Source organism: Pollachius pollachius (genome assembly GCF_949987615.1).
Source record: "Pollachius pollachius genome assembly, chromosome: 18".
Classification (NCBI taxonomy): Eukaryota; Metazoa; Chordata; class Actinopteri; order Gadiformes; family Gadidae; genus Pollachius; species Pollachius pollachius.
The window spans coordinates 2544115-2616203 of record NC_136951.1 but is presented as its reverse complement, the minus strand read 5'-3'; the positions used below and the strand labels follow the sequence as shown (position 1 = coordinate 2616203).

General features: G+C 43.1%; 2 protein-coding genes across 2 annotated transcripts in view; one reads left to right on the top strand and one right to left on the bottom strand.

The window, feature by feature from the left end:
• LOC307089333 (uncharacterized protein) overlaps nt 1–6967 on the bottom strand; it is a 17101-nt gene extending 10134 nt beyond the window's left edge. Inside the window, exons 1-8 of the mRNA XM_079755545.1 lie at nt 6557–6967; nt 3688–3765; nt 3403–3487; nt 3213–3248; nt 2381–2520; nt 1930–2053; nt 546–690; nt 106–216 (exon numbers count right to left, since the gene is read on the bottom strand). Coding sequence (XP_079611671.1) covers nt 106–216; nt 546–690; nt 1930–2053; nt 2381–2520; nt 3213–3248; nt 3403–3487; nt 3688–3765; nt 6557–6746 — 909 coding nt within the window. The 5' untranslated portion in view covers nt 6747–6967. The remainder of the gene's footprint in view (nt 1–105; nt 217–545; nt 691–1929; nt 2054–2380; nt 2521–3212; nt 3249–3402; nt 3488–3687; nt 3766–6556) is intronic.
• A 33875-nt stretch (nt 6968–40842) lies between these two features.
• LOC307089540 (5-hydroxytryptamine receptor 4) lies at nt 40843–62608 on the top strand (the record flags this gene model as incomplete). The annotated part of the gene is made up of 6 exons (XM_079755886.1): nt 40843–40862; nt 43209–43370; nt 44558–44758; nt 45280–45433; nt 47125–47771; nt 62515–62608. The coding sequence occupies 6 exons, from the start codon at nt 40843–40845 to the stop codon at nt 62606–62608; spliced, it is 1278 nt and encodes a 425-aa protein (XP_079612012.1).
• Nucleotides 62609–72089: the final 9481 nt, after the last annotated feature.

Here is a 72089-nt window from a genome sequence, read left to right as displayed (position 1 = left end):
TTTCATTGGCAATAGACAATAGTTGGGCGCCACCTGGTGGTTGTGAGTGTGAAAACGTTGAAACCTATTTCTGTCAAATGTCAACACAAAGATTCTCAACCCAACCTTATTGGCTATCCTGCGTCCACCAATGAAAGGAGGCCAGAGTCTCTGAACCTCCAATAGCATGCAGCGCAAGAACTCAGGCTCAGCCTTCGCCCTCTGCCGCATCTTCTCCTTGAAAGACGTAGGGAACGAGAGATAGGCAGAGAGACAGAGAGAGAGAGAGAGACAGAGACAGACAGAGAGAGAGAGAGAGAGAGAGACACAGACAGACAGACAGACAGACAGACAGACAGAGAGAAAGGTTTGAATTTGGATGGTCTTTGTATGTGTATGTGTATATTTCTTTATATATGTCCACATGCTGGGGCCCGCTGAGTGAGTGAGTGAGTCAGTGAGTGAGAGTATGTGCATCTATGTGCGTGTGTATATATATGTATATGGAGTGTGTGTGTGTGTGTGTGTGTGTGTGTGTGTGTGTGTGTGTGTTTGTGTGTGTGTACCTGCTGTGGCCCGCTGAGGGCCAGGGTAAAGGAGGTGAGAAGGGAGGCCAGAGCTTTGGGGATGAGAGCGGAGATGAAGAGCAGGAGGTGCTGGGAGGCGCAGACCGGATGGGGGAGGGGCAGCGACCCCAGGGAGCCTACCAACCTATAGACATACCCACTGAGACGTCAACAGAGCCACGCCCACTGAGACGTCAACAGAGCCACGCCCACTGAGACGTCAAGGCCTTAGGCCTGGAGCACCAAGGCAATGGTTTGATGCTCACCTTTGTGGTTATACCCTGAGTTATAGAATATGGTAATAGAAAGTGTTATAGAATGTGGTAATACAGCAGTGTTGCAGAATGTGGTAATAGAACTGTCTTATAGAACATGGTAATAGAGTGGTGTTATAGAATGTGGTAATAGAGCGTTGTTATAGAATGTGTTAATAGAACGTGTTATAGATTGTTGTAATATAACGTGTTATAGAATGTGATAGAATAGAAAGCTATTAATAAATTAATAAATAATAGAGTAATAGAACAGTATATTACAGACGAACAAAGAAGGGGTGTTTTTAAGGGACAGACTCATTAAAGGTAGGCTGTCTAGAAGCCAGAAGGTGAGGACCAGGACCCTGTAGGTGAAGACCAGGACCCTGTAAGTGAAGAGCAGGACCCTGTAGTCCAACATGTGAGGACCAGGACCCTTTAGGTGAGGACCAGGATCCTGTAGGTGAAGACCAGGACCCTGTAGGTGAAAAGCAGGACCCTGTAGTCCAACATGTGAGGACAAGGACCCTGAGGACCCGGACCCTGTAGCCCTACAGGTGAGGACCAGGACCCTGTAGTCCTGAGGACCAGTACCCTGTAGTCCTGAGGACCAGTACCCTGTAGTCCTGAGGACCAGGACCCTGTAGCCCTACAGGTGAGGACCAGGACCCTTTCACTGTGGCCTTTTGGGAGAAGGCGCCTGCACAGCACACAAAAACAGACTGGACAAGTTGATCAGGAAGCCGGCCCAGTTGTCGGGGCTGAGCAACAACTGGTCCAGCACGTGGCTGAGGCCAGAATGCTGAACAAACGGGGTTCAATAATGACCAACCCCACTCACCCACGCCCTGAAGGTGATCAAGAACTGCTATAAGGTTTTACAATGCACAAAAATAACTTAGGACTTTATTTTTGTATTTATCATTATTGTAATTTATTGTATTTTGACTTGCCGTCTGTGTTACAGCAGTGTATGGATGTATTGAAGCTATCTGAGGAAATGTGGGGTGATTGTCTGTCTTGAAGCTGCATTGACACTGTCATTTCCTGTAAAGGATATTACATTGATCTATCTATCTATCAGTAGTCCTGAAGACCAGGACCCTGTAGTCCTCTAGGTGAGGACCTACCCATGCTTGTCGTTCTCCAGCTTGTCCTTGATGATGTCCATCAGCCTGTCTCGGGCCTCCAGCGCGGTGGAGAACCCTGAGGACCACAGGGGCACCTTCAGGCTGACCGGGGCCGAGATCAGACCTGGGGTCACACCCACACCTCATGTTATGCATCGGTGTTGACGATGCCTTTATGGGTGTGTATTTAGGAGTGTGCATGTGTCTTAACATGCCAGTGTGTGTTTGTTTGTTTGTGTGTCTGTCTGTGTTTGCTTGTGCATGTGTATGTGTGTCTATGTGTGTGTGTGTGTGTTTGCATGTGTATTTGTGTATCTATGCGTGTGTATGCATGTGTTTGTGTGTTTATGCATGTGTATTTGGATGCATGTGTGTGTAAATGCATGTGTCTGTGTGTATATGCATGTGTGTGTGTGTGTGTGTGTTTATGCATGTGCATGCCTGGGTGTACCGTGCCAGTGCTGCGTGCACAGCTCAGTAATCTCCTGGTAGAGCTGAGGGTGCTCGTCTGGCCACACGTTGAGGAACAGACCCAGGACCAGTTCTGTCCCCAGAGCCTTAAACAGAGAGTACACACACTGGGGCTCACCACTACCCACACACACACATACACAGACACACACACACACACACACACAATATTGTATTATTTGTTTGTTTGTTATGTGTATTTGGCAATGACAGTAATGCAGATAACTGGTTAGGGTGTGTGATTATTGTTCTTTTTGGACAGGGATTCTCTCATTTGTATAATAGCATGTTTGGAATAATCATCCCATAGTTATAAAAGAATAAACCTGCACTGTGTATGTTTTTCCCATGAGCCGCCCCTAGTAGCTTGAGTGGTAGCTACAGTTATAGCTTTATATTTAAACATATAAAATAAACTACAGATGTTACATCGTATTATTCTTGAGAAACTTTCTAGCTTTGATATTTTTTTATGGGGTAAATAGCATAGCCGCAGTACAAAAGCTCCAAAGTGCATGTCTTACGTCCTGGCACTTATTGTGTATCGCACTTAGTTGTGTAGCAACTTATCCCAGCTATGTTTGTTGTATATGGGGAATGGGTTAACCTAGCGATTGTTAGTGCTTGGCATTTGGTCCTATGAACATCCTTAATGTACCGACAGCGATAAATTGTTGTTTCTCTTTCTTCTGAAAAATTTACTTTTTGTAAGTTGCTCTTGACAAAAGTGTCTGCTAAATGCCCTAAATGTATATGTAAATATAAATCTAAATCAAGGTTAAATAAAGTGTATTTTGTATTTTGTTTGTTACCTGGAAGAAAGAGCCTGGAGGTGGCGCTCACACACACTGAGACGAGAAATAACAAGAAGAACATAAATTAGGGCAAGAATAATCTAGTTAGAAATGGTTACTAGTAACTAATCACTTACTACCGGGTACTTTCACTTTGTGTTTGAGAATGGTTGCGACATGAGAGTGGAGGAGAAGGTTGGGTTTGTACCTGATGAGGTCATTGTTCCATGATTCTAGACACGCCCCCGTAAACAAACTGCTCAGAGACAGACGCAGCAAACACGCCTCTTCACCTGGAACGCACACACACACACACACACACACACACACACACACACACACACACACACACACACACACACACACACACACACACACACACACACACAGACACACACATTTTAGCTCTTCAAATTGATAAATAGTAAAAGCTCAAGACACGTATGTGTGTGTATGTGTGAGCATGTGTATGTGCATGGGTGTGTGTGTGTACCGTTTGTGGTGACGAGGGTGTCACCATACATGTTGGTCATCAGATCCGTTGGGTCTTTCAGAAACACGCTGGACTTCTCTGAAGAGGGGACAAACTGCAAATTAGTCAGCTAAAGGCATATTCTTAGTATTTAGCTTATCGTTCGGTCTCTTACAACGCTAATGTTCAAAACATAGCAGGAAATACAAACAATCTATAATGTTTATCTATACACTAACTGCACTATGGAACTTTTCTCTTGCAGCTTTTTACTTTATTAAAGAAATATCTCAATATATTGAGAATAAACCATGCCCATACACAAACTCAATCAATTCAATTAACTGTTTTATTGTGGATACAACACAAGCCCGCATGTTTCTAATGGAGAAACTGACATAGTGCAAGTTAAAAACCATAGCAGGAATCACAGTCCTTACCAATGCTATTATGCTAATGCTATTATGCTAAAGTTAGAAAAGCAGCGACGAGAACAATTGTGCAAGAAAAATTAGTGATTAGACCAGGGCCCACAGGGTCTACAGTCTGTGACTGCACACAGAGAGTGAGCTGGGGAGTGCCGTGTAAACAAGGTAATCAGTAATTAAACCCTGGAGAGAATGAAGAAGAAATCTCTGTTGTTCTCTGGTGGGCAGCTTTAGTATAACCTACTCCTTCTCTACAAGCTAGACCAATATACTGAGTTCCCAGTGCATGTCTTTTATTCCGGACACATATGCGGTTGTTTTGATGCAGTTTTTCCCATCTGGGATAAATCCAGCTGGTCTTAAAGATTCAAGTTTATAGTACATTATAAATCCACTTAATTAAACAGCTCAACAGCTCACTGCGTTTCAACCTTTCTACATTTATTTTTCTTGTTATAACCTGCTAGAGACCATTAAAACAAGAAACTTTTGTAGGATGATATGTTTACTTTAGACTTAAAGAACACACTGAAAGACACACACAACCACGCACGGGGATGAAACGGTTACCGGTTTTACGATAAACCGTGGTAAAATTCCGGATCAGTGTCCTACCCAATTCACGTGATGTCCCCCCAAAATCTGACTGGTTAGGAGTCTAAACAAATTAGCATATGTATGACAATTAGCATATTTTTTTATGGATTCAGGATTCAGATATAAGATTTGGCTCAGATTTAGCATTTCGCTTAGGATTTCGATAAGATTTAGATATAGATGTAAAAGGTATATTTCGATTTAAGATTTCGATTGATGATGTAATTCTTATTTTAAAAATGTGAACAAGTGACATGTAAATTGCAGTTCAGTTTGGAGGGGTAATTATTTGCTAAACCCAGAGAAAATTAAGCAAGGCTTGAGCTACATCTGGAACAAGTGCAGGCATTTTTTAGTAACAGAAATTTACAAACGGCCCCTATAAGAATGATTACAACCAAACCACATAACTCTTTCATCAAAACTGAAAGAGATGCACAAAAAAATGAAGAAAAAGATTCACTCTACAACCAGAAATTATTTCTAACCTTTGTCATTTTTGTCATCATAGTTGGGTTTGATCGCATAAATCCACGATAAACTGATAATCCAGAGTATTTTGTATGCAAACACAATGTTAACAGTCAATGTATTGTAGATATTAGCTCAGACAGGTTTCAGAGGAAACAGGTAAATTGCCTTCAATCAAGCCCTCTGATGGCTGTATGGTGCAGTTGATATTGTTTGTTTTGGTCATTTAATTATATTCAATAGTGGGTTCCAGTGTCAAAGTTGTACATTGGGTTCTTGGGATCTAACTGTTTGTGTATGCAAAATAAAAAATGTCAAGTATGCTTTTTTGTGGTTTTCAATGTAAAACTTGTTATAATACTGATAACGTGATAAATTGGAACATGTTAATCGCAATATAAAATGTTCATACCGTTTCTTTTCTACCACACACACGACCTGTTTTTGTTGAACTCCGTCTCTATAACTATCACTTTGTCCATTTTCATTCAGCTTTGTGAATCAGTGTGTGCAATGTACCATGTATAGTCAGGTAGACCAATCTCCACCTTCAGGTATGAGGGTCTCAGGTTCTGTGCTGCTGAGATGAACAAGGACTTCCTTTCTACCTGGAGTGCCGGTGCACATAGTTACTTCCACTCAGGATATACGAGACGTTTCAAATAAAAGTATCCTGGCACAGGACCTGGACTGTTAGAGAACCTGAAACTCAGGTGTGTTTCCAACCAGAAGCCTGGCCTGTCATCAGGTCCATACAAACAGTTTACTAGAACAGATAAGATAGGATCACGGAGGAAGGAGAGGGACTACGGGTAACATACAGCCTTCCTGGTAGCACTATGGTTATAACGTATTGGTTAATGTTATATCAGCCCTTCCTGGAACAGCAGTGTGAGATAAGGAAGCAAGCCTTTTTCCCCAACCTATCAGTTCTCTGTAGTTTGCTGACCACCTGCGGTTTAGTCACGGGCTACACAGATTAAGGGGTGAGTTGTTAGTTGAGGTATATTCCAAACACGTGAGAATGGTTTCCAGAAACAATATAACGACCGCAGTAAGTAACTGTGGTCGATATACTGGGTCTGTATTGTCAGTAACCACAATATATTATCAGTGTACTTTGAAATGTATCTCAACACACTTGACTTCCCCTTTTGACAGCCGCACCGCTGTAGTAACATGAGCCGCACGCACACGGTGCAAGAGTCCTGACGTCACATAGTGTGTTAAAGTGTGTGTATTAGTGACACACACTTGAGAGAGAGAGAGAGATAAGCTCATAGTAAGTAACAATATTCTTTAATGCTTAACTTTCTATTAAAATGGGCTATCTTTTTGCCTACCATTACTAGTAACTCACCGTGCAGCACCTCTCTGACTCCCCTCACACTCACCGTGCAGCACCTCTCTCATCCCCTTCACGGAGCACACCAACACGGTGGGCTTGTTGAGGAGTCGGGACTGAAACACTCTGCTGTTGTGTTTCTCCAGCCGGTGGTCGCAGAAGCCGACCGGGTCTTTATAAAACTCCAGCGACCTGTCCCCCAGCACCGGGTACCCCGCGTTTCCAGGTAACTCGGACATTATTTATAACCTGTAGTCTCGGTCCGGGTCACTTTTTCTGAGTTCCCCGGCAGTACTCGAGAAATCTACCTCGGTATGTGTTGACTCTGAACTCAAGGAGGAACTCTGAACTCAAGGAGGAACTACAAGATCCCAGAGCTCAAGTAGTCCACTTTTAGTCCGCCCCCTGGGAAGCCGAAGTCATCTACTCACCTAATGGATCGCATTTTAATTCGCGTCGTCGGTCCGGTGTCGCCGAACGATCGGTCAATTGCGCTCTTCCTCTCGCGATAGTACAACCAGATAGATTGAATCCATGTGTTGTATCGCGGTAGTTGGTCAACGGAGGCAGTGGAGCTTCTGGTATTGGTGGATAGAGATCCCTCCCAGTTTGTGAGGCTGCTGGTATTGGTCGACAGAGCCCCCGCCCAGTTTGTGAGGCTGCGGGTAATTGGTGGATAGAGATCCCTCCCAGTGTGCAGGTGAAGAGGTAGGACTCCCGTCTGCAGCTAGAACAGTGGTCATCAACCTTTTTAAGCCCAAGATCTCTGACCTCAACCTGTGTGAAAGGCAAGATCTACCTATTGAAGACTTGAGAAAAAACAGACAGCGCAGAATGTATTTCCAATTTAAGGCCTTTTATTGAGTCTAATTGTATGAATTACATGTAATTCTTTGCTCAGCAAAACTAACTGAAAACAAAAAATAAAGCCATGTGCCCTATTTCCCATTTATAATATTGTACAACTGTATTTGCACAACACACACACAACACAGCAAACACAACACAACAAAGAGGAAAAAATCTACACACTTGCAGTGGACAGATACTAATACCCATATGGAAGTTAACAAATGTATGATTCACATTTTAGAAAGTGGAACTGTAATGTGTGCTAATAAAATTCTCAGTCAGTGCAATTAAGTTAGCGCCATGTCCCATCTAAAGCAGCATCACCTCACAACGCCATCTAAAGGCAAAACTCTTGCAGTCATGTTGCTCAAATTAGTGTGATGGCTGTGACTGAATACTGTCAGTGAGTGCCTTGAAGTTTGGCTCATAGCTACAGACAGCCGGCCTGAGACAGTCAGTGAGGTGTTGGTCTGTAAGGCAGCTCCTGTACTTTGATTTGATTATTTTCATTTGTGAAAACGCCATTCCACAAAGATAAGTAGATCCAAAGTAGGCCCTCACTCATAGTGCACATGCAGTGAGGAGAGGATACTTCTCTTTGCTGACCAGTCCCCAAAAGTCACTTCTCACTTTGTCCAGCTGGGCACAGTACTGCTCAGGGTTAAAAACATCCTTGTTTTTGATGGCGTGTGACATTTTCTAATGGTTGGGGAAGTGGGTCAGCCTCTTGTTCTTTAGGTGTGTGGTCCAAACACCCAGCTTGGCCTTGAACCCATTCACTGCGCTAATCATGTGGGGCAGGTGTCTGTCCTTTCCCTGCAGCTCGTTGTTGAGTGTGTTAAGTTTTGCCGTTAGGTCTGTCAAAAACCCGATATCCAGTAGCCACGCATCATCGGACAGTTCCTCGTGCTCCTCGTTCCTTTTTGACAAAAAAGTCTCAGGCAGCAAGTCAACAAATCACTGCAACACTTTGCAGTCCGGTGACTCAACCACCGGACTTCAGTGTGGAGAAGCAGGTCTCCGTATGCGGCATCGAGCTCATCCAATAACGCCTTGAATAAGCGGTGCTGAAGCACTTTTGCTCTAATCGAGTTTATCAGTTTGACCACCAGTGTCATGACATGGGGAAAAAGTCCAAGACTTTCCCAACCAAGGCCTGTTGATGGATAACACAGTGATAATCCATGAATGCGGGAAATTTGGGGTCATTACATGTTCCAGGTTTCCTCTTTTAGAGGAAACCTGGAACAGTACTTGTGTTTGGTGGCATAACATGCACACACACTTGTCTTTCACCAAAGTATAAATAAACTCCTCTTCCCATTCTGAATGGAAGTTGTACGTTTTCGTCTTCTTTCGTGGAGCCTCTGCCATGCTAGCTATCACCAGAGAGGCGTACCGTAGCAACAGGCCAATATTGACGTTCGCGCCCCACGCCCTACTCTTCTTTAATCTCATTGGTCACTTAAATCAGACACTGTTAAATGCAGCGCTGCTACACAGAAAAAAAAGTAGGCCTCCAGAGAGGGAGAGATGTGCTTGCTATACTTATTATGAAAATGTATCATGCATAATATAGGATATTGTGTATTTATTTTTCTATTATTTTCGGGATCTACATGGAAAGCCTCAAAGATCGACCAGTCGATCGCGATCGATGGGTTGGCGACCAATACTCTGGAGATTAGTGATGGATTCAGTGGTTATTTTCCTGGATTCAGTTCGTGTCGGTCAGTTCGACAAGAAGAATCGTTCAGAATCGTTTGTTCGTTTGTTCATTCCTTCGAGTTTCCGGTAGCGGTGAATCGAATCATGGAATGCACGGTTCTCAGCTGAGTCAGTCAGACTCAGCTGAGACCAAATAAGAGTCAGTCAGACTCAGCTCCTCCCTTGTTGTCATTCTCAAATGATCGTGGAAGTCGGTCATCAATCAACACAACATTAAAACTTTAACCCATCGCAGCGGGATGGGGGGTGTAGTTGATTATTGGATGTTTAACATATCAGCAGCACGACTTGATTAACAATGATGGTGGGGGTCCTGGGTGGAGAACGAACCATGAAAGAGCGAAACAGATTGACGAGACATTCAAATATTTGATTAATCTGGCATGACACAGAAAGTATGCATTTATCATTTCATTGAATCTTATTATCGTACGGTCGCTCACTAAGCCTCTTCCCTCTTCACCACTCACAGTCAGTGAACAAACAGCGAGTTAGCGACTAGTGGGTCTGGGAGGAGTCGAGTCTGAAAACAAACGAGACGAACAAGAGAGAACATTCAGTTTGGTTCATTCTTCATCTGATTCGGTCGTGAACGACCCATTACTACGTTACAGCCTATGAACTACACACTGTTAAAGGTTGTTACATTTAGCAGACACATTTATCCAAAGCCACTAATAACGGTTCATGAACATTCCCACAACGTTGGTGGAGCCAACCACGCATGGCGACGGCCAGCTCGTCAGGAGCAGTCAAGGTGAGGTGTCTTGACACATCGAAACTGAGATAGGAGGAGCCGGGGATCGATCTAGCAACCTTCCGGATACAAGTGAACCCGCTCTCCCTCTTGAGCTAAGCCAACCTTTTCACATTGCAAATAAAATGTGAAATTACCCTGTTAAGGACGCTGTCATGTCAAATACCTTTTTGTTCGAAAAGGGTTTAGCGTTAAGGAAAAGGCATTGAGAAAAGCTGTTGCGCACGGATGGTTAATCCAGTGTCATTGCTTCTGATTTCTTTCTTTTTTTTTGATTGGGGAGGGCGACTGTTAAAACACAAAGCGCCTTTGTTTGGGTATGTGAAGTGCTTTATTTGACTTTGAAATTTAGGATTTTTAAGTATTTATCGAAGAACAGTCAGCGGCCGAATGGCCTCATGGAAAATAGAACTCGGGACAAGAACGATCAAGAAGGTTCCAGCTGCAGGCTTGGGCGTTTCCGTCATGACACAAGAACGCCGATTAGGCATTCCTGGTTGTGTTTCATCGACCAATAACAAAGTGTTTCGAAAGGCATACTGGGTTTCAGAAGGCATACTGCAAAGCTAGTTGCAAGGCATACTATGCTCTCCGTAGCCAGAGAGCCTGTCGATCCCTCTCTGTAGCTAACCTGCGCATCCACTTTTCTTTAACTATCGATCCATTATCTATCTATCTATCTCTAACAAAATGATTTCCGGAATAACTTCTCCGGTTTGACTTTACACCTTATTTACTTTGTACATTGTTTACTTTGCACATTAAAGACCAATAAAACACCAAATAAGATTTCAAAAGCTTTGGAAGTTTATTTACAACACTTTTTACATGGTTTGTAGTCAACATATAAGATCGATCGGGCGGTGGTGCCTGGGCAGCTGGCAGCGGGGCTCCGGCGGTAGACAATCGCGGGCAACAATCCCTTTCTCCTCCATGTCGCAGTTCATGTACTTCAGGGAGTCAAGCCAAAGTTCCTTTCCCCCAATTCCTTCTCAACCATGGCTGAGATCAGGGGCGATTCTAGGGTCAGAGCTTTAGAGGTGCTGAGCACTCAATGAGCCCCACTGCCACACCACCCACCCTTTTTTCACACAAAAACAAAAAATATTTCTATTGAAAAATAACTTCATAATTTTAACATTGGTTCAACTAACTCAAAAGATTTTATGTTTTGGACATTATTTAACAATTTCAAAGACGAACAAATATAATTTTTAGAATAACATTTCTTACTCCCAAGTTTTAGGGGTGCTGAGCCCCTTTTTAGGGGTGCTTCAGCACCCCTAAAAATGGGCTAGCCTCGCCCCTGGCTGAGATGACCACTACTATGAGTATGAGACTATGAGAACTTTGAATGCTGGAGGGGTCTCCGTAGTGATGGAGTTGGATTAAGGAGTCGTAGTAGTATACTTTGACATTTTAATACAGTTCAGCAAGAAAGGCGACGGAGAAGAAGAAGAAGGGGGCGTTTCAGTCTGCATAAACGAGAACCCCCACCACACGAGAACGCCCATTTGTGTATGCAGTGGGATGATATTGGACCGATCGGCACGTTAGTATAACATATTTGTACTTTTTGTACATTTTGTACTTAAAAATGTAAAATAAAATAATAAATAAAAAAATACATAAAATGTATATGTCAGAATAGTGTCGATTGGATAAGTACACCCCCCATATATATATTTTATTTTATTGTGTGGAGTCCTTATTTTTGCCATCATTAGTTTAACGGTCATTCTTCTTGTTATTTGTTTCATCTTAAAGTTGACATTGTGCTCCATTTATCTTACACAGGCATATAATGTAATGCATGAAGTACCTCATTTCTGCCACAGGGTGGCTTTGACCTATTGGTGCACTTTCTGTCCTGTGAAATATACACATGAAACCGACACATGTTGTAGAGCAGTATTGAGACATGGCGGACAGAACGTGTCATTAACAAATGTGTCGCTTGAATGTACATAAGAATGAGCTTGGCAAGGATACATATATGTGGGGAAGAGTTGGTTGGTTACCTCTGCCGCGAATGTTGTATCAAAGTGTTGCAATGCCGTCATAAGCAACTTCTTAGCAAGCAGCTAAGCTAATCTTCTCCCGGTGCCATTGAGTTTAATTATTCAAGTGTGCTACATATACAGTGTTTGATCTGGGTTTGAAAGTATGTGCAGTATTCAGGCACGCGGGAAGTCAGTCCGAGGGGGGGGTTGCTGAGAGAGAGTCTATATAATGACGTCATAATAAATGCTGCGCAACATCCATTGTTTACAGAGACGAGATGACGGGGGACATCACATTCAGGGCTCCGCTTTGAAAAAACACTACTGGTGTGTAAAAAAGACTAACTAGCCAGCCAACTAGCCATTTCACACACTAACAAGATGCCGATAAGCTGTTGCGGTCCGGGATTATACACAGCGTTATAACAAGGATTCAGAAGGTTATTTCTAAAGGTTTACAAAGGAAAGTGACAATAAAAGAAAGCCTTAATTTTCATCTAGAGTTACGAGTTGTCTAATATGAGGAAAGTGACGGTTTCTCCGTCAAGTGAACCGTCCGTCTTTGCTCTTTTTTGCCAACCAGTCTGTCCAAAACAGTCTGCGCAGTCATATGCTCCTTAGCTACTGCTTGTGACATAAGCACATTAATTGGGGTCCTTTTCAATGCCGCCAGCTTGCTTATGGCTTCTGTATGGAAACAAGATTTTTCATGCTCCCGAAACTTTTCACCTGCCTTCCGTCAATTGCCAAACCCTCCTTTAATGACGTTGCCACCATTAATTATCCCGTCTGCCCTGACAAGCTTTTTCTCTATTGCAGAGCAGCACACGAAGCATAACGCGGTTTCGGTTTCCCTCAAATAGTGTAGCCACGTCCACTGGCCAAACCAACCAACCTTAAATGACCGGCTAAAGTTCTCACTTGCCGATCGCCTGGCTGGGAAGTGAAACTCCTTTGGCTGGCAGGGCTCTTCACCAACAGAATAACTAGTTGTTGCGACTGCCGGCAGTTGCACGTTAGCCAAAGCCAAGATATTAGAGCGACCGGAGGGGGGTTAGCATCATTGTTGCCGGCGCAGTCGATATTAGGCTCGACCGGAGGGCGGGGGCTAGCAATAGCACCATTGTTGCCGGCGCCGTCTTGCAGCAATAGCGTCTGTGAACATGAACTCTCTTCCTCAGGGGTGCTGGGGAGACAGCGGGCTGCTGACAGGGAATCGGATGACAGGCTGGTGTTTTGATGAAGTTTTGCCTTCTTCGGGCCAAAAAAATCTGAAATACATATTTTCTGCGACATGTTGCACTTGTAACAAGCTTGACTTTTTGATTTTTCCCGCCGTGCATAGCATTGTTCTGCGTTGTGCGTCATAGCCAACGTCAGCCTACACAGACAATGTTCTAAATAAAATGAAATGATAATATGATAAATATCATAAAAAGGGTGGATGTCAATAATTTAATGAAAAATCATGTTGTATGATAAATTTGTTCATATTATCATAAGCTGGTGATATTAGGCTAGAACGGGGAGTGGAGAGAATGGTTCCACTGTATGATGATAACACTGTGTTATGTTATAAGGTGTTTATGAGTGGCTCACCGCATCACCGCCTTGATTAGCCAGTTAGCAGCTAATGTGGTGTTGCGGCCGCCATGTAAGGATAGTGGTACGGGCACGTGGCGGATGCCTTGACAATGAGCCCTTACGAGGGAGCCCGCTGCTCAGGCTGTCAGGCTGTCGGGCTGATTACTGCGGGATAACAATATTGCGTTTATAAAAGTTCCATGCAGCGCCATCCGGCAGCCTGAGCTGTGCGCACGCAACCTCTCACTCACTCAACAACCGCAACACTATCAAACTGTCAACGTCGCAACCGATTTTGTCTAGAAGGGAGTAACTGAGCGGCCCCTTCCGAGGTGGTACAGCCCAGGTGGGCCTTGAACTGCGATTGGTCAGAAAGACGTAACAGCTAATGACAACATTGAACTCTCGTGCAGGCTCGAACAGAGTGACACACAAACACACACACTTTTAAGGAGTTTTTTACCCGCTCCGTATCAGTGTTGTAGTTTTTCTAACGTGAGTAGTGATTGCTAGACAGCAGGTGAAAAAACGACAATGTTTGCCCCAAAAGAGCGTTAATCGTGAGATAAAAAAAATTAACGCCATTAAAATTGGTTTGCGTTAACGTCGTTAATAACGCGTTAAAATTACAGCCCTAATATTTTTGTATTATTCTTGATCTGTGGATAAAATTCTGGATGGAGGTGCAAATTAGGCCAATTCCATTTTTTCTGAACGATGTTGATATAAGCTGTGAACTTGTTGTTTTGGATGTAGCCTATGGAACATATTGATATGGAACATATTAATGGATCACACGTTTTTGAGGTTTCCTCATCTCGTTGACCATGTTGGTGTAAGGCCAAGCTGTCTCTGCTATTATCATAGCCTAGCCTAGATGATTGAAGAAATGTGCAGCCTCGACCTAATGGTCGTCATTCATTAGCTTTTTTTATTTGTTACCTAATGCTCTCATGCCTAATGTGTTCAAGCTGCGGACAAATGAAATAAACTTTGAATTTATTAAAAATGTTTCATGCTTTGTTCCGATGCATTTATGCTGAAACGTCTGCAACCACATCACATTATTTTCCAACCCAGTATGTGAGTATGTGAACCTTTTGGAATTTCAGTGTTTTCTGAATAAATTTGTCATAAAATGTGATCTGATCTTCATCTAAGACAAGGGTATTGACAAACATAATGTGTCTAAAAATAAGAACAAAAAAAATATTGAACACACTCATTCAACATTCAAAATGGCAGTGGAAAAAGTAAGTGAACCCTTTTTAATAACTGGTTGACCCCCCCTCAGCAGCAATAACCTCAACCAGGTGCTTCCTGTAGCTGTGGATCAGTTTTAGACCATTCTTCCTGGCAGAACGGCTTTAGCTCTGTCATATTCTTTGGAGACCTCATGTGTATGGCCCTCTTCAAGTCAATCCATAGCATCTCTATTAGGTTGAGGTCTGGGTTCTGACTTGGCCACTCCAAAAGGCGGATTTTGTGTTTTGGGTCGTTGTCCTATTGCATCACCCAACTTCTACAGTTTCAGCTTACGGACAGACATTCTCTCATTATCCTGAAGAATTGTCTGATATACTTGGGAATTCATTTTCCCCTCGATGATTCCAAGCTGGCCAAAAACATTATGTTTCCTCCACCATACTTTACGGTTGGGATGATGTTTTCATGATGATATGCCGTGCCCTTTCTACGCCAGATGTAGTGCTGTGTACTTTTTTCCAAATAGTTCAATCTTAGTTTCATTAGTCCACAAAACATTTGCCAATACCGCTGTGGAGTGTCAATGAGAGAGTGTAGATTTTATGAACGTAAATGGAAAAAGACAAACCTCCAAGTATTGTATTACATTTGGAAAAAAAATTCAATCAGCAGTAAAAGAAGCAAAAGATTTCTATTTTTCTAACTTGATTTTAAAAAAAACGTTTTATATGAGGTTTTAGATTCAGTCACCTCCTCTTCTCCCTCTTATTTTAATGATGCTACACAAGAGACCTGTGAGGAGTTTTTACAGTTTTTTAAAGAGAAAATAGATTTTATTAGGCATCAGATCACCCCTCCAGATAGCATTTTATCCACCAGTAGAGACATTTGTATATATTTTACCCATTTCCAACCTGTCTCAGTGTCCTTTTTATACGAAATCTTAACAGACATGAAAGCAACCACTTTACCATTTTATTCCCAGAAAATTTCTTAAAGAGGTTTAAACACAGTTGGACCCAGCCTTTTATCCATTTTTAATAGTTCTTTAATCCATGGTGTTTTTCCATCTGCTTTTAAGCATGCTGCAGACCAACCTTTTTTAAAGAAACCCAACCTAGACCCCTCTGATCTTAATAATTTTAGACCTATTCGTAAACTTTCATTTTTATTAAAAGTTTTAGAAAAAGTTGTTTCGTCCCAACTTTTAACTTTTATGGCACAAAATAACTTATTTGAAAATGTTCAGTCTGGTTTTAGAGCATTGCAGAGCACTGAAACTGTCCTCCTCAAGGTTACCAATGACCTGCTTTTAACTGCTGACAGAGGAGAGAGTGCAATTTTAATTCTTTTAGACCTAATTGCCGCTTTTGACACTATAGATCACTCAATTTTAATAAACTGTCTTAAATCCTTTGTTGGTATCAGGGACACTGCGCTTGGTTGGTTTACTTCTTATCTTTTTAACATAACCTGTGCGGTCACCATCGGCAACCACTCTTCATCCACAACCCAAATAACCTATGGTGTACCAAAGGATTCCATTTTAGGTCCTATTTTACTATCAATATATATGCTCCCACTCGGCCAAATTATCCAGCGGCAAAATGTTTCTTTTCACTGCTATGCAGACGACACACAGATATACCTCTCGCTGATACCCAACAATCAGAGAAGTCTGGCTAGTGTTTTAGACTGCATTAAAGGGATACTTCACCCATTCAGAACCGGCGTTCTATCTTTATAAAATCGCTATTGTAATATAAAAAAATAGTTTTTTTTCCCTCAGTCTAACCCAGTTTTCCCTTGGCCCAGCTTTCTTGATTAATTTTCTCCCGAGATGACGTCAAATGACGCGTTTGACGTCATCTCGGGAGAACTTTGCTTGCCTGCTAGAAGGGCCGAGGACTACAAACCACTGGTTCCGAAAATTTGTGAGCCCACCAATAAGGAATGAAGGGGGGCAGGAGCTCACGGATGAGATGAAAACAAAATGTCCGCCATGTTTCTTCACCAAAACAGCCGAAGTGGATTCTGAAAATCTATTGTTGGATTCGGACATTCAGGGCTATTAGTACGAGCCAGAATACAGCCAGGAAGAATTGACACAAATAGAGGAGGAGGCTGCTGTGGCTGCAGCTGAACAAGCCTTGCCTGTTGCCGAGGACGAGGAGCCGGAGCGCGCCGGTTTGTTCTGTTCGCCTATAGACACTAACACAGAGTCCCTGTGCTGCAGCGAATTTCAGCGATGCCAGTTTCTTCTAGAATAAATTGCTGTATCTGGCGAGGACGGGGCCATGTGTGTAACCTCTCACCCAGGCTTTACGCCTCATCTGAACAGTTGGGTATTGGATGCATATTTCCGGACCCAGAAAGTGAACTGGAAACGCCAGCCAAGTTTATTTTTTTACTAACACATTTGCTACTATAGTTTTAAGTCCCGGGGAACATGACAATGTAGTTATCCGAATGTAGCCAATCTTATTGGCAGAGCATAGGCTACGCTACGTTAGCTTGAAGTCTGTGTAATGTTGTATAGGCTACTCAAGGCCTAATTTATCTTGCTTTGCTAATGTAGTTCTCTTTCTTTCTTAGACAGTATCGGCTTCCTGTGTTGTCCAGGCCATCAGAGCTAATTACCCAGCAAAAGATGGGCAGTACCGTGGCTACCAGGAGACAGTAGATGCTCAAGATGAGCTGTGACTATTTTGACTGTAGCAAACGCACCCTACACGTTTTATTTTTGCAAATAGTTCATATTTTTTCATGAATAAAACTTTTCCAACTAACTAAAGTTAGCTAACTAAAGTTAGTTGGAGGATTTCTTACTTTTGAGCCAGAGAAACACTTTCTGCCTTTTATCAGGCTAGGATGAACCGATTTCAAATTTTTTTTGCACATTTATAATACATGGAATTATTTACTTCATATAACCTTCATATCTCCATCGGTGAAGTATCCCTTTAAAGACGTCAACCGCTGGATGGCCCATAACTTCCTCCAACTTAACAACTCCAAATCTGAAATAATACTGTTCAACCCGCCTACCACCATCACCAGTCCCATCAGCCTCGGTCCATTATCCAGCAATATCAAGCCCACTGCCAGAAACTTAGGTGTCATGTTAGATTCAGACTTCACTTTCATCCCTTCCATTAACAAAGTTGTACGGTCATGTTTTCTCCATATCAGAACCATTTCCAAGACTAAATATTTTTTATCACAACCCGACCTCAAAAAATTAATCCATGCCCTCATATTCTCGTGTCTAGATTATTGTAGCTCCCTGTTAACCGGCATCAACCATAAATCACTCTCCCGCCTCTAGTTGGTTCAAAATTCAGCAGCTAGACTTCTCACTGGTTTTAACAGATTACTTCACATCACTCCTGTCCCAGCTTCTTTGCAATTGCTCCCTGTCTGTTTTAGAATCGATTTCAAGATTTTATTGATCACTTTTAAGGCTTGTCATGGTCTAGCCCCCGAGTATATAACAGACATGCTGACCCTGTACGAGCCTGTTCGCAGAATTAGATCTGCGGGCAGGGCCCTACTTACTGTTCCAAGGTGGAGCCTCAAGACCAGAGGTGATCGGGCCCTCTCCACCAGGGCGCCTCGACTTTGGAAAGACCTGCCCGCGGAGATAAGGCTTGCTGAATCAGTAAACTCTTTTAAATCACTTCTTAAAACACATTTTTATAGACTTGCTTTTACGTGACGCCGTCTTTTTATTCTTTTTTTTATTCTCTTCCTAGATGTCTTCCTAATTGTGTTACGTCAAAGCACTTTATAAACAATTGTTTTTAAAGGTGCTATATAAATAAAGATATTATTATTAGTATTTTGCAAACTTCAGGCATGCAGCAATGTTCTTTTTAGTAAGCAGTGGCTTCCTTCGTGGTGTCCTGCCCGTGGATACCCTGCTTGTTCAGTGTTTTACGTATTGTAGACTCATGAACAGAGATGTAAGCAAGTTCCAAGGATGCCTTCAAATCTTTGGCTGTCATTCTAGGTTGTTTCTTTACCTCATTGATGAGTCTTCGTTGTGCTCTTGGTGTCATTTCGACTGGGCGCCCACTTCTTGGTAGAGTAGCAACAGTCCCAAAGTGTCTCCATTTGTAGATTGTTTGCCTAACTGTCGACTGGTGAATTTCTAAAGTCTTTGAAAGAACTTTGTAACCCTTGCCAGCTTTATGTAAATCAACAATTGTTGATCGTAGACCCTCTGAAAGCTCGTTTTTTGCGAGGCATGGCTCACATAAACGTGTTCTTGTGCAGAGCAAACTCCAAAAGTTTGAGTGGTTTTTATCAGTCAAAGTAGCTGTAGTCGGCACCTCCATAATTATTATCTTAACAAGACTCCAGTTGTGCTAAAACCTTACTCCAATTAGCTTTTTTGAGGTCATTAACTCAAGGGGTCACATACATTTTGCACAAGCACTATGAGTTTTTTTTGGTTGTTCTCAATAAAGACATGAAAGATCAAAAAGATTTTGTGTTATTATTTTAGACACATTTTATATGTCAATACCCTTGACTTAGATGAAGATCAGATCAAATTTTATGATACATTTATTCAGAAAACCATGAAATTCCAAAAGGATCACATACTTTTTCTTGCCACTGTATATATATTTATACTTTTAATCAGTTTTATTTTCAATCGCTTTGGCTTTGCATGCTTACAGAAAATAAGGTTCAACAGGCAAGAAACCCTACACCCAACGTCTGTTTAACATGCTGCTGAAATAATAATTATAATCACAGTAATAAGAGGTTTTCAGAGATACTCTGTGAACACCTAATACTACTCATAGAACCAACTTTTAGGACACAATGCCTCCAGCGTTATCCTATTGAATGTTAGGGTCAACATAAACATTGTAATGCTGATGGTTACAACAGAGAATAGGGTTCAATTGGTGTAACTTGGGGGGCGGCAATGTGCCAGGTGTTCCATCCTGCGGTGTCCTGTGTTTAGCTATAGGCCGCCTTGAGCAGACGTCCTAACCCGACCTCTTCCACAGTGGCCTGGATATGAAGCTCAATAGATCTGAGATTAATAGAGTAGGCATATCTCTTATCTCCTTAGCTTCAACTCGCTCTGGATTAAAATTGGTGTTACTCAAACCGCTAGGCATAACCATGCTAAATAACATAATCGTGTTATAAAGAAATTGTTCTGAACAAAATGTTGTGTTTATTCAGTTGTCTATCAAATGTGATTATTCTGAGTACTATGTGATGGTACTGTAGTAGAGGCTGTGTATAGAGAGTACTATGTGATAGGACTGTAGTAGTGGCTGTGTATGGAGAGTACTATGTGATGGGACTGTAGTACAGGCTGTGTATAGATAGTACTATGTGATAGGACTGTAGTAGTGGCTGTGTATAGAGTACTATGTGATGGGACTGTAGTATAAGCTGTGTATAGAGAGTACTATGTGATGGGACTGTAGAGGCTTTGTATAGAGAGATGGTTGCATAGCAGAAGGACCCTCATCCTCACATTTAACGTGCTGTGCTGGGTGTGGGTTGTTTGTTGTCATGCACACACAAGCTAAAGGTTAAACAGTTGTATACAGGGTGTACGATAAGCAAATAAACATTCACAATACCACCAGGATTGGTGTGTCTACTAAGTATTGATTCAAAAGATCATTTTCTGTTTGGGTAATTTCGAGATTGACGATATACATAATTGCCTACATTTTTATTTTATTTATATTTTATCCCATTTCATTGTGTAGATTTATTGAGGTAATCATTGTTGTTAGAAGTAAGCCTATAATTAAGAACGTTAATATTTTAGTTATTGTCACGGTTGTATCGTTAACAGTTCAATAGTTCATCTCCCCAGGAGATGGCGCCGTTAGTCATTTTATTAGTTTCTCTTTCATTACACATCCATGCTTATCCCTCTCTCACTCAAACACACACACACACACACACACACACACACACACACACACACACACACACACACACACACACAAGCAGCGCCTCCCCTTATCATCTCTCTCCCTCCTCTCTCTCCTGTACTTCATTATCGCATTATATTCTTGATGGCTACATCGTGCATCGTTCCGCCTCATATTACACACACGTATACACACACGCCGAGCACGGCCAGCGGGCGGCCGCAGAAGGACACTTCGGACAAGCGCGGGACATGAGCGCAGCCCTCGGGGAGCCGCTGAGCATCGCGAGCGGACGGCCGATGTCTCTGGACCCCGCAGTACAGGTGATGGAAGTTTCTCCGACACACACACACACACACGCAAACGCGCACGCACGCACACGCATAGACACACACACACACACACACACACACACACACACACACACACACACACACACACACACACACACACACACACACACACAGAGACCGATTGAGATCGATAGTCCCGAAGACAAGAGTTATAGAGCCTATGTTTAGACGGGGGAGTCTAGTTGATGTGTTCTTTGTGATGGAGTTCAGCTCATTAAGACTGGAGCGACGCCGGGAACTTTTTGCGTCAGGTTTGCCATTTTAAGGTTCGATTTAAAATATGTGAAAGTCTCGTATTACCATTTAAAACTGACGTTCGTTTGTCCTCTGATTAATATTGGAATAATGTGTTTTTACAGGAAATCGGTCATCATGTGATTAAGGCATTTCATTCTTGGAAATGCAATTGCTTGTCTGTGTGAGATGCAAAGACAAACATGTTTATTTTTGGGAGATGGTATCATATAAATAGTCCTTCTCGATTTGCTGTTCATAACTGCTATTTTACTTATTGGAGTTATTCAGCTGGGTGCCAACTTTGGTCTTTGTCACACTTCAGTTTAAGTTTATGGCACATTCTGGCGCACACACATGCACGCACACACAAACACACACACAAACACTACACTACACTACACTACACATTTGACGGACCTTTGTACCACCCACTTACGCAAACTTAGCGTAAGTATGTACATAAAGCAACACTAAGTATATGTCACTTAGAGTCTGAACTGAACTGTAAACCATTTTGTGTGTGTGCGTGTGTGTTTGATTGTCTGAGTGTATTTGTGTGTGTGTTGTGTGTGTGTGTGTGTGTGTGTGTGTGTGTGTGTGTGTGTGTGTGTGTGTATGTGTGTGTGTGTGTGTGTGTGTGTGTGTGTGTGTGTGTGTGTGTGTGTGTGTGGTTGTGAGTGTGTGTGTACGTGTTTGTGCATGTGCATGCACACCTGTGTGCAACAACCCTGTGTGTTTAGTGTTTAGCTCGCGATAGGCCAGTCTTTTGCTAGTTCTAATTAACCTCTAGCTCTGGACTCTTCACTCACGGCTAATATTAGAATGTATGTAGTGACGCTCCAACATTAGCCTGATTCTCAGATCCACAGAGGGCTACCTTCTCTTTATTAGCAGCATCCCACAGCTCTTTGATGCGCTTACTTGCTTAGCTTAGAGGTAAGTCCAAAGTTGTACATCCACCGTAATAATGTTGATGCTTCACTGGACCAGACCTGCAATCTCACATCCATTTTTGCCTCTGTGTGACCGCAAAATGTATAATGTTGTCACACTGACATGTTACAGTCCCGACTAAAAATACTGATCTTACCACTGATATCTCATTGACTGATGTGAGTGTGAGTATACATCGCTTTGGTTCCAAACCCACCAATAGGGTCATTGGTCGGTGTTAGGTTACCTACCGCGTGTACACATTACACACACAGGAGCGCGCTGTTTTGTTTTGTTTTTCTTCTGACCACAACTTACATTTGCAAATGTGTAAGCAGTGTTAAAGCTTGGGACTTTACAAGACCTTTCAAACTCTTAAAAATAGTTTAATCTAAATTATACCATGACATATCTATTGGTTATAAGTCAGCAAACTTCCTGTGACCCCATATGAAAATCAGACGGCCCCAGGTGGGCTCCTGACACAGGTTGTGTAACATGGTAGGTGAGTGTGGGTACTGACCTACTCAAGACTCACACACAAGTGAGTGTGCAAGTCATTTTTCCTCTTGTGCTTAAACACATTACTGTATATAATTGTAGCAGCATCTGATGACATGCTTAGCATGTGGCTAAGTTTGTGTGTGTGTGTGTGTGTGTGTGTGTGTGTGTGTGTGTGTGTGTGTGTGTGTGTGTGTGTGTGTGTGTGTGGTGGAAATGATGTGTGTCTGCATGCAGGCGTGTCATTCAATTCAGTTAATTGCAGAAGATTCCAAACTCATTCTTAAATTAGGAGAAAATTATTCAAGCGAGGCATTTATTGATCACTAATAATTGTTATTTATTATGTCAACAATCTAACCCACGAGATTAAGAGAGAGTGTAGATTTTATGAACGTAAATGGAAAAAGACCGGCCTCCAAGTGTTTTTTTACATTTGGAAAGACTCAATGAAAAAATTTCAATCAGCAGTAAAAGAAGCAAAAAATTCCTATTTTTCTAACCTGATTTTAAAAAAACGTTCGAACCCCAGAGTTTTATTAAAGGTTTTAGATTCAGTCACCTCCTCTTTTACCTCTTATTATAATGATGCTACACAAGAGACCTGTGAGGAGGTTTTTACAGTTTTTTAGATCACCCCTCCAGATAGCATTTTATCTGCCAGTAGAGACATTTGTATATATTTTACCCATTTCCAACCTGTCTCACTGTCCTTTTTATCCGAAATCTTAACAGACATGGAACCAACCACTTGCCGCCTTGATTCTATTCCCACCAAGTTTCTTAAAGTGGTTTTAAACACAGTTGAACCCAGCCTTTTATCTATTTTAATAGTTCTTTAATCCATGGTGTTTTTCCATCTGCTTTTAAGCATGCTGCAGACCAACCTCTTTTAAAGAAACCCAACCTAGACCCCTCTGATTTTAATAATTTTAGACCTACTTCTAAACTTCCATTTTTATCAAAAGTTTTAGAAAAAGTTGTTTCCTCCCAACTTTTATCTTTTATGGCACAATATAACTTGTTTGAAAATTTTCAGTCCGGTTTTAGAGCTTTGCACAGCACTGAAACTGCCCTCCTCAAAGTTATCAATGACCTGCTTTTAACTAAGGGCAGAGGAGAGAGTGCAATTTTAATTATTTTAGACCTAAGTGCCGCTTTTGACACTATAGATCACACAATTTTAATAAATTGTCTTAAATCCTTTGTTGGTATCAGGGACACTGCACTTGGTTGGTTTACTTCTTATCTTTTTGACAGAACCTGTGCGGTCACCATCGGCAACCACTCTTCATCTACAACCCAAATAGCCTATGGTGTACCGCAGGGTTCAATTTTAGTTCCTATTTTATTTTCAATATATATGCTCCCACTCGGCCAAATTATCCAGCGGCACAATGTTTCTTTTCACTGCTATGCTGACGACACACAGATATACCTCCCACTGAGACCCAACGATCAGAGAAGTCTGGCTGCTGTTTAAGACTGCCTTAAAGGCGTCAACCTCTGGATGGGTCATAACCTCCTACAACTTAACAACTCCAAATCTGAAATAATACTGTTTAACCCGCCTACCACCATCACCAGTCCCATCAGCCTCGGTCCATTATCCAGCAATATCAAGCCCACTGCCAGAAACTTGGTGTCGTTTTAGATTCAGACTTCACTTTCATCCCTCACATTAACAAAGTTGTACAGTCATGTTTTCTCCATATCAGAACCGGCATTAACCATAAATCATTCTCCCACCTCCAGTTGGTTCAAAATTCAGCAGCTAGACTTCTCACTGGTTTTAACAGACAACGTCACATAACTCCTGTCTTCGCTTCTTTGCACTGGCTCCCTCTCTGTTTTAGAATCGATTTTAAGATTTTATTGATCACTTTTAAGGCTCGTCATGATCTAGCCCCCGAGTATATAACAGACATGCTGACGCCGTACGAGCCTGTTCGCAGCCTTAGATCCGCGGGCGGGGCCCTACTTACTGTTCCAAGGTCGAGGCTCAAGACTAGAGGTGATCGGGCCCTCTCCATCAAGGGCCTCAGCTTTGGAACGACCTGCCCGTGGAGATAAGGCTTGCTGAATCAGTAAACTCTTTTAAATCACTTCTTAAAACTCATTTTTATAGACTTGCTTTTACGTGACGTCGACTTTTTATTCTTTTATTTCTTTTTCTTCTCTTCCTAAATGTCTTCCCAATTATCTTATGTCAAAGCACCTTGTAAACAATTGTTTTTAAAGGTGCTATATATAAAAAAAATTATATATTCGGCACCAGCAAGTTTCTTATGAAAGTAAAAACCGAGTGCATAGGAGGTTTAAGGGTCGGAACACAAGAGGTAATTGTTATTTGTAGAATGTATATATCAACGTATCCTACTTTCTTAAGTTCTATAATTTGTAGTAGTAAAATAGAGATGGTAAAATTCAAACTTTATATCGATGTACACTCTGTGACCTCAGTGTGTGTACAATGGTGCACAGTCTTTCAACCTTAAAGATACAGACATTGATAGGGTCTTTATGAGGAGATATCATGGGTAACTGTAGACTAGACAACCATTGTTTCATTAAATATGTACTTAAAATCGGCTCTTCTGTTTGCATTACGCCGACCAGCATTCAGAACGAATCAATGGTAATATTTACAGATGTGTATCATAAACAGGATATCAGGGGTCATGAGGCTTTGGTGATTAGATTTTACTGTCAAATAAAAACCTATAAATGTTAATAAAGGTGAAATGTAGAATAGGTTTGAGTAAAAGCTGATTCAAATAATGTGGAGCAAACAACTTCCCACCAGTCCTGTTCTGTGTGGTCATTCAATTCATTAATTTTAATTTTGAAGTTGAGATTAATTTAACATTGTCAAACAAGACACTGTTGAACAGGTTAGGACGTGTTGTGTGCGACATTTTGTACCAGTCCTGTGTGTGTTCTGATGTTTATTGTCTATGTAGTCATGCAGCGTCAACACGAGGAATAGAATGTGTTTCTAAGCTGTCCAGGCAAACAGTTGTTAGGGTGTTGGTCAGTGTCACTTTTCTATCATGTGTACACAGCACACACATACAGCTCTGTTGTCGGCTCCCCTGTTTTTGATAAAGTTGGCAGCCGTAAGGTCTATCCAGAAATGCCTCTGGCTCTGCTGACTCTCTTTGTCCCAAGAGAGGGATTTAATGTTGTGACATGCTATTGTATATAGATGTGACAATTGGCCGCATGCACATATGTAAATATACTGTATATTCATGCATGTGTGTAGTGTGTGTGTGTGTGTGTGTGTGTGTGTGTGTGTGTGTGTGTGTGTGTGCGTGCGTGCATGTGTGCATGTGTGTGTGTGTGTGTATGTGTGCATGTGTGTGTGTGTGAGAGAGAAAAAGAGGGAAACAGAGAGATATGGACAGATGGAGATGAACAGAGGGAGGGGAGAGAGAGAGAGAAGGGGTGGAGAGAGAATAGACAATTAGAGAGGGAGAGAGTGGGGGGAGAGTAGATGGGGTATGGTGACACATCAAGGGATTATCAATCTTGGCAAACAGAAAGCGTGATCAAATCACAAAAGCATTTCAATATGATCTGTCTTTGTTTTGTAACGTAATGCACGTCTCACATTTGCTGTGATTATCTCATGATTACAATTAAGCAAATTTGTGTAGCTTGTAAAAAATGTTGTTTAGCATTATTACGTCACGTGTTGTTGCGTTGTAGTTGGTGTGCTATAAGTTGCTCTAGCGGCGGCTTTGGTGTGTTGTATAGAGTGTTGGTCTTTGTTCAGACACTCGTCATAGTCTGTAATGTTTTACAAAAATGCTCAGAATCACTGTTTGTTTTGTTAGTAATGTTACAGTATTTGTAACAGTTTTGGTAAGACTCGTCCTCCTAGATCGGCAGGGCAGCCGAGGTTTGAAGTGAGTCTCTTGTGTTTCTTCTGACAGGAGGGTGACGCTGGTCTGCTAATAGTTTAGTGTGCTGAGGGTTTTCCAGCCAACAGAAGATAGTTACAGAAAAGTCCCCAAGTTGTAAATCGTTTGGTTCCAGTATTGATTAAATCTGGCTACATGTATAATGGTTACTACAACAAGACTCACGAAAACAAAAAGAGGGATTCATGAAAACGTTGACCGCCTCCAGGAGGCATTGTGGAATCAATCAGTGTTGGTATGAAGTTCAGATCAGTGCTTGATTCATTCACTTGTAGCAGCAGCAGCAGCATACGTAACCAAAAAAGATCTAAATATTAAGAGTAGCTCAAATACAAAGATGGTGGCCGGTTACCAGTCAACCCGCTCCAACTCCAAAGCCACATGCCACCCGCATGTAGTATCCTGGAGCTAGTCGCCTGACTCCTACCTGCTCCTCAGAACATGGATCTGAACCAACCTGGTCTCACAGGAATCCGTGAAATGACCACGGACGCTTAACTCAAAATCTGTGGTGGCCTCACGGAATCACTTAAATTGTCCGTGATATGCCCACGGAATCTGCTCCAATGCAAGTTAATGACACTCATATTCCGTGGCACTCACACAGATCCCCGTCTCAATAACGATATATATATATATATATATATATATATATATATATATATATACAGTGGGGCAAAAAAGTATTTAGTCAGCCACCAATTGTGCAAGTTCTCCCACTTAAAAGGACGAGAGAGGCCTGTAATTTTCATCATAGGTAAACTTCAGCTATGAGAGACAAAATGAAAAAAAAAAAATCCAGAAAATCACATTGTCTGATTTTTTAAGAATTTATTTGCAAATTATGGTGGAAAATAAGTATTTGGTCACCTACAAACCAGCAAGATTTCTGGCTGTCACAGACCTGTAACTTCTTCTTTAAGAGGCTCCTCTGTCCTCCACTCGTTACCTGTATTAATGGCACCTGTTTGAACTCCTTATCAGTATAAAAGACACCTGTCCACAACCTCAAACAGTCACACTCCAAACTCCACTATGGCCAAGACCAAAGAGCTGTCAAAGGACACCAGAAACACAATTGTAGACCTGCACCAGGCTGGGAAGTCTGAATCTGCAATAGGTAAGCAGCTTGGTGTGAAGAATTCAACTGTGGGAGCAATTATTAGGAAATGGAATACATACAAGACCACTGATAATCTCCCTCGATCTGGGGCTCCATGCAAGATCTCACCCTGTGGGGTCAAAATGATCACAAGAACGGTGAACAAAAATCCCAGAACCACACGGGGGGACCTAGTGAATGACCTCCAGAGAGCTGGGACCAAAGTAACAAAGGCTACCATCACTAACACACTACGCCGCCAGGGACTCAAATCCTGCAGTGCCAGACGTGTCCCCCTGCTAAAGCAAGTGCATGTCCGGGCCCGTTTGAAGTTTGCTAGAGAGCATTTGGATGATCCAGAACAGGATTGGGAGAATCTCATATGGTCAGATGAAACCAAAATAGAACTTTTTGGTAAAAACTCAACTCGTCGTGTTTGGAGGAGAAAGAATGCTGAGTTGCATCCAAAGAACACCATACCTACAGTGAAGCATGGGGGTGGAAACATCATGCTTTGGGGCTGTTTTTCTGCCAAGGGACCAGGAGGTCTGATCCGTGTGACGGAAAGAATGAATGGGGCCATGTATCGTGAAATTTTGAGTGAAAACCTCCTTCCATCAGCAAGGGCACTGAAGATGAAACGTGGCTGGGTCTTTCAGCATGACAATGACCCCAAACACACCGCCCGGGCAACGAAGGAGTGGCTTCGTAAGAAGCATTTCAAGGTCCTGGAGTGGCCTAGCCAGTCTCCAGATCTCAACCCCATAGAAAATCTTTGGATGGAGTTGAAAGTCTGTGTTGCCCAGCGAAGCCCCAAAAACATCACTGCTCTAGAGGAGATCTGCATGGAGGAATGGGCCAAAATACCAGCAGCAGTGTGTGAAAACCTTGTAAAGACGTTTGACCTCTGTCATTGCCAACAAAGGGCATGTAACAAAGTATTGAGATTACCTTTTGTTATTGACCAAATACTTATTTTCCACCATAATTTGCAAATAAATTCTTTAAAAATCAGACAATGTGATTTTCTAGATTTTTTTTTTTTTTCATTTTGTCTCTCATAGCTGAGGTATACCTATGATGAAAATTACAGGCCTCTCTCATCTTTTTAAGTGGGAGAACTTGCACAATTGGTGGCTGACTAAATACTTTTTTGCCCCACTGTATATATATATATATATATATATATATATATGAATGAAATTCATATTGACGGTATGGCACTATATCCCTATTCTCTCCCATTCACCCATCTTGAATTTAATAGAACATTTTCGTTGCTTCGAGGAGGTCTGGTGATTCCGTATATAATAATAAATAATTATATATAACGGAATAAATAAATATATATAAATATGTATGTGTATATCTATCTATATATATATATATATATATAAATATACACATACATATTTATACATATAAAGGCATATATATTTATTTATTTTGTTGCTTCGAGGTGGTCTGGTGTTCTCCTTATATATAATAAATAAATATATATATAGAGACAGAAGCATTTGTCCCACCTAAAAATTATACCGGGGGGGAAAAATATTTTATTTTATTTTGAAAGAGAAACACAGCGTCTTGTCACCGCTTCTTATTCTAAAAAACTGGATGATTGAGCGTGCAATTAAAGAATTGATTTGATATTTATCAGTTCATTACTGCCATTCAAAATGTGTTTTCCTTTACATTTACAAATGTATCTTTTTAGTAGAATAAAATATATTTGTGAATTTTTTCAGTGTCGTTAATTTATGACATATTTCTGTTCAAACCATTAATGGATCTGTCTGACCTGCATACATACATATTTGTTCATTTATGTATTTACTTATTTATTTTATATGGAGACCACCAGACCTCCTCGAAGCAACAAAAATGGTCTATTAAATTCAAGATGGGTGGACGAGAATAGGGATATAGTGCCATACCGTCAATATGAATTTCATTCAGAGAATTTCCGAGAGGATTGTCAATGGTCAGATACAGATCTCGTTATAACAATAATTTATATCGATGTAACGAGAAAGGATGTAATGATAACGCAGAGAAAATAAAGGCAACAGGTTATAATCATTTAAATATAATTAACTTATAAAGCATATAACAAGACAACGAGACGATCTAGTTGTGGGCCAGCAGAATCTGCATTTTAACCGAATTCGGCCTATAACCTTAGACATATAATAGTCTAACTTTATGTACATGTCAAATGTATGATATGCTGTAGGCCTAGTTTTTTATATTATAAATATTTAAATATTGTCTAGTTATACCTGAACCACATTCCCCATTGAAAAAGATCACCGTGTTAGTTGGTGTTACAACCAGTGGCGGTTCTAGACAAATTTTACTAGGGGGGCCAAAGAGGGGCCGGTGTTCAACCAGAGGGGCACAAAAAAAAGGCACAAAATGATATTTAAAGATTTATTTATTTTATTTTCAAATCAGTAAAATACAAAGAAAACTTCCCTTAGGGCCCAATAAAACAAACCAGCTCAACTGTACTGCATGGCTTTTTAACTTAACCACTCAATTTATGGAGCTCATGCCCTAAATCCTGAAGCTAAAGGAGGTAGGGCCGTAGAAAAATGAAAAATACAGTACAGGGTACAAATACAGTGTTTCAATTCAATGTGAACAAACCTCCAGGGTACAACAAAGGGTATAAAAATGTGACATTACCTATTAATGTAAACACTACACTACAACAACAGGATACGGCGATTGTGCTGTCTGGCAAAACGGTCCACAAATGCATCCAGATCCAGAGCCTTGGCCCTTCTGGACTCTATGCTCAGGACACCAAGATCACTGAGTCTCATGTCAGTAGTGGTGGACCGCAGGAAGGTTTTGATCAGTTTCAGTGTGGAGAAACTGCGTTCGCAAGAGGCTGAGCTTACAGGAAGGGTTACGGCAATCTTGCACAGTCTAAAGAGTTCAAAGAAAACTTCCCTGTATGGCTCAATAAAACAAACCAGCTCAACTGTATTGCATGGCTTTGTAATTTCACCACTCTGTATTTTTCTGTCCAAAACTCTCTTAAATTGATGGAGCTCATGCCCTAAATCATCAATGTCTGCATTGTACAAACGGCCAAATGAAAAAACATTTGTCTCCTTTAAAAAGGCATCACTCTGGGGGTTGAGAGACTGTATGCTTGTCATGAGCTCACAGTTGGTATTGGAGAAACGTCTGTTCAACTCCTTGAGCATGCTGTCAATTACAGGATAGAAAAATGATGTGCAAAACATAGCTTTGTCACGTTCTACCTCCCTCTGACCAACAGTGCTTAGTGTGCAGTAGCCACTGAGCCTAGTGCTCAGCATTGTCTGACGTTTTGCCACTGATGGTGCAGAATCACAGTGCTCACAAATAGTCAATGCTTCATCCCACAACTTATCAAAGAAAGACTCCTGCCTGTGGTCTTTCAATGTCTGGACTAAAGCATTTACCAAGTCAACAGCTCTAGCCAGATCAACAGTTTGTGACTGTAACATGTCAGACAGTAGTTTTGTCTCCCCAAACAACTTACTAAGAGTGACAAGGTGCACAACAAATTGTAGTCAATTTGAGGCAGAAGACCTCGGGCCTCAACAGTTCTTTCACCGTGGCGTTCTTGAGCAATCTGTTGCAGTAGTCGTTTAAGGGCAGGTAGAGTGTCAATTATGTTGCGTAGTGCTAGAAATCGGCATGCCCAACGTGTGTCGCTTAAACGTTGCAACTCTCTTGTTTTGCCATACATTTCTTTTTGGAGAGACAGCCATTTTGGGTGCACATATGAGCCAGAGGTAAAAATATAAAGGCTCTGTAACAAAGAAAAAAACTCCTCTGTTTCTGGGACATTTTTGACTACATCAACTAACACTAAATTGAGACAGTGTGCACTACAATGAATGTAGAAGGCAAATTTAGCCTGTTCTTTGATCCTTGCCTGAACCCCTGAATGTTTACCGCTCATAACGGCAGCGCCATTGTATGCTTGGCCTACAAGGTTATTTTTGTAGTTCAGGCCGTAACTTTCCAGTAAGTTCACTATTTTTCCAGTTAGGCTTGCTGCATCTAACCTCTCTGCAGATTCAAAATGGAGAAAACTCTCCTTAATGGCCCCATTGTAATAGTACCTGAGTGTGAAAGAAATCTGTTCACTTTTTGAAACATCCTTTGTTTCATCTGCCATGATGCTGAAAACCTCACTGTTCTTCACTTCTTCTATGATTTCAGAACGAACCATTTCTGCCAAACAACCCAAAACCTCATTCTGGATGATCTTGCTTGTGTACTTTGCATTGTTAATAGAAGTTAATCTTCTCTTAACAAGTGGGTCGTGGTTAGCAACTGTGCTAAGAATTTCCCTAAAGTTTCCTTTGTTATTGGACTCTTCAGATTCATCATGCCCTCTTTGTGCTATGTTTTGTGTAGCTGTAAGTAACAGCACTTCCCCAATTGTTTTAATGTATGCCCGATTTTCTTGTACTTGTTTAGTGTGTTCTTTGTTAAGGATATCTGCTAGTGTTGCATCATTTTTAACAGCACTTTGATAATCCCGCCATGCTATCATCGCACACTTGTGTCGCTCAGACTTTGCATGAACTGAAAACCCTGCCTTTCTCATAGTTGCATTTTTCCAGTTTCTAAACCCAGGGGTTGAAACAAAAACAGTGTCAGGGGCCTTTGGTGTGCTAAAATGTCTACATGCATAGCAATATGTAGAGTCCATTATGACAGAATACTCAAGCCATGGATGAAGAGTATACCAGTTTTGCCTGAAGCACCGTCTTCTGTCCCCCATCAAAGTGGTTGGGAATATATTCAAGTTCGGCTGTACTGGTGCATCATTCTTGGACTTGCTGATATCTGTAGAAAGATGTACAGTAAACATAAAGCACAACTACAACATTTATTTACTTACGCATGTATATCTGCATGTAGTTCAAGTTTGTGCCATATTGGCACAAATTGAATTTACAGCAGAAAGCATAATTTTAAGGATACACAGTAGACCTACAATGAAATTGTAATTGCACTACTTTGCAAACAGAAATAACCTTCATCACAAACCTGCAGTACTTGATCCACATGGATTTACTTGCTGTACCTCTGGCTGTTTCTCTCTCTGTCTCTGTATGTTTTCTTCCTCCTCACCCTCTTCTTCATCCTTCTCACTCTCTGAAATTTCCCTTTCTGTGTCAGAGCCCTCACGTTCATCACATGCCCTCTCTCCAACCTCCTCCGACTCTCCCTCTTCCTGCTCCTCAGCTCTCTCAATACCTTGACTTGTTTCTCTCACTGCTGTTTCTTTCACTTTTTTGTTTACTGGGGCAAAAAAGGATGCTATATTCTTTCCTCGTTTCATGATAGCTGCTATTAGAAGAAAAAATCGTAGGGGCATGCATTACACTTCGTTGCATAACCATCTCTCCCTACTTAACACGGGAAGATCAACAAGAACAACAAGTCACATAAAAGATTAAATCGTTTTGCTTACCTTCGACTTTTGCAACAGGAGAAATCATAGCTCCTTTCTTTCTCCAGGAGTATTTGCTGAGCTCGCATTCACCGAGCAGCAGCAACACAGTGTTTGGGTGCGCCGTTTGGGTGCGCCGCTCTAATTTACCCGTGTAGAACGTGAAGCAACAATGTTTGGGTGCGCCGTTTGGGTGCGCCGCTCTAATTTACCCGTGTAGAACGTTACGTCGCATTAGTTCCGCTTTTGGCACTCGCGTGTAAAATCATAATCAATTCATAATTGTTTTATTTGGTCAGCACGGTGGGGCCACAGGGGGGGCCAGGGACATGTCCACAGGGGCACGGGCCCCCGTGGGCCCCCGTGTAGAACCGCCATTGGTTACAACCCTCTTCGTTGATTGGATTGGTGGAAGTGGATTGTCAATGGTCAGATACAGATCTTGTTATAACGACAATAGCTACATGGTCTATGTGGTAACCCGAGGGCAATAAAGCACGCACACTTTGAACTCAGTTAGGGTCTTTACTGAAAACCATCTCACAGCATAACAGCCAAAGTATGAACGATACATTCCGCTGCAGAGCGAACTGTAGAGCCGAACTGTAGGCATACACAGGTATAGGCACTAAGGTTCCGGGGTGCCGGATATAAATGAGTGCAACACTAATAACACAAACACTTCTTCCCCTTTAAGTCAACACTTATAATAGGGTTAAGCAAACAAACTGACTTTGCATATGTGTCCCTTTATATAAGTACAGATATAATATTGCACTAAACCAACTTAAATTTACATTCCATCTTCACAATTTTAGCAACAGGCAATCCACAACATCCGGTATTGCACAACATTTTTCTTTCTCACATCAGGCAACAACAACAACTTGTATGGCACAACACACTGTATGGCAAAGTTCTTGACATACACACAGTCCCCCTGCTAGCGGTAAATGCCGCTCTCTTGCATGTTGGTCCCGTCTCACTTTTTGGTTCTCCTGTGGTCGGGAAACTTTTGCCCCCACATCCGGGCAAAGGAGGTCCAGATGAGATTTGGGCTTTCTCCCTAGCAACATCTCTGCTGGAGGCAAACCAGTGTTTGTGTGTGGAGTAATCCGATACTGGAATAAGAAACGTGCAAGCTTAGTCTCCAGCGTGTGCCCTGCCATTTTCCGCAGTCCATCTTTCAGTGTCTCAACAGCACGTTCTGCTAAGCCGTTGGAAGCAGGGTGGTACGGTGCAGACCGGATATGTCAGATTCCATTTTTCTCCCCAAACTCTTTGAAAACTTCACTGTATCTGACAACCGTATCTGGTAGCCCGTGGGTGGCAAAGATGCTTCTGAGTGTGTCAGTGGTAACTGGGGCTTTGATATTTGACATGATGTGTGCTTCCATCCACTTTGAATGAGCGTCCACCAGCACTAGGAACATGTGACCCATAAACGTACCAGCAAAATCCAGGTGGAGACTTGACCACGGACGGGCCGGCCACTTCCATGGGTGGAGAGGCGCAGGTGCGGGCATCTTCTGGTTACTTTGACACTGTGAACATGCTTTTACCTTTTCTTCCAAAGCACCGTCCATCCTAGGCCACCACACAAACGACCTGGCGAGGCTCTTCATACTTGACACCCTGGGGTGAGCTTCATGCAGCACTTCCATTATCTGTGACCCTTGTCTGATTCAAAGTGCATGAGTAGTGTTGCTGAGTGAAACAGATATTTTACCTGCTGGAAAGCTGTCTCTTGAGCTTGCTGCCAATTCCAGGAACAGTCTTTGTACAGCAGCTGATAGAGGGGCGCGAGCACAGTGGAGAGTTCGGGCAAGAACTTCCAATAATAGTTCACTAAGCCCAATAATGACCTGAGTTCTGCCACATTCTTTGGACTAGGAGCCTCCTTTATCGCCCTCACCTTCTCTGTCATGGGGGAAAGACCCTGAGCTGAAATCCTGTGACCCAGGTAGGTGACACTTGGAGCCTGGAAAACGCATTTACTGCGCTTTAAACACAGCCTGGCCTCCTTCATTCTCTTTAGCACCTGGTCGAGGTTTTGCAGATGCTCCTCTTCTGTTTTACCTTTCACCAAAATGTCGTCTAGGTAGCCAGCAACATGGGGAGTGTTCTGCAGGAGGTTGTCCATGGTGGGTTGAAACATGGCTGGGCTGGACGCGACGCCAAAAACCAGGCGGTTGTACTTGAACAGTCCCTTGTGGGTGTTGATGGTCACATATTGTTTAGAGTCCTCGTCCAGCAGCAGCTGTTGGTACGCGTGACTCATGTCCAGTTTTGTAAACGTTTGTCCTCCTGCCAGTGTGGCGAACAAATCCTCAACTCGTGGCAGGGGATAAGGGTCAAGTTGTGAGGCTTGGTTAATTGTCGTTTTGTAATCACCACATACCCGCACCTCACCATCCTCTTTCAGCACAGGCACAATCAGGGCTGCCCAGTCAGAGAACTCCACAGGTTCAATAACACCTGACCGCTGCAGCCTATCCAACTCCGCTTCCATCTTAGCCTTCATAGCGTATGGCACTGTGCGTGGTTTACAAAAACGCCGCTTTGCGTTGGGGTCCACGGTCAACTTCACTGTTGTGCCGCGAAGGGTGCCAAGCTCATCCTTAAAAACATCTGCATACTTTGATAGGATGTCTCCAACCACTCTCATGTGCATGATATCCCCCCAATTGAGGCAGATTTTCTTTAGGAGGTCCCGTCCAATTAGACTAGGTCCTCCCCGTCTACCACTATCAGCTTCACTTTAGCCGACTGGCCTTGCTACATCACGTCTACTACTATAGCTCCAAGTAGAGGGATGCACTCACCGGTGTATTGTCTCAGTCTGATGTCAGTCTTTCTTAAAGCAGGCGCTTTTCCAGAGCACCACAACCTGCAGTAGGTGGTATGACTTATCACCAAAACTGAGGCACCCGTGTCCACCTCCATTGTCACCTCTTTTCCATTTATTTGCAGTGTTGCGCAGATCAGGGCTGCCCTGGGTTCACTGAGGTCAATATTAAACCTGTTGAATGAACACTGCTCCTCTGGTCCTTCGCCTTGCAAATGATGCGTTTTCATTTGGACTTTTGACTCTTCCCACTCCTTTTTCCATGGCTTTTTAGCACCTCTGCACTTCTTGGCTATGTGCCCCTTTTTCTGGCAGTTATGACAAGCGGCCTCTTTAAAACCACAGTCATTAGCAAGATGCGCTCCCCCACACCGGTAACACTCAACTGACTTCATCGGCTTGCCTCTCCCGCCATCTCTAAACAGACGGTGAACGGCGCACTGTGGCACACTGGCGTTATCTGCTTGAATGTCTTTAGAGTTGATAGCTGCCGTTTCCATTGCATGAGCAATCTTCAGCGCTTTCTTGAAAGTTAGCGTGACTTCACCTAGCAATCGGCGCTGAATGCTGTCATTGTTGATACCACAGACTAACCTGCCCAGTAGCATGTCGTCAAGCACCGGTCCAAACTCACAATATTACACTACACGTTACGCAGTCATCTATGTTTTAATCCTCGTCACCATAAGTGTGGTAACCCGAGGGCAATAATGCATGCACACTTTGATCTCAGTTAGGGTCTTTACTGAAAACCATCTCACAGCATAACAGCCAAAGTATGAACGATACATTCCGGTGCAGAGCGAACTGTAGAGCCCCCCGGTGGCGTACACAGGTATAGGCACATCACTGTGAGACCGGGTTGACTCGTTCGTTGAAACGGGGATCTGTGTGTGTGCCACGGAATATGAGTGTCATTAACTTGCATTTTAGCAAAATTCGTGGGCATATCACAGAAATTGGCGTGTTTCCGTAAGGATTCCACAGAAGTGTCTGTGGTCATTTCACGGATTCCTTTGAGACCAGGTTGATCTGAACACCTTGAGCTGCTGAGGATAAAATGGTCTGAATAGGTGTAATACTTCTGCTTGATTCATATCACACCTCCTCCCCTATCCTCCTCCTCTTCCTTCTTCTAACACCTACTCTTCCTCCTTCCTCTTCTTCTTAATCATGACTCAGCGTCGTCATCATCATCCTCATTCACATAATCATCATCATCATCTCTGAAGGGCAGTGTCCTGATTTTTCTCACTCTATACTAATTTATAGAACCGTTTCAAGCACATACATTTCCCATGATGCACTTCACCAGGGGAGCTGCCAACAACTCTTTGTGTGTGTGTGTGTGTGTGTGTGTGTGTGTGTGTGTGTGTGTGTGTGTGTGTGAGTGCGTGCATGTGGGTGTGTGTGTGTGTGTGTGTGTGTTGGGGGGGGGGGGGTCTAGATGTGTGTACATTTTTGGACAAATGAAGCCAGTGTATACGTCTGTTCATTGTTATGTGAGCTTTTGAACCTTTGTCAGATTTCTTATGGATTTGAAGAGATGAATTGGATGAGATTAGAATCTCAGATACCCACGTACAATATCGTCTGTATATTGTATCTTAAGTAGCTTTTTCTCTCTCTTAATGAAGACACCCTTCATCAGGGTTGATCCACATGTTTAAGTCCAGTGTGTAAGACTCCCACTGTGTAACCATGGTGACCATTTCTTTGGTGTCCACCAAATTCATTGTATTCAGAACTACCCGTCACAACTGTAGTTAAGAATAAAATCAGTCCCATAAAACCCTATCCCTGAATGAGTTGATTCATACGTGATGGTACCATTGTAATTCTGCCCATGCAGCACCTGTGATGTCTGCCATCAGGCCTCATCTCCCTGTGCTGGGGAGTTCTTCCTGGTCCTTGAGACGGAGAAGCGTCAGCATACTTTATACAGAAAATAGGTTTTGCAGATTGGTTAGAACAAAATGAAGTGATTGTGGTGAAAACAAACTGAAGCAAGCATACCTCAAACTTATTTTTCGGCACAAAGATTTGCAACTCGCCAAAATCTCCACAATGCCATCATTGTGTTCAATTAGTCCAACTAGAAAGAAGGGCCTGATTTATTTCGATCTGATTTCCCGGGCGCCACAGAAACGCCACTGGTCTTAATGACTGTAACGTTCATTGACACTTCCCTTATTCTGAAGTGTAACAGTCCTTTAGGACGAGGAGGTGTTGTACATGACAGGGCATGTAAAGCCCTTGGAGACTGTAACAGTAATGAAGGACGAGAAGAAACTAATTCTGACTTGACTCAGAGCCAAGAAGGCCCATGGCAACCAATTTTCCAGGACTGAACTTACAACCACGAGCTCTCCACCAACCGTGCTTCTCGTTATGCTCCTCACCCTCCTCCCCCTCCTCACCCTCCTCACCCGCCATGAGGTTCTCTTTAAGCTTCTCCTCCTCATGAGGTTCTCTTTATGCTCCTACCCTGCCATAAGGCACCAATGGTTCTCAAACTATGGGTCTACAACCTGACAGGACCCTGAGAACCCTCTGAGCACAGCAGCAGTGTTGATCCTTAATGAAAGGACTACCACGTCTGGTGTGAGAACATCTGGTGTGTGGTGTGCAGTGTGCGGTGGTTGGATCCCACGGACACACTGGGATTGTCTTTATTCTCTGCTCCTAGTACCCCCTGCACTCTATCCAGATGACCTTCTTGGAGAAATACTAGACTTTCCTTCCTTCTGCATGGGTTCTTCTGCTTCACCATCAGCTCTTCATCAGGCCTCCCCACTCCTCCTCCTCCTCCTCCTCCTCCTCGTCTTCGTTGCTGCCTTTCACTGGTCCTCCTCTGTGTTTGATTTGGTGTCTGATAGAAGTGTCCACCTGATGGGTCCACCTGTCCATCAGCGATTATGTCATGGCGATGGCTTATGCCGTAGGGGTCTGACTGCATATTTCTAGTCACCGTTTTGAAGGTTGAGCGCATATTTCCATGCACTCAACGCGGTCCAGTTTGATACGTGACCACGTGTCATCTTGGTCTGACATGTGCTTTCCAATCTGCTTGCACACATTGTTTTAAATCAACATGTGTCTGTAGTTCCAACGTCCCAGGGAACGGGCCACACTAAAGGGATTCTCCCTCTCTCTCGATCTCCCTCTCTCTCTCTCTCTCTCTCTCTCTCTCTCTCTCTCTCTCTCTCTCTCTCTCTCTCTCTCTCTCCCTCTCTCTCTCTCATTCTCTGTCTTTCTGGTCATCATTCCCTCTGAGACATCTAGGTTAGTCTAGGAGATGTCTAGGAAACGTCTCTGAGATGTTTAGGAGACGTTTAGGAGAAAGTCTAGCCCTCCCATTTTTTAGGTAGGTAGTTAGGTAGGTGGGATTATGTGTGTGTGTGTGTGTGTGTGTGTGTGTGTGTGTGTGTGTGTGTGTGTGTGTGTGTGTGTGTGTGTGTTTGTGTGTGTGTGTGTATGTGTGTGTGTGTGTGTGGGTGGAACATATGCCCAAGATTTAGGGCTGATCTGTAGGGTATATTTTATTCAGTTAATTTAGACCAGGCTACATGACATTCTAGAATCACAGTGAATAAAGACCAAGATACAGGACAGTCACTAGTGGATAAAGACCAGGACACAGGGCAGTCTAGAACAGGGGTCTCAAACTCGCGGCCCAGGGGCCAATTGAGGCCCGCAGAATGATATATTGTGGCCCCCTACTTGACATCAAAATTTAGTGTTAGTGCGGCCCGCGCGTTGTTGTCAAATGCACATTTTTGCTGAGTCGCTTGCCACGCCTTTTTATCACTTGTGATAGGGTGACCAGATGTCCCGGTTTTGCCGGGACAGTCCCAATATTGAGTTGCGTGTCCTGAGTCCCGACAAAAGCCAAAGGACGCTAACATGTTCCGGTTTCCACCAACCACTATGAAATGTCCCCTGTTGTCAGCGATTACATAGCCAACGTGATCTAATTATAGCCCGATCATTAACTTAGATTGGGTCAGTACTTTTTTTTGTGGAATACCTGGTCTAGAATAATAGTGAATAAAGACCAGGATACAGGACAGTCTAAAATCATAGCGAATAAAGACCAGGACACAGGACAGTCTAGAATAGTGAATAAAGACTAGGCGACAGGACAGTCTAGAATAGTGAATAAAGACCAGGCGATAGGACAGTCTAGAAGCATGGTGAATAAAGACCAGACTACAGCATAATCCATCCAGGTCATTCAGATGTGAAATAGGGGCTGAACACACCTTTCTGGATTGCCATCAAAACGGAATACCACGGCAACCTGTCAGAATGTGTGTGTGTGTGTGTGTGTGTGTGTGTGTGTGTGTGTGTGTGTGTGTGTGTGTGTGTGTGTGTGTGTGTGTGTGTGTACTTTATCCCTGAGGATCATGTAGACTCCCTGTGGTTCCTCAGTGTTTTCTCTGAGCTAACAAACTGGACAGGTCTGGATAGCTGTGAGAGCTGTTTGCTAACTGGTTATCTGTATGTAATAGTATAGAATAGCACAGCACACAACAACAAAGCGTAGCATAAGATAGCATATAAGATAGATAGTTGTAGGTGTCTATAAAGCTAATAAAGTGTAAGCAAACACTTCACTTTCAGCCTGGCCTCGCCCACTTCCCAATACGTTAGCGAATCAACTGAAGCCCACACCCATATATACACCCGTGTATATCCTATTGGCCGAGACAAACAGACACCTGGTTTAGCATTCTGTACAACCAGGAAGTGATTAACTCTGTTCCTTAATGTTGTGTTTAGAGCATTTTTTATTCACAAATTAACTTTCACTGTTTTATTGAAAGTTTAGGCAGATAGAAAAAAGGTTTTCATGTAGTTTGTTGGCATTTGTCAAAGAGAGACCATTGTCCCTGGAGAGTCAACATGACCTCACGATCCCACGGGTAACGCTGTCATCATGGAAGAGGCGGGGCGAGTGTTGTGGCATAATCTACTGACTGCCAAGAGGGCAAGTGTTTCCACCTGACTCCATCAATTCTTCCCACAACATTTTTGGACAGCAATAAAACTGTCTGGAATAACTTGTTTAAGATCATAGAAGACATGAAATCCATTGTCTTCTATTTTAAGTCCTAGATGTGCACGTGTGTGTGTGTGTGTGTGTGTGTCTGTGTGTGTGTGTGTGTGTGTGTGTTTGTCAGTGTGTCTTTAAGTAACTTACATTGAATTCCAATGATTGCTATTTTAAGCGCTATTTATGTGTGGGTGTGTGTCTTTAAGTAACTTACAATCAATTCCAATGACTGCTATTTTAAGCGCTATTTATGTGTGTGTGTGTGTGTGTGTGTGTGTGTTTGTGTGTGTGTGTGTGTGTGTGTGTATCTAGATGTGTATGTGTTTTATGTATTCATGTGTGTGTCAGAAGGTAATCTAAATAAACAGCCTTATTTTCACCTACTGACTCAAGTTAATTCCTCAGCCAGCAGACGTGAGTGTGTTTATGTTTTTTGGAGCGCTAGTACTATGAGGACATATTGCAGGTCCTCATAAGTACATTCTCCTCCCGAACTTGCGTCCAAACACAATATAGAGGTGCGGAAATTCATCTGCACACTGCTGTTCCCCTGCCAAAAAGTCTTTTGACAGATCGCCCTTCCATCATCTGCCTTCAGCTGTGTTCTTCCCTTAACATAACACTTAGAAAATAATTTAGTAACACTAAGATATTTGGAAGGTGCATTCTTCCCCTTCAAAGTCTTCATGGTCAGTCCACATGACGGCGACAGAGGTCGATGACTGATGTTATCTGTGTGCATTTACTTCACGCAGCATTCTACAGAGAAACAAACACGCTGATATCAACCCACACTCTGCAGAGTCTTGCGGCAATGCAATGTAAACGGTTCAGCGGGTTGTTGAACGAGAGCATCAACACGCCTTTGACACCGCTTTTGGAAGAGCTGATGGACTTATAGGCTGGCTTTTAGAAGACATGTGGTCAGGTTGCACCACGTTGTGTTGACCTTACAGCCATAACCCAGCAGCGCGGTCGTAAAACACAGCAGATGCTGAGAGAGGTGCTTAAGGTGCTGATATGGAGCCAGAGGCACGACAATTAAAGGGCCTCTCAGCCGGCCCTCGTCCTCCCAGACCGTGGTCTGTACACACACTAGTACACACACACACACACACACACACACACACACACACATACACACACACACACACACACTCAGACCTGAGTAACACACACAGACCTGACAGACACACACACACACCTGAGACACACACACACACCTGAGACACACACACACACCTGAGACACACACACAAACACACACACATACACCCACACAAACACCTGAGACACACACACATAAACACACTACCTGAGACACACACAAACACACACACACACACCTGAGACACACACACACCTGAGACACACACACACACCTGAGACACACACACACACACCTGAGACACACACTCAGACCTGAGACACACACACAGACCTGAGACACACACAAACACAATAAGAAAAATAAGTATGTTTTGGACATAACAAAACCTAGAGATTTTGAGGTTTAGTTTTTGTGTATGTCTTGTGTGGTCCCGGTAGCACTCCAGTAGCACTCTGACTAATACATTTTGGCACCTGGTATAGTATTATAGATCCTACATTGACCCAATCTAACCCTCAACCCTTCCCTGAACACAACTAATGAAGGTCTACAACGTGGAAACTTATTTTTACCAAAATAATTCAGAATCAGTTGAACAGGTTTCTGACATTGTCCAAAACAACTAGAAGCCGTGAAATGTGTGGATATTTACTATTTGCTATTTTATCCGAACCATACACGACATTATCTGTGTGTGTATTTGTCTGTGTGTTTGTGGACCAGACCATGGGGTGAAGGGAACTGTTCTGTGCTGACCTCCATGCACTACCAGGGATGGCCACAACATCACCTCCAACATCACAGTAAGACCCTCACTATGATAAAGGGGCTTATTCTACGTCAAGCTGGGAAAGTCATTTGTTTTTTGGAAGCCATTAAATAATCAACCCTATAGTGACATCACAAGTGGGGTAAAGTAACACAATGAAAGTACCCATCATAACCGGTTTAAATTAGAAACAAAGGCTCTTTGTAGCACTGAAGGCCGATCAGTCCCATTATGTGACGATAGCTATTGACTGTAATGATCTCCTCTATGAATCCATGAATTGACCTATTGGACCCATGTTCACCGGCTGACTGGAAGAGCTTTGTCTCATGCAGTTTGTTGGACGTCATTTTGAACACGGAGCCAGCCCCACAGCCCCCGTCCCTGGCCTCAGTGGAGAAGATTGTCCTTACCATCTTCCTCTCCATCATCATCCTCATGACCGTGTTCGGCAACCTTCTCGTCATGGTCGCTCTCTGTAAGGATAGGCACCTACGGTAAGCTCTATACACCTGTAGACGTCTGGTAATACCTGTAGACACCTTTATAGACCGGTAGACCCCTGTTCATACCTGTAGACACCGATATATACCTGTAGACACCTGTAGACACCTGTTAATACCTGTAGAAACCTGTTAATACCTGTATACAACTGTTTAAACGTGTAGACACCTGTATACAGCTGTTTACACCTGTTTACACCTGTATATGCCTATTTACTCCTGGAGACACACCTGAACTATCACCATGGTAACTAAATGACAAGACAACATTAGAACTTTCACCATGGTAGCTAGATTACCTTTCACACAAAACATTTCCGATAACTAAGTTCAATCAGTCACAGTTCTCTACGACATTTATACAAACCATGTGCAGACCACCTAGTGAGGGCGGTAAGAGGTTCAACACATTGCTCAGCAATACCCTGGCAATCATTGCTACGGGGATGGAGCTCTCATAGATCTCTGTCTGCAGTAGCATCCTCTGTACATAAGTAAGCTACTCAGCAGTGAAGACAGCTGAATTAATTGTCAAACCTCTTGGATCAGTCATGGGGTCATCAAATTAGCAAACTCAAGTTTTTTTGTTGTTATGTATCACGCTGAAATATTGGAGAACAACCCCAAAACTTCCTGTAGGAATGTTTTCGATTTCATGATTCTGTTTCACCCGTGCTGTGTGTGACTTCCATGTGACTGGCGACGCAGATGTTGTGTGTATCCCCCTCCCTGGAGCTTTCACTCGCTGCAGGGTCTGAAGGAAAAGTTAACAAAGCAATCTGGGAATCACAATTGATGCAACCATCTTGTCTTCTTCTTCTCTTTAAAATTAATGTCTCGTAATTTGCATTATATTCTTCCTCACTCCCACCACTCATTTATATCTGTCCTCCCCTCCATCCTCCACTCCTCCTCTCTTTCCTCTCCCATTTTTTATCATTCACTCTTTCCCCTGCTCCTCTGCTTCCCTCCTCCTCTCCCACTTCTTCCCTCCCATCTCCTCTTCCATCATTTCCCCCCTCTCCACTCATCCCTCTCCTTCTCCTCTCCTCCTTCTCCCCCTCCTCTCCCATCCTCTCCTCTCCTCATCTCTCCTCTCCTCTCGCCTTTCTTCTCCTCTCCTCACCTCTCCCCCTTCTTCACCTCCTCTCTCCCCCTCTCCCTTCCTCCCCTCCCCTCAGGAAGAAGAAGACCAACTACTTCATCGTGTCGCTGGCGTTCGCTGACCTGCTGGTGGCGCTGGTGGTCATGCCCTTCGCCGCCATCGAGCTGACCACGGGCCAGTGGTTCTACGGGGAGATCTTCTGCCTCATCCGCACCTCCCTAGACGTCCTGCTCACCACCGCCTCCATCCTGCACCTCTGCTGCATCGCCCTGGACAGGTGTTGGGGGGGGGGGGGTTGAAAGAAAGAGTTTGCTTGTGTAAACCAACATGAGAGAGAGAGAGAGAGAAAGAGAGAGAGAGAGAGAGAGACAGAGAGAGACAGAGAGAGAGAAAGAGTGTGTATGTGAGAACCCAGGGTTTCGGTGTGTCAGAGAAAGACATTTTGCATTTTATTTTTGGGTTAAAATGAGAAGGATGGGTGATGAGAGAGGGGAATATGTGTTTGTATGCGTGTGTGTGTTTGCATATGTGTGTGTTTGTGTGTATTTGTGTGTATGTGTGTGTGTGTTCGAGTATGTGTGTGAATGTGTTTATGTATGTATGTGTGTGTGTTTGTGTGTGTGTGTGTATTTGTGTGTGTGTGTGTATTTGTGTGTGTGTGAGTGTGTGTGTGTGTCACCTGTTGTGTGTGTGTGTATGTAGGTACTATGCCATCTGCTGGTGTGTGTGTGGTATTAACCTGCAGTGTGTGTGTGTGTGTGTGTGTGTGTGTGTGTGTGTGTGTGTGTGTGTGTGTAGATACTATGCTATCTGCTGCCAGCCGCTGGTGTACAGACACAAGATGACCCCGGTGCGGGTGGCGGTGATGCTGGGCGGCTGCTGGATCATCCCCTCCTTCATCTCCTTCCTGCCAATCATGCAGAGCTGGAACGCCATTGGGATCGAGGACATCGTGAGTCCCTGGTCCCATGACCTGTGACATGACCTACTTCACGCTCTAAATCAATCCTCTCCATTCAAATCCACATGCTGTACACTGGCCACTGCCCAGAGACGTATTGATATCCTCTTCTGAAAGCTTATCAAATTGGCAAAAATTAGTTTTCTTGGGTAGCACATCTATCCATACCGACACAGGAAACAAGGTGTGACTGCACCTTTGGTTTGTGGTTTCCAGCGCTCTGCGATCTCCTCTCGAGTATACGGCTCACCAAGTAGGACTGTAGGACTCTAGAGACATATCACAGCAGACCACATGGCAAGGCATGATGTGATGTACGGAAAAACATTACATCATATGAATTACATGACAAAACATAACAAATACATATACACATATGATATTGAATGTGATGTTCTATTATACATACAACATAACTAAGACATAACACTGCATATCCTAACTATTGGGTTTATAATCCAAAGCTTAATATCAGAAGTGCACAGTCATCAGCGGTTTAAATGTCAGAATCCAGAAGATGACCTGGTGTGACCTGCAGTGTTTGTTTTATTTCTATCCTTGTTCGTGAAATTGTTTCCCATTAAACAGCAATCATGGCCGATCAGAGCAGACCAGACGCTAAACTTAAGGAAGGCTCCAGGGGATAGTTTCCAGAAACGTCAGCCCCCTTCCCCCATGTAGCGGTCACACAGTGGGCCTCATTCCTCATTGGGGGTCAGGTCTCTGGAAGGGGTTCAACGTGTGTGCATCAGTGTGTATAGAAATAGAAACTGATATAAAATGACATTTTCTTTGCTGTGACTGATTTCTCAGCAAAACAGCTTAAAGCAAAGAACATTGCTCTCATGGGTCCGGACATGCACACATTTTCTTTGGTGATTTTACGTCAAAATACAAAATAAAGCTCCAAAACCAAAATAAAGTCCTATTTGAAGCAAGAACAAAATACAGCCCTACCACATAGATTAAAACGATATGACTCTAATTCAAACCCTCTGGGTGCTTTGGGCCGGGGGATGGGACTAAACAGGGACATGTTGGGTCCTTCAGGGAAGAGGAAGTGTATTCTTAATACAATTGGTACTTAAAGGTGACATATTATACCACCAGGTGTGAGTGTGATTAGCTGTTACAAGCCGTTGGACACGCCCACAAGCCGGTGGACACGACCACAAATGGCCATGTCCACCTAGATGTGTTCTGCATAGATCAGTCCACCAGCCTACCCAGTGGCCTGAATCAAACGTTCCTTATCTAACCATCATACATCTAGGTGAATACGCCCACTTGTGATGTCAGAATAGGCAGATTTTCATAACGGCTTGTAACGGCTAATCACATTCACACCTAGTGCTATGATATGTCACCTTTAAAAAGCCCGCCTCCCTGTTCATGGTAAGCTAATCACGTTTGTTTGAGGAACAGGATTTCCACGGTAAACGTTCAGCGTCAACGTTAGCTCACGGTTTTAGCTATGTAGTTACCTTACATACCTTTATACGGCAATACTTCATTCACCTCTACCAAGAACCAAACCTCTAGAACAGGGTACCATACCCAGATAAGTGAATAATATACACCCAAGCTGAAGTAATCCAAGTACAATGGCTAATTTAAGCTGAGGTGTAGGTCATTCCGAAGATTTCTGCAGGGCCCCACTGAGGTCCTCTCTGCTCCCCCAGATTGAGGAGCGGCGCGGTGTGGCGTCCAACGACACCAGCTGTGTGTTCCTGGTGAACCGGCCCTACGCCCTGGTCTGCTCCGCCGTGGCCTTCTACGTCCCACTGGCACTCATGCTGCTCGCCTACCAGCGCATCTACGTCACCGCCATGAGCCATGCCCGCCAGATCGAGACACTGCAGCGCGCCGGCTCCGCCCCCTCTACGACCGGCCCTGCCCCCGGCCTCACCCCTTCCTCCAGGGAGGGCTACCCGCCGCACGCCGCCGCTCTGACATCCTCCGCCTCGCCCAACGACAAGCTCCACACGTCCAGCAGCCGCATGCGCGTGGAGACCAAGGCGGCCAAGACGCTGGCCGTCATCATGGGGTGCTTCTGCCTGTGCTGGGCACCCTTCTTCATCACCAATGTGGTGGACCCCTTCATCCAGTACTCTGTGCCCTGGCAGCTGTGGACCGCCTGGCTGTGGCTGGGCTACATCAACTCAGGCCTCAACCCCTTCCTGTACGCCTTCCTGAACCGCGCCTTCCGCCGCGCCTTCCTGGTCATCCTGTGCTGTGGGGACCAGCGCTACGCGCGGCAGGGCAGCTACTCCCACGCGTACAGCCTCAGGCCCCGCACCTCCGCCAACGGGACCTCTGTGGCCCTCAGGTACAGGGGCCTCCGGGTGGGGTGTGTTGGTGTGACGGGGGACCGGTGGTGGGGCAGTGTGTGTGTGTGTGTGTGTGTGTGTGTGGAAGGTAGCTAGACGTATTCATCTTGGACTTGAAGACATGATGTGAGTGGGTGTGGGTGTTTGAGAGAGAGAGCGAGAGAGGGATTTAGAGAAGCATATCATTTATCTGTGTGTGTGTGTTTGTGTGCGTGTGTATATGTGTGTGTGTGTGTGTTTGTGTGTGTGTGTGTGTGTGTGTGTGTGTGTGTCGGTGTGTGTCGGTGTGTGTCCTGCTATCTTTAGCTGATTCTCTACAGCTGTGACTAATAAAACTAAACAGACACAATCTTTCATCACACACACACACACACACACACACACACACACACAAACACACACACACACACACACACACCAACACACACACACAAACACACACACACACAAACAGCTGTCCATACAGAATGTTCCTGATTTTTTCAGTAGTTCAAGGCTTACTCTGTAGTTTCCCAGCAGTAGTAGAGCCTGTCTCTCCTGACCAGCCCTGTCCCATTCATACCATAGACCCCCAACACCGCCGGGCTCATGTGGAACCAGTTACACACTGCTTTTTCTGAAAGATTAGACGGTATATATCATATTAGTTATATAATAAAGTTATAGTGTTGAAGTGTATGGGAACGGTTAACTTGATGAATGGGAAGCAGATGGATCTGGTTTGCAGCAGACCTGGCCTGTGTCCAGCCAATCACATATGTCTATCTAAAGGGGGCGTGTCTGATAGGAAGACAGAATAGAGGAGCGCCCAATGGGGGCGCCGGGATGCATTTAGAGCAACCAAGGTGGCTGCCACTGATGTCACACACATTGCTCTGATTGGTTGTAGGTCAATTAAATTGCGTCCGGAAGCATTTAAGTCGGTGGCCGTTGACAACGCCCCTTGGAATCCAAAGTGAACTGAGAGGTTCCCGGGTCTGGTGATGTCAGGCTAGGACAAGGATGATGATGACATCCCCACTTTCCATGTCACACCAGCCAGGGGACACAGAGGCTGTGGACCCCCAGCCAGCACAGGACAACCTCTGCCTGGGTGTGTGTGTGTGTGTGTGTGTGTGTGCGTGTGTGTGTGTGTGTGTGTGTGTGTGTGTGTGTATGTGTGTGTGAGTTTGTGCACTTGCCACTGTATGTGTTTACAGATTGTTTTTCGTCTGAGGGCATGTCTTTGCAGCCATGCGTTAAGTATGAAATAAACAGGATTAATTTGTTTTCAACAATCTGACAGACCTTCTGTGTCCTTGTATCCACCCTACGCTCTCCCTCTCCAACCAGCCCCCCCCCCCCCCCTCCTACACACACACACACACACACTCACACAAGCACATAAATACACGCACACACATGAGCGAGTGGACAGTAGAGGGTGTTTGTGGGCTCTGGGTGTTGTTCTTCCCAGCCAGGAGATGTGAGGCTAATCCTACTGGCCAAACATTGTCCCTGTGTCCCCTGAGAACAGGGGACCGGCTATGGGATCAAGGACCACCACTGGATGATAGTTAATCCACATTCGGAAAGCTTACATTGAGTGATTTGGTCAATGCTTTTAATAAAGTGAAGCTGAGAAATATTGAAGCGTACGATTCTGAAATACAAGGGTTTTCTCTTTTTAAAAGGCAGTACAAACAGTTGATTGTAACAGTGAATATCACACACCGCACAATGCTTCAAAAGTTCACTACAATTTAAACTGCAGGGAGGGGGAGGAGTTGTAGGATGTGGTCCCAGCATCGGCAATATGGCTGTAGACATGGATAACAAAGCCCGTAGGAGGCGTTTCTTCTGCTCTTGAAATGCACGTGATTCTTTAGGAAACAATCCCAAAGCAGATCTACCTCCACTGTCTGCTCAACGGAGGGCATGTGGTCTGTGACTTGTTTCAATGTATTTTGTGTAGTACTCAATATGTCCCCGTTTCTGGTGACCTCTTGCTGGCTGGAAATGTCTCTGTATAAAAATATTCAGAGCTATATATATATATTCATATGATCATAATAAGATCAAGTTTCCCCTTAGCCATCATAACGTTCAATAGGCTAGCTGCTAGCACACAGCTATTGATGAAGCGTGTTTTCCCTGATCCAATTTAACCCCAATATTGTGAGTTCCGTTTCATGCTTATTTACGCTTTTCCTTGGAACATCACTTGTTATGGAAGCAAGATGTGCTTTGTAGGACTGACTCACTTTTCAGTAAGTTATAAAATACAATTATGATAGATAACACTAATATAGCTTCTGGCTGTGTCTTAACGCTAAAATAATATTTCTTCAAAGACAAATTTGTCTCTGTTTGTTCGAAGCATAGACAATATCTCCATTCGAGGTATTGCTATTTGGAGATGTTTATTAAATCCCACCAATTGTGTTTCGCCCAGTAGCTCCACACATATTAGGCTGCATCATCTGTCCTCCAGCGAGAAGGTTGGCTGATGGAGCGGAGGCGTTTCCATGGCTCCCAGCTGCTTGGTGTGAATGGGATTTAACATGAGGTTGGCGGCGTTGCAGGCTGCTACTGTCCTGTCCTGCGGTTGTTATCTGGACCAGGGTGCATGTGTAACCACTTCAGGCAGGGAGACATGAGGGGCCCAGCTGGGGGCTTTAAGGCTGTTAGGGATGGGTGGAATACCCCAGCTGATCCACTCTCGCCTCTGACTGTCTCTGTCTCTCGGTTTCTCTCTCTGTCTATCTCTGTGTTCTGCTCTCTCACCCTCTCTGTCTGTCTGTTGGTCTCTATCTATCTAGTCTCACAAAGCCAGACCAAACTACAGCAAGTAGAATGGTCTGGAACCACGCTATTTAGAGCCGTCTATCCGGGGGGAAACTGGGCTGGCCTGTTTTTATTTCTTTAAACCAGTCACAATTATCTTGGGCGGGGCTAAGCCCGGGAAGCAGCAGCGGTGTCCGTGCAAAAAAGTGCTTGGGGGGAAATTATTTTGATGGAACGTCTGCACGTTCAGAGGCTGTCAGAGAGATGGCTAAATCCCAACCGCAAACGCCCCAAAAAACAGTTAAAGATGTATGTCGCCTATGTGAAGCTCCTTTTATGGTTAAAAATTACAAACATAGTTTGTTTCTTTCTCACAATGATGTCAAGACACCATACACGTTGGCCCTCGAGGAGCTCACGGGATCTGTCAAAATGACAGACGTTTTAACATTTATATGTGGTTCTTGTAGAACGCTGTTAAACAAATATCATAGGTGCTATTCTTTTGAAGTTCGTTGCAATTTTCGACGGAAAGAACCAAACATGCTAGCTTTACAGCGCCGTCAAAGTCCTCTTCAAAACCCGCCATGCTGCCTTGTTTCCGAGTTTGAGGGGGAGCACAATAGGGGAAAGCCAGCAACAGGAAGGGGAGGAGTTTGCGTTGGTATCCAACGCGAGCGCTATAGACGCTTTCCATTTCGGCTCAGCCAGACTACTAGCTATCTCTCTCTCTCTCTCTCTCTCTCTCTCTCTCTCTCTCTCTCTCTCTCTCTCTCTCTCTCTCTCTCTCTCTCTCTCTCTCTCTCTCTCACACACTCTCTCTCTCTCTCTCTCTCTTTATTATTTTTTTATTATTATCATCTTTCCGACTCTTATATCCCTAGAATACATCAAAGTTTGCCAAAACTTTTTCTGGCAAAAAGGACTGCCGCCCACGACTTCAAACCACGTAGCATACACCTGGCCACTGGTCAACTCTTTAACCTCTTAAACTCGAGGTTCCCCAGATTTGGGAAGACCGTGATCACTCTCGCAGCAAAACTCTGCAAGCACATATAAGTCATTTTTACACACACCAAACACAACTCAACCACCAAGCATATTTATTAGACAAATTAGACAATTAAAAATAGGCTGGAGCTTAGAGGTTAAATATTCACACAGCTCTACACAACAGCCATGTAATGCTGAACAGCTACGTTAATACCGGCGGCTCGCCAGATAGATGCTCCAGCAGATGGTCGTGTTCATAATAATCATGAGCTGGGCTGACTGCAACTACAAGGACTACCTACTACAACCATGTACAATGAAATGATTTCTGAATAAAACATTTATAGAATATATAAATGGATCCCTCGCCCCACCTGAGACCCATCAGCTTGTTTATCAACAATCTCTTCTGATTGGTCAACGTCTAGCCGTCCTTGCTTCCTATTGGCCAGATGTTCCTCGTTAGCCAATGTCTTATTTCTTTTTGATTTGTCCTCCTTTCCTATCTGTTGTGGCCCTTGTTTATGCCTCTTTTCCTCTCTTCCTTTCTCATCCTGTCTCACTCTCTCATCTCTCTCTCTCTCTCTCTCTCTCTCTCTCTCGCTCTCTCTCTCTCTCTCTCTCTCTCTCTCTCTCTCTCTCTCTCTCTCTCTCTCTCTCTCTCTGTCTCTCTGTCTCCCTCTCTCTCTCTCTGTCTCTCTCTCCCTCCCCCTCTAAGGGGTCCTTGCTGTCTGTTTATTCTTGTTTATTCTCTCTGTTCAACGTCGTGTTGTTTCATCCGGTCCAACGTGCTCAGCTCCAGTTCCTCATGTGAAGACAGATCCCAGCCTTCAGGTAAAGACAGCAGAACCCTCACAGTGGAGGAACACATCCTTCCTGTTCCCACGTGATGCCTTCTCTGGTAATAGAACCGGGTAGGTATTTGTTGTTAACCCAAAACTAAATCATATTTAAGAAAGCATTTTTAGTTAACTGAAAAAATAAATACGAGACATTAGAGTTAACTTTAGCTAACTGACAATGTGTTGTGTGTTAACAAAACAAACTCAAATTTCTTACATTTCTTAAACTTTCATCTTTGAAAACTTTGTAATTTTTTTTAATGTTGCACGTGAATACATTAAAATAGGATATGGTGTTTGATTTAGTTTTTATTACACATTTAATACTTTTCGAATGAAAATTAAAAAATTTAAAAACTATTATAAGGGCTCGAAGGGTGTGTGTTCTAAATCAGGCTCAAATCGGCTTCTGTCGGTTTACAATGCAAAATACCTTGCTTGGAATCATGATTTGGTTATGAAAGTGTTTCCAGAATCCAGATTCAATCTACATTCACTAGCTTGGTGTAAACAGGGTAATCCATGAGACACCTTGTGCTACATTGTCAAGGGCGATTGGAAGTTGTCTGTTGTTGAGCATAGTATAAAAATAATGGCATCATCTAGATAAATCACTGACCCCAAAACCAAGAATCTAGATCATGTTGAACAGTGATTATGTAGGCCACAGATTGGCCAGGCTCAAATCAAGTGTCTTTTTGTGTGTGTAGATGTAGTGGGTGTGTGTTTTTATTCTCTGCGGTCATCTGCTCGTCTGTGTGAGTGAGTGTGTGAGTGTGTGTGTCTCTCCAAGGTCTGTGTCTATGCATGTTCTAAATGTGGCTGTCAGTGTAATCGCAATAACAACCTTGACCTCCCAGCGACCCCAGGGATGGTCGCTTAGAACACACACTCCACATATCTCAGAGCCGCTCCAATGTCGGAAGAAGAGGAGAAACAGCAGGCAGTGTGTTTAATGTAAAGCTAGACGGATACAGAGAGGAGCAGGGGGAGATCCAAGTGTCTAGATATATGGTCTAAAACTCATTTTTTTGGATGTTCTGTCCCAACATGTTTAGGTGTGCGCCTTCTGGATGTGGTTGTGTGAGTGCATGTGTGTGTGTGTGTGTGTGTGTGTGTGTGTGTGTGTGTAGGCATGTGCATGCTTGTGTGTGTGTGTTTCACACATTTCTTGGAGAGATTAATCTAATGTCAGATGCAAAACAGAGTTCAACCCTGTGCTTATCAGGGACAGAAGAAGCCAGCGTTGCTGTGAATGATGTCTCCTCCGTTGAAAGATTAGACACGGTGCCATGAAGGTTCCTATAGTCCTTAACCTCGCCCAGGAGCTCTCTTCTCTCGACAGAACACGTTGAATGAGATGCTTCGATGTGTGTGTGTAACCGTGAGACGCGGGGCGTCCGGTATGGGACGTCCCGATCCAGCAGTAAACTCTTCAGGTAGAGCCGCTAGGCTTCAAGGAAGACTTAATGTGGGTTTCACAAGTTTCAGAAATCAAATTTGTCTTGCTCCTAGCACCGTTAACCCCCAGCCTATGAATTGCGTTTTGGTAGCCCAGATATATGCGATGAAACTCATGACCTTCTTTCCCTGTTTGTTGTGTGATCTCCACTGTGATTGTCTCCTCCTTCCTGTCAATCACAGAGGGAGCGTTGTGAGTTCTGGTGAATAAAATAAAAACAATGATCAAATAAATAGAAAGAAAAATGATGAATCCATAAATAAATATCAACAACCCAAACCTCAGTAGTTGTCGTGTGCCTGCTGGAGGAAGTGTTTGTTCTGCAGGGTGAAGATGAGACCAGAGGGTTTGTTTGTTGGTCGGCAGCTGGTGGTGGAGATGGCTCTCAGAATGCGTCTGTGTGTCGACTACTGAGGGTCTGGTACCTGGTGGGCGTATCTAGGAGCTCAGTCTGTCTTAATGTTTTATATGAGAGAGAGAGAGAGAGAGAGAGAGAAAGAGAGAGACATCAGCAGATATGAAAGTGTGAATTAATGTTTAATTTATTGTTATTCATATTATCATATAGTTTAAGCATAATACGGGAGGGTGATAGAGCAATGCAGACAGACGCTAACCCTGTGTGTGTGTGTGTGTGTGTGTGTGTGTGTGTGTGTGTGAGTGTGTGTGTGTGTGGGTGTGATTGTGTAACGTATGTCATTTGCTCTAAAATCATTGCAAAGATTCGGGATAGGCTCATTTAACGAGAGCCCCTAGATGCTTGGATAATATTTATTTGTTTAATCTTATTTTAACAATCAGTTGTCGTCCAGTCCGAGTGGGAGCGGGTTAGCATTCCCTCTGGTTATTAAACCTCTTCTCCTCTATTCTATGTACTCTACACTGCCAAATAATTACTGAAATACACATGAAGTGACGGGTGAATTACAAACGTCACATAACGTTGTTTCTTCAAGTGCACTAAACCGGTCAGTTTGTTGGCCTGCGACACCAGGGCATGGACCTTAGTCATCTTGGTTCCATATGGGGTACTGAAGGCAGAACCAGTTCCCCCAGCCAGTCAGTGTTCAGTTCCAAGATGGAACCAAGATGGCTGCTAGGTGGCTGAGGCCCATGGGGAGCAGATCGGGGAGTGGAAAGGCCAAGATATTCCGCTGTGATTAATTAAACTCAGATTACCAGCCGGTCCTCTGGCTGCCGATGACATGCACGTTGTGGGAAAAGGGCAAAGTGTGGGAAAAACAAAAAAACACTGATAAGAAATATTAACTATCTATTTTAATTTCCCACAAACCCGCCCTATATAATGTCACTGAGGATTACGCAGTCCATCATGTTTACCCGGTGTCCTGCTAAAGAATTGGTTGTTGCAGAAAATGGCTTTGCTTTTTCCGTGCACACAGAGACAAAAGAAGAGTACGTTGTTGATGTTGTGTGTGCTCTCAGGACACCGGTTCTGACATCTTCAATTTGTCCACCCTTGAGCAACCGCCGGCCCTCTCCTCCTCAACCTAAAACGAAACAGTCTGGGAAACAAGACGGGATGAGTGGGGACAGATGGGGGCCCTGGATGTGTTTACTTCAAGGGGCTGAGCATATCTTCCTGTAGGGTATCCTGCAATTTGTCGGGGTACAAAGAAATGACTCAGAATCAGAATCAGGTGAATTCTTAACATGGCCACAATAAAGTCAGTGTGGGGTGACTCTGAAGTCCTAAAGTAAAACAGCAGAAAGGTAATAATAACTTTCCCGCGTTCCCGCCAGAAACATGACTATATATGAACATTTGTTCATTATTGTTATCGCAAACCAAATATGTTGTAGCGTTCTCCAACTCTCAAATCATGGAGAGAATCAAACCCTGATGGCGGCCATGATTCCGTGAAGCACAGCACCATGTTTTGGTTGAGGTCGCTGCCATCGACCAGCTGTGCAGACCTGCACTCGAGTCTTATTGGCCGGGAGCCCAGGACATCAGACTTCATTAACCAATCAAAGCACTTCCTGGGAGAGAGTAGACCCGGACAAACGGATTTCACTTTGATGGTTCATCCTGCATTTCTTTGAGCTGACAATGGGAAGCAGACGAAAGGAGACATCCACCACACACACTCCATAAGGGAGGAAGGAAGGAAGGAAGGAAGGAAGGAAGGAAGTAAGGAAGGAAGGAAGGAAGGAAAGGAAGGAAGGAAAGGAACGCATGTAGAGAAAGAGAAAAGAGCAAAGAAAGAAAGAGAGAAAGTAACGACAACAGTCAGTTCAATCCTTTTGTTCCTGCAGTATCCATAGCGTTTCTGTTGGAAAACCTCCCCCCCGCCTCCACTCCAGAGAGCTACCGACATTAGAGCCAGGGTTACATTACGACATGTCCCTCCAAAGTTATTAGCTTGAAATGAAAGGTACACAAAGCTCTCTCCTCTCCGCTGCCAGGGGTCATGGTGAGGTCACCCTCACCATGACTCTGAAGTCTGACAGACTTTGAAGTCTGACAGACTTCAGAGTTATGCACAGTGTGACGTCACACTGTTTAGTTATCTCCTTTATGAAAAAGGACTTCTGTGTGTTTTGGTGTAGGCATTTTTATTTTAACACACATTTTATATGGCGGTTGTCTCTGATCTAAATTAAGTGCGGTGAGATATTAGTTGAAAAAAGAAAAGTGTCCTATCTTTATCAGGACATCAAGGCAGGTGTCCTGTGTTAGGCTGTGTACTGGTGTCGCTGTTTAGTCATTAGGCAGACACTTCATCCAAAGAGACTTGCAGCTAGTTCACATTAATTGAGGAGCAGGTAGGGGTTAGGGGGCGTCTTGGTCTCGGAGGCCCATAGGTTAGGCTGTGTCAAACCCAGAACCTTTTGGCGAGGAGTCGAACAACACTTTCTTGGCTCATTGTATGTACTGTTATGAATTTGCCTTAAGGCATGCAGCTGCAACCCGACAAGCATGGGAAATAAACTAGTAAACTAGTAAACAATGAACACAAAATGTTCCTAAAAAGAAGGACGCAAACAAGGACATTAGAGTCATTTTGAAATCACATTATCCCCATGACTCAAGAGACACACACATGCAAGCACACACATACACACACACACACACACACACACACAGACACAAACACATACACACACACACATGCACACACACACACAGACACACACACATACACACAGATTGAACACAATAGTATGGGGTCAGAACAGTCTCATTAATAATGAATGCACAGAGAAGGATTCACAAATGTATTTTGTGATTTATATATAAATTACTCTCTTCTCACAAATACATTTCAATGCACACACATATAGATATCGGTATGTATAAACTAAAATAAATCCATAAACAAAAATAAGTTTCACAAACACATTTCTAATCCACACACAAATGGCCCATGGGTAAACAAATGATAAGGCACCGCCACACAAGTTAACTAACAATCGCTGTAGGCTTCAATATCATGCAAGCACTTTATGTTTTCTTTTTTATTTTTTTCTACATCACAATTGCATGCTTTAATAAAGTATTGTTTATACCTACCATTACGAGTCTCGTTTGGTCTAGTAGGGAATTCGCACAATGGCGCTGCTGCTGCTTGCTTATGGCTGGTTCAGACTACACGATTTCAGCCCGATTTTGCCCCGATTCGTTCGTCACAGACAAATTTGTGAGTCGTACACGATTTAGAAAATTCGGCGACGAGACGAGGTCTTGTAATGTGACATGCTCGCGATCTGCAATTTTTTGTCTGCGACGTTCGAAAACCCCACAATGAAGGCATGCCAGAAATTTGGGGGAATCGCATGACGTATCCATTGCTGACATAGAGGGAATCATGCGAACTGCTGGAGCACACTGGCAGTGTTTACTAACTAGTAAAGAACTAACTAGTAAAGTAAAGACTAGTAGAGATGCGCGGTTGGCGGTCATACCCGCGGACACTGTGGATAATCCACGGTTTGGGTGGATTGCGTGAAAAAAAAAAATACTCGAAGGAATTGCGGGCAGGTCACAGTTGAAATAAATAAATTAATAATAAGTAGGTTAACATATTGACTAGACAAACGGCAAACTGACAAATTATATTTTTCTATAATCTCCCTGCTTCTGAAATCTCCGCCCAGCGCTCGTCCACTGGTTTTCCATAAGCATTCCACTGTGCATATGCCCTCACACATTGTTGAAATCATATGCTGGATGCTTTATTCTTTCTTTGTGACTTTTAGTTAATGATCGGCCTATAATAAGACCACGTTGGCTATGTTCGCTGACAACAGGGGACATTTCATAGTGGTTGGACATTTTAGTGAGCCGACAGGCTTTTTGTCGGGACGCGGAACTCGCAACTCAAAATCGGGATGACATTACAGCTCATCCGTGCATCTCTACTAACTAGACTTCACTGCACTACGCAGAGGACCGCCATCATAATGCCTAGTATAGGAACTCGGGATCCATTGTTATTTACACTTTGTTGCTGCGTTGATGCTGCGTGAAGCACTGCATTAAACACGACCAACAGTCAAATCCAAAAGCCATCATGATTGCGATGATGATGAGGATTATGATGACGATGATGACAATGAAGAAGGTTATTATGATGATTCAGTGTTTACTTTGCGGTGACGACACATTATTTGGATCACAACAGTGCTGCAGCGCGCCGCTTCCTATTGGTGCTAGGGGCGGCAATTGACGTGCGTGAAATGCGCACTGCGGCGCTTGGGCACCGTTGTGTGGCCGGCTTTATGATTATGAGGTGTTACGCGATGTTCGACACATGCACGCGCATTTGGCCCCCCCACCACTGAAATCATTCCGGCGCCTCTGCGAAGAAGTAAAAGCTGCGTAACGTTTTGAACTACACACTTTATCCATTTAGTTTCGACTGGGTTTTGGGATTGTCGGTGCCGTTAAAGTAGTAAACGACACCGACAATCTAAAAACCCAGTCACTGCAGTCCCGTGATTGGCTGAAAACGAGGGAGGCATCTGATTGGCTACAGAGAGTTCCTTGTTGAAAAAAATGCATTTGTGAATCCATCCACGTCAGGAGAGTCTCAAAAATCCACATATAAATACAGACCAGTTCACACACCAATGACAAGTTCACGAATGAAAAGCGTCTTGTAAATTCAAGTTTAACAGTTTGTATATAAATGTAACAACATCCAAATACATTTTGATGAAAATTGCAAATATTTTTTTAATTCATATATTTATGGATTTATATTACATTTATTTAAAACAAGACACATTTGTGTGTGGATCAGAAATGCATTCGTGAAACTTATTTTTGTTTATGGATTTATTTTAGTTTATACATACCGATATCCATTTGTGTGTGCATTGAAATGTATTTGTGAGAAGAGAGTAATTTATATATAAATCACAAAGTACATATGTGAATCCTTCTCTGTGCATTCATTATAATGAGACTGTTCTGACCCCATACAATAGAGGCTAATACTGTTCCATGCTAGCTATGCTATCTGGAGCATACTGTTTTATAAGGTCTCATTCCCAAACTCTTGATTACACCGCCATATGAATCAACTGGAACTTTGGGGGTCCCCCATTCTCTCTGTGGGTCCATGTATTTATACGCTAATCCATAGATAGAAAAATACTGACATCAGTGCCATTCTACCCCACGCATCAAACTATTCATACAACACTCTGTATGTCTGTGTGGTTCTTTTCGACAACCATTCATCCGATCAATTTCACCCTTGGCGGTTGAATTGCTTAGGACTCAATTAAGTGCTGTCTGGAATGTTAAGTTGTTTGGATGAGCGGTTCTCCATCAATCTCGCATGCTCGGGGTCGTGCAATCGGCTCGTTCCAAACAGGCCCTTTTTGGCATTGCACTCCTAGACTATTTAAATTCCAGCTATAATTAATGCTAACTTGAATGGCAGAACCACATGCCACTACTGTTCCTCTACATGCAGTCCTGAGACAATTTCATCCAAAGGGACTTACATGTGAGGCCAAGAACATTTGAGCCTATATAAACATTGGAACGGCTACAAACTAATCCAACTATTGAATGAAATCTGGCATAGAAACTTAAATTGAAACAGATTAAATAATCTATGTTCCCTTCTTTTTCCTAATAAATGAATATTGAATTTTGAATATTCTTGCACAAATTTATTGTTGTTTGATGACTTGCTCTTTCTTCAATTCTCTGGTGAGGGTCATTTTGGTCTATTTGTTCTTTGTTCTACATTCATGGGTTCATGTAGTGATGTGATATATCCAGGTATGGGTTGATGTGTGGTGTAATATCTGTGTGGTTTGATATTCTCATTGTTTATAAGATATGATAAAACTGTATTCACTTAATCCCAGACGGGCTATCCAGGTGTCACATCAGAAAGAACACAACAGTAGCAGACAGAGTAAAAATGTGCAAAAGAAATATGTAAAAGAAAGAAATCTGAATGCACAGAATGAGCAGTGTCAATGTAGGGATGAATTCAAAAGAATGTTTGTCAACATTAGGAAGTAGAAGCTATACATTATTGACAAATACGACGAAAAGGACAATGATTATCTTCATGTTAAACATCTTTGGCTGTTGTCAAAACACCTCCTGTTGTGCATTGATTCTCTCGATAACACGTCTGTCTTTAAACTGTGGATATAACATAACACCACGTGTATGTCAATGCTGACCTGTACCTGAACTGCATCAAGAATAATTGAGAGTGAAAAGTATTTTATAAAAAGCCTAACCCCAACTTCATCAGTTCAGCTATGGTCTTGTGATTGTATTTGTCTGCCTCAACTTGAATCTGAATCTGATATGGCAGCGGAACTGTTCTGAACGCATCCAGATGTTCACAACTTATTTCCTAATATTTTCATCTTGGAAAATATTTGATACTTCTTCCATACACATTTACTTTGATTTATTTATTTTCATCCAAAGCGAATACAGAGACAGACCCTCTCCCAGTTGAGCCTCTCCCTCTTCTAGAGGACACACCCTTTCAACTGGGCTGCAGACATATATATACTGTATACATCAAATGTATAATAGACATAAAGAATAATCTGTGTTTATAACACATGAATATAAGAGATACACATCTAGAGGAAAGGGATGCTAGCTCTGCACTGGCTTGTTTTTGTATAAAGACAAGGTTTGTGTTTTTGTGTTGTTGTTGGTCTTGACCACACAGAGCCGCTGTATAGGACTATACTGGTCTATTCTTACTGGCTGCTGCATGACTATTCAAATAAATTAGATCAACGCTAAATATTGCCCCAGGACATTTTGAAAGTGAGCAGCTCTCAGAAGACTATTAAGAGATTGAATTAAAGCCTAGTTCTTCTCAGGACAGGAGAGTTTCAGACTTGTGACCAAAGCGGCTAGATGAATCTCATAGCGAAAAAGTACCAGGCCCGTCATTACACTATTGGAGGGGTTTTGGTTCAAATCACAATGCGCCCTACAATATATTTATATTAAAAAATACCCAAATTAAGAGAGAGCAGAGGACTAGAGAGGTAAGGGAAAGAGAAAAGAGCCTTCCTATATGAATATGGTTATTGTTGTACTTTACTCATCCCAGAAATTACACACAATTTAAAAAAGGTTTAAGAAAAAATGAAAAAAAACAACAACATAATGCAATGTACTTTTAGACATTATTGTACAAAAAAAGATTAATAAGAAGTTCAGAGTTGGAGTTCATTTGTTTTATTAGGAGAGGGGCAGTGGACCCCAGACCCCAGCAAATCGTTCCCTAAAGGTTGACTCAATGACTACGGCCTCGCACAAAATGGGCAGGAAGCAGAAGACAATGACATTGGTTTTGTTGCTAGGGCTACGTCTACCTGTATTAGCAACTGTTTGGTTTGTTGGAGAGTGAAGGTGTCATAAAATGAGATTACAACAGCTGTCATGATAAAGAAGGTGTATAAGTGTGTGACTTTGCTAGTGGTTGGTATCTTCAGTTTGTTTGGGTCTATGAGCAATGAGCTTCCAGTTTTCCCGTAAGGAAATATTCCTGTGTGTGTCCTTGACTTGTATGTGTGCTAATCAGATGCTAGATGCTTCAGGGAAATGAGGAAGAGTTGGGCATATTAAAGCGACCAGTCAAACCTTGAGTGGAGAGACCAGTGCGCCTGTTTTTCCTTTGTCTAACATTTTTCCTGTCTTATTTATTGCCGTTTCATTATCAGGTTTTCTTAAGAAAACACTGTTTTCATTTTGGCTTGTACCTCAATTCGGGATATTTTTAAACTTGTGATTATTTTGCTGTTATTCATGTCTGCCCACCCAACATCTACAGGCCTCCTACCCATTCCTGGACAGAGAGTAATCTGTCCTGCTTTCCTTCTCAGCGTTCCTGCGTTCTCCCTCTGTGTTTCGGGGAGATTACATGTCCTACTTGTCCACACACAACACTCAGAACACTCTGAGCAAACCAGCATTGGAGATCCTTTCGTTAGGCCATTGTGTCCCACGGGCACACTGAACTGAATCTGCTCTGGACAGTTGAGGGTTTGAGGGGTGTGGTCTTATGCAGGGGTTCAACCACTCAACATGGAGACACAGAAGGATGACGTATTGAAAATATGTATTTGTAACAGCTTTCAATTCAATTAATTGAATGTATCTCTCTCTCTGTCTCTCTATCTCTCCCTCTCCCTCTCTCTCTCCAGACTTTCCTTCCTACCGAACCGTAGTTACAGTGACAACGGACGCCGGATCCTCGCCAGTGAACCGGAGTCCCAGGATTCGTTAGGGCCACTATGAGGTCGTATCCGCGACAATGCACATGATGTAACATGCCACCACACACCATCCGACAGCATCGTGATGCAGTACAACATGGTGGATGTAGGGTTCTGTGTGTGCACCAGGGATCATTCCTAGGTACTCAAGGGCTCAGCTGTCAACAAATATCGGGCACAACAACAACCACAACAAAAAATCGAGCGCTATGGAGCGATTCAGCGATTCTGTACTCAAAGCTCAAAGCTAAACCTGTACACACGTTCCGCTGCTCCTACCTCACCTGGACAACACCTGATGACATCACCTACACAACAGGTGTCCTGATGACATGAACTACACAACAGGTGTCCTGATGACATCACCTAGACAACAGGTGTCCTGATGACATCACCTGGGCAACAGGTGTCCTGATGACATCACCTGGGCAACGGGTGTCTTGATGACCTCACCTACACAACAGGTGTCCTGCATATCTCTCCTAGACGACAGTTGTTATGACTATGGCTGCATTATTTCGGTCCAGTGACATCATCCGTTGCTGCAGCCAATCGCTGGTTAGTTTTTGACCTCAGACAGACATTGAGCATGGTTCGTTGGGACCAACAGAACCAGGATTTTCTTCCAAAGATGAGGGTCAGGGGTCAAACATGCAGGGAAGGACCTGTCTTGGGGGTCTGGTGGTAGTGCGGTCAACCGTTGGTAGCTGGCATCTGCTCTGCAAAACAAACATATCTCATCTAAAGCCATTGGGCTTACTGTCTAGACTTCTGTCTGACTGTAGGAACACGTTGGGGTTCAGCTACACACTGTGCTGCCTTTTCCAACTCTCCTAGTCCCTTTCATTCTCTCCTCTTGACGTTGGCGATTGAACGGATGACATTAGACAAGGGTTAAAAGACTGAAATGGCCTGGAAGAGAGAAGAGGAGAGGGGAGGGGAATGGAGGGGAGGGGAGAGGAGATGAGGAGAGAGGTAATGAGAAGAAAGGAGACGAGGAGAGGACACAAGAGGAGACGAGTACTCTGCAAAGTGAGGGCTTGGTTCTGCTGCTCTTTGTCAACATTCCATGAGATGTGAGCTCAATGTGGGCCGTCCTGTGACTTGGTGCAGGGGTCCCGAGGAAAATCCCAAGATAATGAAACACGAGCAGCTTTCAAAGGTCTTCTTATCGGCGCAGAGTTTAAGATTGTTGCCACAATTGGGGAGCAAAGTTTGTGTCATTATTATTTTGTTTTAAAGCATATCTTCTGTGTCCCTAGAAACACAAATTAAATGGAATCAATGTGGATAAGGCACGTAGTCCTTTCTCTCTGAAACCCTGACAGACGGACAGACCAAAAGAAGGACGGTCCAAACCCACGTAGGATGCAGGACCCTATGAGGGTCTGGGAGGGAAGGAAAGTTTTCATCCAGAGTTGAAGGCTTTTCCAGTTCCAGCTAACGACGACTGTGGCACATGTACACAACGACTGTGGAACCGTTGATTTATGTACTTGTAATGTAAAAAGATGTATGCCATGTTTTGATAAATCTTTCACCGCAAGGCAGTTCATACTTTGTGCTATTCTCAGCTTTTTAACAGGACGTTTTAAGAAAATCACATTTTGCATTTTGCACTTGTTACTTGTGTGATGCACAATTCACACAACTGAACACACCACAGACGGGATGGAGGAGTGGAAAGGGCAGTCTGTCTGCAAGGTCGACCCAGATCACAGTATTCATGATAAGGACTTAAAGGTTGAAATAAACACCAGGGTTATTTGAAGCTCACATCTACTACCAGAGAGGTGCCAAATGTGATTGTTTAAATCTGTTGTCGCCAGGGAGGACAATTAAAGACATATTTGGGTGGAAATCTGGCATGTTTGGACCATTTTAACCCCAGCTTTACAGAGGTTAAATGTTCATGTTTAAGAGGTAAACTTCTCCCTCCCCCCCCCCCCCCTCTCTCTCTTGTCCTATCATCCATTCTGTTTTCTCTATTTTCCTTATCTTTTATAAGTTAGAAATGACACATAGATAAGGCCACATTAAATGACCTCTATATTGCCAACAGGTGTGATTTTATTTAGCGGTTGCAAGTGCCTTGCAGATGTGAACCACATCACAAGGAGGAGTGTCCACCCAGATCTGTGTTGTGATGTCTCAATGAAGTCCCACCTGGTGGTGAAATAGGGACCCTTTAAAGAGCAGAAGAAGGAGAAGCTGTCCTCTAAGCTCAGAGTGATTCTATTGGTAATCAGTTATTTGTCTGCTGTTGTTCTGCTCACACCCCCTCTGCTGTAACCCCCAGAGAAACAGCCACACTGGTTGTTTGGGCTTCTCCCCATGTCAGTTCCCAGCTCAATAATGGATGTCTTGTTGCTATGTGACAACGGTTCATCATGCACTGTCCTGTGTTTCCTCATTGTTATGAAGTATTTTGAAGTAAACGTTGTTTTGGAGGTCATTCTAATGTTCTGTTTGTTCATTATGAGGTCTGGTGCCTCACAGCCAGAAGCTCCTCCCCATGTTAATCTTTCTCCTTCCTTAAAATGCTGCATAATTAGAATGTGACATCCTTAGCATGTAGCATACTTAGCATGTAGTGGACTTAGCATGTGGCATACTTAGCATGTAGTGGACTTAGCATGTAGCATACTTAGCATGTAGCATTCTCAGCATGTAGCATACTTAACATGCTGCATCATTAGCATGTATCATACTTAACATGTTGCATAATTAACATGTAGCATACTTAGCATGTTGCACACTTAGCATGTTATATATTTTCCTGTAACAAGTAGCATAATTTAACTTTTAGCCTACTTGACCTGTAGCGTACTTAGAGGTGCCAACCTGGTTTCAGAGTTTAAACCAAGTTGGCTGTTATCCAGTCGGGAATTCTACCAGGTTAACCAAATCTGATGACTTTACTGATCAAGTCTCTCGAGTTCTGCATATACTTAACAATGAAACCTGTGGCTGCTGAATCAGATTAACTGAACAACTGATGAACACATGCAGGCTACACCATGCAGGGTCCTTAACATAGGCTACCAAGCATATGTTGAGCCAAATGTCTTCGGCTACGTTTGATCAGAGAGTGTGAGTATATGCCCTATTGGCATTTCATGCGTCTATAGTATCACCATGTATGGTATAGGTGATCATTCATAAGCTCAGTTAACAGCACACAGCCCTCCATACCTCCAGTCCCCTTCTGGGATGCAGCAGCCTCATAACAGCTGAGTAACGGTGGCCTTATAATTTGGCGTGTGGCCTTCCAACACATCATACTGTGTTAAAACAAGCCTTTGTCCTGAGGGGGCGCCGATGTATTCACAGACCCCTCTCTCTATGGGCGTCGCTTGTTCTACAAGGTAATCCTATTGTCTTCCATAGAACAGCAAATACACACAAATTCAAATTTTGTCATCTTGGAGATGATACACTTATTAGAGCTGACCTTGGAGGCCGCTGGCATCGACCAATCAGGAGCCAGCATTCAAAATATATTATTATACTTATATTATTCTCTGAGCCCTTGTCTAACCTCGCAGACTCCAAAACAATCTTCTCAGGATTACGCTTGGCCTCCAGTACCGTGATCTCATGGCTTTACCTCTGAGGTGAACGCAGCCCATGTTCCACCTCCCTAAGGCAAGGCATTCAGCTCTAAGAATAGCCCGATGCCGGAGCAGGGATCACGTTTATCTATGCTGTGGAAAAATCTGAATTGCAGAAAAAGTACACAAAGACAACGTGAGAAAACGTGTCAGTGGAACAGGATGCTTTTTTGTAACGTTCCAAAAAATGTCAGAAGTTTGGACTTTCAAGCACAAAATGAATACACATTTATTATTTCATTACACCCTCCACTCGAGCGCAGCAGCTGTCTCAACTACCCTTATTCTGGTCATGTGTGGCCTTAATTCTGTTTGTCTTTCAATGTTCTCTCCTTTGCCTCGTCTCTTTAGATTCTCCAGGGCTCTATCCATCCCTGCTCTGAGGAACAAACCATCTTCACAGAAGTCCTCTCAAGGCCTGAAGGGTGGAACTTAAGAAGGAACTCATTCTTCCATCAAATCAACAAGTATATCAATGACGGAAAGCGAGCGGTTGTTTTTGTGTGATCCTACGTCGGTCAGGGGGATTTTCCAGGTTACGATCTGCAGGTCTGCATGCCTTCCTGTATGAACTAAAATATGCCAGATCTTGTCTCCTGTGATTTAAAACAGTACTAAAATGAAACCGTCTGAGGCTCGTTTGGGAAGGGGATCAGGAAGTGTTTTTTCACTGCCGAGCAGGAGTTTTAGACCTAGTACAAGAAAACAACAAAATAATCTGCTCCAGATACAGAAAACTTTTAACCCTCTATACCAGGACATCTTGACGCCCACCTCTACCTCAAAGTGAGGATCCAGAGTGGACAAATGTTTAGTCAGTTATTTACCAATCAGTGAATCAATAATGCACTAGAGACAAACAGTTGCCGAGTGGCCGACATACTTTTACAATAACCCTGCACCTTGTTGTGGATAATTTTTTTTAAGCATTGTTCTGTACACCTCAACAATCTTCTATGTTTACATGCACACTTACCTGGTGGATATGCAACACACTGGTCATTTAGACACTACTTGCCCTTTTTTTTAACTACATACCATACTAACTTGCCTTTAAGTAGTACATAAGGTGTATTTTCTGAGCTTTAGTGTTTGTGCCATTGTTTCTCTAGTTTTCTCATGCTTTTAGTTTGGTAATTTTGTCACGATAAAACATGACAAACACCACAAGGTCTAACGTTGGTTTAAAAACGTCTTTATGTGGCTGGCTATTGCTGAAGGTACGATGCACTGATCAACTTTCAGTGATGAAGGCCAGTAAAGGAACAGCGTAACCTATAGGATGTGTTTTTATGTTTTAAGACAATGTTTGGTTCTGAGACAGCTGAGAGCTCAGTGATCAGCTCTCAGGTTCTGGGTCCTGACAGCTGAGAGCTTTAATTATTATACGTATTAATTATTGTAGGCATATATACCTAGAAATAGGTATATAGGTATTAGGAGGTGGAGGGAGGAGCCTATTTTTTATAGTGTAGTGGTTAGTGTGTAGAATACTCAACCAACCTAGAAGTGACTTACTGGCCTAGTGGCTATAGTCACTGCCTTGGACTCCAAGCCAAAGGTCTTCAGTTTGACCTCCATATCTTAAGAAGTTTATCTTGGATCTAGCTTGAATTGAGCTTTTACAGTTTGGTCTTCGGTTGTAAGGTTTGTTAGTCCAGTTGCGCTCTGAAACCTAACCTTGTACGAGGCACAGAGCTCGCATCTCGGGTCAACTGCCCAAGAGGCTCCGGCTCCGGTAAAACAACATAGTTTGCATAGATTACCATTAGAAAGATAATCCTTTTCTATCCACTTATGCTACTAATACTACATTTACTTCTACTCGTATACCTTGCGTATGAGAGGACACTGTCCATAAGCATGTGTAGACCATAGAGTAGACAGAGGTGATGTCCCCAACACAAGAGCAGAGCTGAAAGGGTACAATGGTCAGCGCTCGACTGTAGGCATCATGTTCCCGGTTCACGCCTCACAGTGGCCACCAGAAGTACTGCAATCCCCTATTATATATATATATATATACAGTGGGGCAAAAAAGTATTTAGTCAGCCTCCAATTGTGCAAGTTCTCCCACTTAAAAAGATGAGAGAGGCCTGTAATTTTCATCATAGGTATACCTCAACTATGAGAGACAAAATGAAAAAAATAATCTAGAAAATCACATTGTCTGATTTTTAAAGAATTTATTTGCAAATTATGGTGGAAAATAAGTATTTGGTCAATAACAAAAGGTCATCTCAATACTTTGTTACATGCCCTTTGTTGGCAATGACAGAGGTCAAACGTTTTCTGTAAGTCTTTACAAGGTTTTCACACACTGCTGCTGGTATTTTGGCCCATTCCTCCATGCAGATCTCCTTTAGAGCAGTGATGTTTTTGGGCCACACGGACTTTCAACTCCCTCCAAAGATTTTCTATGGGGTTGAGATCTGGAGACTGGCTAGGCCACTCCAGGACCTTGAAATGCTTCTTACGAAGCCACTCCTTCGTTGCCCGGGCGGTGTGTTTGGGGTCATTGTCATGCTGAAAGACCCAGCCACGTTTCATCTTCAGTGCCCTTGCTGATGGAAGGAGGTTTTCACTCAAAATCTCACGATACATGGCCCCATTCATTCTTTCCGTCACATGGATAAGACTCCTGGTCCCATGGCAGATAAACAGCCCCAAAGCATGATGTTTCCACCCCCATGCTTCACTGTAGGTATGGTGTTCTTTGGATGCAACTCAGCATTCTTTCTCCTCCAAACACGACGAGTTGAGTTTTTACCAAAAAGTTCTATTTTGGTTTCATCTGACCATATGACATTCTCCCAATCCTGTTCTGGATCATCCAAATGCTCTCTAGCAAACTTCAAACGGGCCCGGACATGCACTGGCTTTAGCAGGGGGACACGTCTGGCACTGCAGGATTTGAGTCCCTGGCGGCGTAGTGTGTTAGTGATGGTAGCCTTTGATACTTTGGTCCCAGCTCTCTGGAGGTCATTCACTAGGTCCCCCCGTGTGGTTCTGGGATTTTTGTTCACCGTTCTTGTGATCATTTTGACCCCACAGGGTGAGATCTTGCGTGGAGCCCCAGATCGAGGGAGATTATCAGTGGTCTTGTATGTATTCCATTTCCTAATAATTGCTCCCACAGTTGATTTATTCACACCAAGCTGCTTACCTATTGCAGATTTAGACTTCCCAGCCTGGTGCAGGTCTACAATTGTGTTTCTGGTGTCCTTTGACAGCTCTTTGGTCTTGGTCATAGTGGAGTTTGGAGTGTGACTGTTTGAGGTTGTGGACAGGTGTCTTTTATACTGATAAGGAGTTCAAACAGGTGCCATTAATACAGGTAACAAGTGGAGGACAGAGGAGCCTCTTAAAGAAGAAGTTACAGGTCTGTGACAGCCAGAAATCTTGCTGGTTTGTAGGTGACCAAATACTTATTTTCCACCATAATTTGCAAATAAATTCTTAAAAAATCAGACAATGTGATTTTCTGGATTTTTTTTTTTCATTTTGTCTCTCATAGCTGAGGTTTACCTATGATGAAAATTACAGGCCTCTCTCGTCTTTTTAAGTGGGAGAACTTGCACAATTGGTGGCTGACTAAATACTTTTTTGCCCCACTGTATATATATATATATATATATATCTATATTAGTGCTGTCAAGCGATTAAAATATTTAATCGCGATTAATCGCATTAATGTCATAGTTAACTCGCAATTAATTGCGATTAATCACACATTTTTTCCTATTCTAAATATCCCTTGATTTCGTGCTGCTAGACTTTTAGTGGGATCAGAGAGTGTTGAGAAGGACAGTAATAAAATATATTTGGTAGGATGGATATCAGAAGAGAGACCCGCAGTGAATTCAACCCGGTCCACTTGACATCGGGTAGGTGCATGACAGTGTTAGGCCTACCGTAAAACTTCAATAGCCCAGGCTTTTATTTGTTTCAATCACTGAACTTTCGAAAAAAACTCTTGCTCAGCAAAGATGGGAAATACTATAACATTTATTATTTAAACCGGTATGAATATTCCTACCGTACGTAGGCCTACCAGGCTATCGAATAACGCCTACACACAGACACACAGACACACACACACACACGGTGGCGGAGTGGTAATCGGGAGAGTAGGGAGAATTCCCGGTGGGCCGTTAACGTTTCGGGGCTGTCGGGCTGATTACTGGGGGATAACAATATTGCGTTTATATAAGTTCCTTGCAGCGCCATCCGGCAGCTGGAGCTGTGCGCCCGCAACCTCTCACTCACTCAACAGCCGTAACACTCACAAACTGTCACCGTCGCAACCAAGTTGATTTTGTCTAGAGGGGAGTAACTGAGCGGCCCCTCCCGAGGTGGTACAGCCCAGGTGGGCCTTGAACTGCGATTGGACAAAAGATGTGACAGCTAATGACAACATTGAACTCTTGTGCAGGCTCGAACAGAGTGACACACACACACACACACACACACACACACACACACACACACACACACACACACACACACACACACACACACACACACACACACACACACACACACACACACACACACACACACACACACACACACACACACACACACACACACACTTTTAAGGAGTTTTTCACCCGCTCCGTATCCTTGCTTGCCCCAACAAGTTTGTGCGGCGTGCTTGTTTGTTTTGTTTCCGGTGTAGCTAGATCCGGTATGGTGTTGTAGTCTTTCTAACGTGACTAGTTGTTGCTAGACAGCAGGTTAAAAAACTGCAACGTTTGCCAAGCCAAAAGAGCGTTAATTGCGCTAAAAAAAATTAACGCAATTAAAATGTATTAATTAAAAGGTTAACGCCGTTAATAACGCGTTAAACTGACAGCACTAATATATATATATATATATATATATATATAGTAAGTTTGACTCCCATTACAAAGTTGCAAAGTAACTGCTTTCTTTGATGAGTACATTTTAATCTAAACATAAAGTAAGGAGTATATAGTCAACATCCGGGCTAGTGTGTTAGGCTCCCAGCAGGAAGCTACTGAAAGGGACTGAGAATAATTATTTGAATCCCGATGATGAACAAATTATAAATAATAAAAAGCGTTGCCGTTCACTCATAAACCATGAAAATAATTAAGAACTTCAGTGTTGTCTATCGCTTGAAAGCCTAGTGGCTAATTCAGTTCAATCCCAGCATTCCTCACACATGTCACATTATACTCAATGAAGTATCCGATTGCCATGAAGTGTAATCATATAGAAAATGTACTTAAAAATGATTCATATTAGCACAGCTTATTGTGAATTGGATGTCATTTTGCATATAAAACTTTTGGGCTGCCAACCTAGAGGCATAAGAGCTGACCGATGTGCCTCTCTTGTCTCTCTGCTAATCTCTTCAGCGGTCAACACATTTTATTTGTAGGGCTTCAGAATTGATCAAATGTAGCAAAAAGCCTGTGCCTTAACAAGCCGCACAAGTCCTCTAGAAGATCCCCCAGTAGAAGATCCCTCTAGCAGTCTAGAGATCATTTAACATGGAGTCAGTCCCTGAATCATAAACCTTAGTTCCTATATATATATTTGTTTAGTATGGTAAAGCATAATTTAATATGTTGTTTTGGTGGCCTATATAGGAATATTCAAACAAACTACCCAAACCACTGCTAACGGTTTTTTTCCGTAGTTGAAGGGTAGTTTGTGATTCCTCGTTGTTGAATTCAATATTGAATGAGTTGAATGTTGAGTACAACACTAGGGGGTGATACAACACTATCTTTGTACCACGACTATGACCATGAAACATGTACTGTGTGTGTGTGTGTGTGTGTGTGTGTGTGTGTCAGTTTGCAGACTTTTAAACAGACAAGATCTGGGGTGCTCAGTCATCATTGATCCTATGGT